The sequence below is a fragment of the Panthera pardus genome, unplaced genomic scaffold, assembly GCF_024362965.1.
Source record: "Panthera pardus isolate Hobbes unplaced genomic scaffold, ASM2436296v1 HiC_scaffold_14, whole genome shotgun sequence".
Classification (NCBI taxonomy): domain Eukaryota; kingdom Metazoa; phylum Chordata; class Mammalia; order Carnivora; family Felidae; genus Panthera; species Panthera pardus.
The window spans coordinates 1,421,927-1,491,926 of NW_026526699.1; the positions used below are offsets into that span (position 1 = coordinate 1,421,927).

Sequence of the window (70,000 nt, forward strand, 5' to 3'; positions counted from 1 at the left end):
GGAAGGTCTGCACACGCTAATGGATTTGGATTTGTAACCTGATGCCTGGCTTTGGAAGCTGCTTCCTCATCCACAGGCATGGCTCCCTATCAGAGAGCCGCAGATCGAGGATGTGGGTGCCGGCGTGAACCCCGACGCTGGTGTTCTCCACTCCACGTGAAGCCAGAGGTGCCGTCTAATGAAGTGGAAAGTCTGGCAGAACTTCCAGAAGGAAGGCCTGAGACGGGGTGACAACAGCCCAGGGTCCTGTGTCCAGATGAGGGGAGCACGGCAGAAGCCGACCTCCAGCTGGCACAGACCGGAAGGTGCCCCACCCTGACGCCAGGTGTGCGCACAGGTGCCGGGGTGGATGTGACGTGGGGACGGGACACAGAGGAGGATGCGATGAGCAGGGCGGGTCCCCCGTCCGCTGAAGCGTAGGACCGGCTGGGTCACCGCAGACCCCCACCAGGAACCAGCCTCCGCTGTTGACGACACACTTTCTGACGCCCACGCTGCCCTCTGCTTGGCAAACAGGGCACAGGTTCCACAGACAACCCCCGAGAAGTGGCGAGAAAGGACAGGGATTGGGAAAATGTGTGATGTGCTCAAGTTACTTTATTTTCTAAAAGGCTGTCCTCTTTGTGCCCTAGCTGTGAAAATGATAACGTCTGAAGATTTATTTTGTTAAGGAAGCTAGTCTTTATGTTCTGTGCTTTTCACACATTTTGTAAAGGTTCTCAGGGACAGCTCGTTCTTTCTCTACGGGCAAGTCTGCTCCACACACACCAGTATTTATCGTCTGGCCGGGGAACTTCCCTCGCTTTCTGGTCATCACCGGCTGCACCTGCTCCGGTACTGACCCCAGAACGTCCTCTGTGGTCTGAGGCCGGCGACAGCTTCCTCTAACGTCCCACGGAGAATTCTTGGATGGTGCGGAGCCTGCGTCCGAGGGATGGGTGAATGCGGTGGGTACCGATGCCCCTCAGCGTGGCCCTGCCCAGATGTTCCCAGTGCCCCGGGGTGCAGGCATCTCTCTGTCCTCTCTCCTTGCTGTCCCCTCATCCCTCAGGAGGGCGGGAGCTGGTCCCACGCTGCCAAGCCCCGACGCACCCCACCCCTCCCTGCCCCAGCCTTCCTGGGGACAAACCAGCAGATGCACCACTAGCTCTGCTGGCTGACTCCAGAACGCTCCACTGTCCTGAGAGGTCGGGAAGCTGGCCTCCAGTAGCCCAGCTGCCATCACCACCCATGGCTCTTCTTCCTCCTCTGCCCTGTTTGCTTAAGCAGAGGGCAGCGTGGGCCTCAGAAAGTGTGCGTCAATGGTGAAGAGCGGTTCACACCGGTCTGGGCTGACTCAGCCCGTCGTACCCTTCTGTAGACGGGGAGGCTACAGCTGAGGGGCCAGGCTCTGCCCGCCTCCCTGCAGAGCTGGGCTCCAGGCAGGAGCCTGGGGACACAACCTGCTGGCGACATGCAGCGTGGCTTTTCCCTCACCCTCCTGCAGACCTCTCCCTGCATTCATCCGGAACCCAGCCCACATTCTCGGTGTCTAACCCGAGACAGACCGACAGACAGACAGGGCCTGACCCCGGACCTCCTCAGCGTCCACCATCATCCATCATCATCGTTGTCGGTGTAGGCCGGAGGTCGGGCCCTTTAACGATGACGCTCACGTGAGGTTGGGGTCAAGGAGAAGTGTGGCCAGCCCTGAGAGAAAGGCACTTCAGCCACGCCCGCCGAGGGAGCCGCACACTCAGGGCCGCCACACCGCAGATCTGTGAGCAAACTGGGTCGGTGTATCCCCAGGCCCCTGCTGGGAGGAGCCTTGGTCTGTTGGGAAGCTGCCCCGGAGCGTCCGTGGCGGGCGTCTGCTGGGGTCCTGACACCTGCGAGAGCGAGGACGTGCCCCGTTTTGATCTTGCGTTGGAAGAGGGAGGGCGTGGTGAACCCCGTGTGCAGCGTGGTCAGCGCTCGGGGCCTGGTGTGGTGTCCGGCAATGGCGGGGGTGCGGGTGCCAGCAGGGGACGTGCGGGAGCCTCTCTGCGGGGGGCGGCACGGGAGCTAGGCCTGCATGGGGCTGTGGGGAGAAAGTTCCAGAAACGCAGGTGGGGCCGGGCTGGTGCACTAGGACGGGGAGGGGACCATGCGTGGTGGGCGCAGAGGGGGGCCCACAGGTCCCGTCCCCGAGCTCGGGCTCCAGGAGAAGCCCGCGCGGATGGGAACGAGCCCGCCCGCCTCCCGGCACTCCCTTCCCACGTGGACACGTCCAGGGTGGAAGCCACGCCGCTCTCCCGAAGGCCCTTGCAGCTGCCCTGCCCCACGTGACCCGCGCCCACCAACCAGAAGCCTCCCGTGAGCCTCCGCGCGGGAAGAGAGCCAGGGAGGAAGATGGCGCCCGGGTCTGTGAGGCCGCGTGGCCTGAGGGGACGGTGTCCCCGGGGGGCGGGGACCGAGCGGCAGCCTGGGGTCCGTGGAGGAGCCCGTGCACGCGGCCCCCGAGTCTCTGCCCACGACGGGCCCGGGAGCGTCCCGACGTCCCCAGCGGCCGCCCAGGGCCACCTCCCGGGGCGAGTTGAAATGCGCAGGCTCAGACCCGCCCGCACCGCCTGCGTCCCAGGCCGCGTGTCCCCCAGGCGCAGGGGCCGCGTGTGCGCCTTGACCTCGGGGAGCACCTGCCCTGCGCCGTGCCTGGTCCCGCTGTCGGCGCTCCTGTCGCTACAGGTAAGACCCTGATGACGGAGGAGCCGCGGGCGGGACCCCGCCGGGGAGGGGGACCCGGTGTTCCCTGTGTGTGTCCCTCCTGCCGCTGGACGCCGGGGGCCACACCCCTGCACACTTAGACCCGAGCACGTACACGACTCGCGCGCCAGTCCAGGAACATTCATTCACTTACACGCACGGGCAGAGCTACAGAGACACGGGCTGGGGTGACGTGGCCCCCCGCCTCCCTGGAACTGCAGGAGTGACCCGAGCCTGCCGGACTTCCGCCCCTCATGCCCCTCGTCCGACCTTCGCACTGACGTTGGACACCCACAAGGCCACGGGGGCGGGGTGTGGGGGGAGGGTGCCGTAAGGAGCGGCCACAGCCCCAGGCCGGGTGGAATGTCCTCGTTCCTGCCTCGGGGGGAGGGGGTGGGTCACTGGGCTCAGCTCCACTGGCCGCACGTCGCTGAGGATCAAACGCTAATAGGTTATTGTCCTATTATCCTCGCAGGATGGGGGGGGGGGGCTGCACAGGGCAGAGCGGGCTGGGACCCCAGGAGGTGACACAGCGTGTGCCATTCGTGCGTCGGCAGGGGCCGCGGCACCGAGAGGGGTAGACCTCGCGTGTTCCCGATCGGCTTTGAGCACCGTTTGTAGCCGGGCCGAGTCTCTCCCAGTAATCCATTTCTGGGGAAGAAAATCACATTTGAGAGAGTCATTATGTAGTATACTGCACTTGAAATTATAATTCTACGAAATCTCATTACGTCTAGACTAAAAGGAATTGAATTTTGATTATTTAACTACATTTCCTGCCGCTCTAAGGAGACGGCTGTTCTTCTAAAGGCGCTCTGCCCCATTCGTTAAGAGTGATGTTTTCAGAGCAGCGCGCTTGGGGGCTTCCAGAAATCTCTGGCATCTCAGCGTTTGCCCAGGGCGTCGTTCTGGGTCCCCAGGCCCCCTTCCTTTCCCCCTGCATTTCCCCGGCCCCGGGCTGGGCTGGTCTCTGCCTGGACTAGTCCATCAGAGGCAGTGGTGGAGGGTCAGGGCGGAGAACCCGGAGTATCCCCTCTGCCTGCACCTGTTCCTGCAGGGGCTGCATCTCCGCCAGGGCTGGGGCGGGCGCTGTGGCCAAGCGCAGGGAACCCCACCCCTCTCTCGGTCTCTCTAACCCCGGTGCTCGGGGGCAGGTCGCTGGGCTGACTGACCTTTGGCTTCTCGGCTTTCCCACACTGACCCCTGCATTAACCCTCCCGGGGTTGGAGCCCCCGCAGTGATTCCTGTTTACCTGGTTGGACCCTGGTGTGCGTGCTCCTCACCAGGACTCAGGCCTCTAAATCCTTCTCCTCCTCTTCCACCCCCACCCCTACCCCTACAGACTCTCCTCACCCTCCAAGCAGGCCCCAGGACCTTTGTTCATGCTGTCTGTTTTCAGGAGTCCTCCCTGCAAACCCTACTCCTCTTTGAAGTCCCAGCCCAGGTGTGGTCTCCACAGGCCACCGGTCTTGAGCCTCCCAGGTGCAGAGATGAGATGTGCCGGGTCCTCCCAGAGCCCTCGTTTGTCCCCTCTGGGTGCTCAGCAAGAGCACGTGGTGGTCTTGTCACACGCGTTCACGCTCATTCTTGTTTTCATCGGTTTCCCCCCAAGTGTCCATTGATGCTGACCAGTGTTCCCGGCTGCAGTGGAGCAGGACCGGCTGCACTTCCCCAGCTGTAAGTGCGGAAATGTCAGCTCAGACTGGCTCAAGACAGAGAATGTGTTGACTGACGTGAGCTAGCTCTCCATAGTTTGTTGGCTTCGGGCACGGCCAGATCTAGGACGTCAGCTTACGGTATCAGAATGCTGCCTCTTTACCCCTCTTGGCTCTGCTTTCCTCCGTGTGGGTGCTGGAGGTGCAACAGGGAATGACAACTTCCGGTTGCAAGTGACAGAGACTCTGAGGAGAATTGGCTTAAGCACAGAAACGTTCACTGATGTAGGTAACTGACCCGTCCGTGGGTAATTAGCTGCAGGCACGGATGGATCTAGGAGACCCGTCGGCGTCTCTGGGGATTCTCTGTCCTCGGCTCTCAGCTTGCCTCTGTGTTCGCCGCGTTCTCGGACAGACGCTCTTCGCGTGGTGTCAGGATACCTTGGAAGGTGGCCAGGCTTATATCGTAGTCTCGGAAGCCCCGGCAGAAGTGCTTGACTTGTGCACCGGGTCCACGGAGAGTTTCAGAATTCCGTTTCCTGGTGTCCCGTGGTCTGGCGTGAGTCACGCGTCCTTCCTTGAAGCATGGCTTGTTACCAGGCACGCGTGGCGTTGTGCAGCGGGTGCCCGAGACACAGGCCCAAAGAGACCAGGCACAGAACTGAGACCACAGGAGAGGGTCTGGACGTGCATATCGGTGGAGGTTTTGATTCAAGACCGTCGTAGGCTTGGGCTGTTGTGATGCGGAGAGGTGGCAGGCACTGGTTTCCCAGTTTTCCCCAGCGGTGACGTCTGCGAAAAGTGTAGCACGACGACGTCACCGCCGGGGAGCTGACAGTGAGGCCCAGTCAGGTGGCGGGAAAGGTGGTGGTCGTCCTGGACCAGGCGTCCAGACACCTGTCAGCTGTGTATTCCCCGTGTGCCCTGTGCGTCTGTGGGGGTCTCTGGTGGGAGGGCACAGCGCCGATCGGCAAGGCCTTCCCTGAGGGTGCAGGTGACAGGGTCCTTCGAGGCGCGGATTGCCTGGGGACGTCGTCAGAGCCGCAGTAGTTAAGCTTTGGCTTTATAAGGAGAAGGTGTCCAGGCTCGTGTGTGCGACTGACGACTACCATAGACGTTTTCTCGAGAACCACCCCCCCCCCAGGATGGCAGACTAGGAAGGGGTCCGTGTGTCCCCTGAAAGTTAACGTCTAACGTGGAAACCACGGAGGCAGCCTGCCTTTGTCCGAAGGGGAGTGTCTCTTACCTGGTGTGACGTCGGCTCCGTGACTGGCAGAGAGCGTGCCGTCTTCCGTCCTCCCTCCCTCGATCACTGTACATGATAGTCCAGCACAACACAACGTCCGGCCCTTCCAGCCCCCGTAACGTGGGGCCGCTGAGGCTGTGGATCCGGCATTTTTGTGTCCCGTTTCTCACGCGGAGCCGGGTCCACACGGGGCCCTGGTAAATGCGTGTTGACTGCTGGCCGCCCATCGGCTGTGCCCGTCACTCCTGTTTGCCTGGTCTCTGACCTGGTTTCTTTCTCGGTAAAGTCCCTCCAGCTCTTACCTCCTGGCTCCAGCCTGAAGTACCTGCAAGGTCCCCGCGTGTCCCAGGGGGTGCTCGGTGAGCTTCGGCTCATCCTGCTTAACGGTGGGAATGAGTCTGGCTGCGATCAGCTCCCCTCGGGGCCTCTGAGCCGGGCGTGTGGGGAGAGCCGCCTGGAGAACGTCGCTGGGGAGCTGGCCTCACATGGACACGGGAAGGAAACAAATGCCCGTCATCAGTGTTCTGATTTCGTCTGTCTCTACAATTCTGGGAGAAATCGGGCACTGGCTGCTGGAATGTTCCCTGAGGTCAGAAAGGGCCAGGGCTCCAGTGTAGCATTCGCTCGGCTGCAGACACACCTGGTGTCCCGTCAGGCAGGAGGCACGTCCCTCAGGAACCGTCTCCTCCTCCCGTGGGACACGGTCCTGAAGGAGGCCTCTGTCACCAGCCGGAGCTCCCTCTGCCCCAGCGCCGTCCCGTTTCCGTCCACCCTCCCCTGCGGGGCCCTCGTTCCTGGAGGTCAGTGCACTCAATGTATTCACACCTGGGCGGTGTCTGTCCTTGGGTCCTGTTCTGGGGCCGTGCGTGTCTCCAGGTCAGGCAGGGGTGGGGTGGAAAGTGGGGGCGTCTTGGGGAGGCGCCTGCTGAGAAGGAGGCTTCTGCCAGAGGGGCCTTCCTGCGGCAGGTGGAGGAGGCTGGACTGCTCTGTGGGCTCGAGTAAGTTTACCTGGGAGTAACGCCCGGAAACCACACCTGTCACATCCCATACATGCCGGTTTCGGTGGATTTGCTGCTGATCTCGGTGCTAGAAATTGCTGGGCCTCGGGAGACGCCTGATAAGCAGAATTTCACGAGGGAGACAACCTCACACAAGCGACTGCAGTCTGGTCTGCTGTCAGCGTGGGGGTCTGTAATTTTACGAAGGCGAGTTTACCCTTTCGGGACTCCTCGGCGAGAAGACGGTGGTGGCTCCTGGGGTGGAAGGAGCCGGCTCAGGGGCGCCTGGGTGGCTCGGTCGGTTAAGCGTCCGACTTCGGCTCAGGTCACGATCTCACGGTCCGTGGGTTCGAGCCCCGCGTCGGGCTCTGTGCTGACAGCTCAGAGCCTGGAGCCTGCTTCCGATTCTGTGTCTCCCTCTCTCTGTGACCCTCCCCCGTTCATGCTCTGTCTCTCTCTGTCTCAAAAATAAATAAACGTTAAAAAAAAATTAAAAAAAAAAAAAAAGAAGAAGGAGCCGGCTCAGGTGGGATTCTGGCACAGACACGGCCCCACGATGACCGTTGTTCCTGCTGAGGCCACCTGCCCCCTCACAGGTGTGACCGTGAAGTCACGCTGTCCCACGCTCCGCCAGCCCCAGGATGGACCTGCTCCTTCCCGCTCTGACTTGGTGGTGACAGAGCTCTGGCCGCCTCACTTCCTGCCAACACCTGGGCAGGGTCCGTCTAAACCTCATCTGTGGTGTCTACACTCCCTTCTGGAATTCATCTGACTAAAGCTCTGGACGTCTGGAGCTCTTTCTTTTCTGTCCAGGGAGAAGGAGCAGTGGCTCAGAAGCAGGAGAGGCCCATGGCGCGAGTGCTGGACCAGAGTCCTGCCACCTGGGTTCCTCAGGTGCCACCCTGCCTGGGGTCAGTCTTCCCCTGGCCTCTTCCCATCACCATAAATATGGGCAGGTAGATCCGCCCAAAAGAAACTGCCACCGGAGCCTGTTTCCTCTCCCATTTTGCTGGGTTTCCTCCCGTTATCTCCACACCCGTGACTCCGTCCGAGCTGTGGCTGCTCCATCTCGAGGAGACTGCGATGACTCCTCACGGCCGCGGCTCTCCCCGCAGCGTGCGCTCAGAGCAGATCTCCAGGTTCTCTCCGGAGGCAAGTCTGCTTTCTGTGAACCTTCCAGACACATTTTAGACACCTCCAGAAACACATGTATTCCAGCACCTTATGTTCTCAAGAAGTTTGTAGGATAAGCATTCTGCGAGTCTTCTGGTAGTGTTGCCTGCGCTTTTGCCGTGTGCGTTTTCCCTGTTACACTGAATTCCTTAGTGTCTTTCTCTCCTTTGTAAATTATAATTATGTATTCCAGCCATTGCCCCCTGGCTTATAGGCTATTAATATGCAGCCCTTAGCCCTGTTTGGTTTTGGTATCTCCTCCTTGGGTAAGACTCATGCAAACATTATTCGGTACAACACCAAGCGTGTCCTTCCCTTTACTCCCTGTAACTCGCTGTATTTCGGACTTTGTTTCCCAGCCTGCTCATCGTGGTTTGTGTGTGTCCTTTAGAAACTCCAGCAGGGATGGGCTCCTGGGGTTCATCTCTCCTCTATTTTCTCTCTTTAAAAAATTTCTGCAGGTTCCCCTTCAGCATCTCTGGGTACAGCAGCTTCCTCTCGTTATATTTTTAATCTGATCCTCTGCAGAAAAGTGCAGCTGTCCCCAGGGTCAGATTGTGGTCCTCCTAGAGGTTTGCTGGATCATACCTTCCTTCCTGACCTGTGCATCCCTTGGGGAAGGCTCCCACCTCTGTCTCCCGCGTGTAAGACAGTCCTCCCTAAAGGAGGGGCTTGGCTGAGCTGTGGGCCCCAATTCTTCACCCCTTCCTGTGGGAGCCGCCATCGTTCAGTTCTGGTTTGAGGCTCTGATGGACCTCGGCCAGGGGAGTGGGGAGGGAGTGACGGTGAGCCTCCAGGCTTTCTGGCTCCTCACCGCACTGGAAATCAGGATCCTGAAGGCAGCTGGAGGAGAGTGTTCTGCGTTGACTCTCGGAACACTGCAGGCTTGGAGCCTGAAATGCGTTTACACACTTACCAGGCACGTTGTAACTGCTCCAGCCAGTGCAAAGTTACCACATACGGATATTTTATGAGGGCTGTGTGAGGAATATGTCTTTGGTCAGAGCGTTCTAAGAAAGGAAAATTGTTCCTCACAAACGCCTCCTGGACGGTGACGTGCAACGTGTTTATCCACAGCAGGGGATCGGATCGCATCGCAACGGGCTTTTATGTTCAGACGCAGGACTCCCCACCCTCCCCCGCGAAAACCCTCCCCAGTGGGTGGACGATCAAGCTGGTAACGCGTCAGACGGTGAGAAGTCGTCCCGTTCCTGGGGAAGAGACTTCTAACCCTCCTCGCCAGCGCTGGACTGATGTGGGACCCCGAGGCCGCAGAGCCTGTGGCAGGTTGTACGGACCTGGTGGGAACCTTCGTGCTTATCCAGTCGTCCTAGGAGGGCGGCAACACAGCCTACCACGTCATCAAGTCCCCGTGATGGGGCAGTGAGGGCCGGGACCCCCCAGCCAGCCGAGGACACAGGCGGGTCTGGGCTGGGAGAGCTGCCTGGAGGCCCCGGGCCCGCACGCGCTGTGTTCTGGAGGACGTTACAGGACTTTTCAGGAATATTCCCCCTCCCGTGCCCACCTCCATGGATGGAATATACTGGTTTATTTTGAACTTTGCACTTGGTCATCTAAGGTGTTTTGGCCAAGGAAGTGTTAGTGGGCAGGTGCCACCACCACAGGCTTGAAAGGGCCGGCCCGTCAGACCTGCTCCCTGTGCCCCTGCTGTCACCCTGAGAAGAGTCTGCTGGTCGAGGATGACAAGAGCCGACCGCTGACCTACAGGCTGGCGTGCAGCCGCCCGAGACTCGTGGGGATCAGCCCACCTGCAGCCACCCCGCGGATGGCCCGAGCCGAGCGCCCCCTGCCACCTGCTGAGCCACGAGAGAGATGTCCTTGTGTCCAGTAGGTGGTGGCTACACAGTGAGAGCTGGCCGGCCCAGATTCCTCCGGCTCGGTCTCCCTGGGCTCGGGCCCAGCCTCTCTCCTGGAGCCGCGGAGCGCCACGGACAACCAACCAACAGCCCAGCCCTCGCTGGTTCGCTTTGTGTTGGACAAGTTTACAGAGTGTGGAAGTGGGCAGGGCAGCAACAGAGCCTTCCTTGTAACAGTGGCCAGTTAATAGCCAGTTGCTCTGTGTCCGTTTTGGCCGATACTCGGCAGGCAGCTCTGAGCATCCCATGAGGGCTCTGGGGCCTCCGTTTTCAGCAGGATCCTGCCGGGTCTTGGTGCCTGCTTTTGCCACTGCTGGGATGCTCTGCAAACTAGATCAGAGTCATGAAAAAGACTCACAATAACAAGACTTCTTAAACACTGCTTTCTCTGGGGTTTGGTATCCAGGAAGGTTGTTTTTCTTTTTTCCTTTGGTCAGACATACAAGAACATAGATGGGAGGATGTCTAAATCCCTTCCCTCCAGGTCTCGGCAGCATGCGGGCAGAGGTCGGGGTGCCCACCTGACATTGCCATCTGCCTCCACACGTCCTGCCTCTGTGGTGATGAGCACGGCTATTTGAGGTGACCCGGGGAGGGGGGCATGGGGACAGGAGAAATTCCCTGGGGAGGGGCTGGAGCAGAGACGGCGGGGTGGGGAGGGGGTGGTGGCGAGGCACCGACCTGGGCAGGGAGGGCTTGTAGGCAGAGGGACAAGAGGCCAGAACCCTTAGGGGGAGGCGCATGATGACCTGGGGACTCACGAGGTCCAGTGAGTCTGCAACACAGCCTGCTTTGGGAGGTGGGGAGATGCATCCTAGGGTGGGGATCACAGCCCAGGCCCAGGGCCCTTCCAGCCTCTGAGTGTATGGGTGCAGGGAGTGGGGGCTTCTGGCTGATTCAGAGGCCCCGCCCTCCTTTGCTCTGTAAAACAAGCTCCTGGGCTCCCAGAGCAGGACCCTGCCAGGTCCTGACAACAGGGGTGCTGGTGCAGGGGGCCGGCGCCTCTGAAAGAGAGGGTGTCCCTCCAGCTTCACAGCTTCCCTGCAGAGCCCCCTCCGGGGGTCCCAGCCCTGGCCGGGTGCCCTGCCCCCACGGTCCTGCCCCACACAGGGTCCTTCTGCTGAGGACGGCTGGCGGTGGTCCTGCCCTGCCCAGCGCCCGGGGTGCCCCGGCTCTGCTCACACCCCTCACTCCCTCTGCTGGGGCTCAGCTGCAGCTGCTCATGTCTGCATGGGCCTCGGTCATCCTCTGCCCTCCAGCTCTGCCACCATCAGCGTGACCAAGTCCCGCTTTTCTGTCTAGATGCTGGCATCCCTCCACTTTTCTGTCTAGATGCTGGCATCCCTGCGCTTGAGGCTTGGGTGCCAGGGGAAACCACAGCGGCGAGGCAGTGACTGTGTTGGTGATTTAGAGGGCGGGGCGGGGCGGAGGCACAGGAGATGGAATGCAGTTAACCTGGCAAAGGTGTGGGTGGCGGGGAAGGCGCAGCCGTGCAGATGGGTCAAGGTGGACACCTTCGATACAGGTTAGGATGGGAGACCCAGAGCCCGTTACACAGAAGGGGAAACTGAGGTTCAGAGAGGCCTGATCACTCCCTGTCCTGGTAACCGGGAGAGGGAACCGCCTGCAGTCCGGTGTCGCACCTGCTGGCCCCAGACCTCCTTCCAAGGCCACCTCTGCGGATGGTGCCTCATTGTCTTGACTCTTCCTGTTTGAGGCCAAATGAAGCCAAAATGAGAAATGCAGAAAAAAATTGCTGATGGCAAAAGAGCTTCAACCCCCATCGGTCATCGTTACTGTTTCCACAGACTTGTCTGTGTGCACAGAATGTCAATGTCCCGATGTTGAGGAAAGCTTCCCACACCAGGACCGGGCAGGGGTGAGGGCACATCAGGGAGGGAACGCCAGGGACTCCCTCCCTGCAGGCTCCTCCCCAGGAAGGGGGGGACAGGAGGACGCTGCCCTTCCTGGGGTTCCGTACAGGTGGCCAGGAGACCGGGCCACAGGGAGAGGAAACAACAATGCTCAGATGTCCGGGGGGCCCGGAGCCGGGCATCCCGCCAGCTGAGGAGGGTTGGGGTTTGCATCACTGGGGGCTTCTGGGCTCCACCCAACAGACAAAAGGCCATCAAGCCATCGCCAGACCATCTGTCCGGGCAGATGTGTACTCTGGGCAGGTGTGCTATGTGGCTAAGTCATGAGCCCAGGTGGAAGCCTGGGGCGGGGCCAGGCCAGCGGGCGGGGCTGGAGAGGAGGGACAGTGCCAGACAAGGGTGGGGCTAGAGGGAAAAGGTGGGGTCGGGTCAGAGGGTTGGCTCGAGCAGAAGGGTGGGGCCACATGAGGGTGGGAGTTAGAGGCGGTGGGTGGAGCTAGGGCAGAAGGGCGGGGCTGCACATGGCAGAGCTAGAGGAGACCAGGGGAGGCTGGTCAGGGGCCAGGCCGGAGGGTGGGGCCCACAGTCCTTCCCTGGGGATGGCACAGGCAAAGTGATGACCGCCTCCCAGCGTCTCCCAGCTTCTGTCCTGGCATCTCCTTCGGTGGACCTCAAGGGAAAGGGGCGGGGGAATCACGCGGCTGCCTCTGCACATGCGCAGCAGCTGCCTGCAGGCACATCCCCCCCCCCCCCCCCCCCAGCCTCTATTCCACTCCTAATTACGCATTCACTCTTGCCCTTGGGAAACCGTAAAGCTGTGTTTAATAGTATCCTTTTTACTTTCATTGAATTTTTATGTTATGGTTTTGAGGGTGTTTGAGACTCCTAAGATTTCATTCTTAGGAAATCCTTGAACTGGCTTATGCCTACCTTTTTATTTGAAAGTGCTCTTGCAAAATGCCCATTGCTGTTTTGTGGGCATATTCTTTAAACACACGTCGATGGCCCTGTGTTCTAGCTTTCATTCTGTTTAGGACACTTATTTTTACAAATGATTGATTGGCACACGTGCTTGTCGGGAAATACGTTCAGGAATTCCTACGCTTCTGTAAACGGGTTAAAGCTTAGAGCAGAAAGCTGCCACAACAGGGCGAAAACGCCCAAGGTGAGCTAGCGAGATATTGTACTGGGATCACGAGAAACTTGTTGCATCACCTGCAGGAAATTACTTTCCATCTGGCAGCAGTGGACCTTGATCAAACACTCTTCTTGCCCCCCAGACCATTTGCTTCTTACACACAAGTTAACATTTGCTCTCTGATGGTTTTCTTCACGTTCACCACGTATGTAAGTTCTTGAGAGTTCAGTAAATACGGAGACGAAAACCCTGTTCAGGGCTCTTGTCTCCTCCCAGACATTAGCCTCTCTCATATTCAGTTTTGTGTCTTCTCTCTTGCTGGACAAGAGAGAAATCCAGACCCCTAGTCTGACATGTGCTCCTATGGCCAAGCGTACAGGAGCTCCGTGGTTCAAACCCGCGTCGTCCTCCGAGGCTCGCCCTCCCCGGGCTCCCTCTCCACTGTCCCAGGAGACCAGGAGGTGGCGGCCCCCACAACACACTCAGGGAAGCCCCTGCTGCACGTCCCTGTGGGGCCGGGTCCACATCTCCCTAGGCGCGTGCTGGAAGGACAGGACCGCGAGCCCCTGGCCCCACCTCCTCTCCCACAGACCCGAGGGTCCCACACACCCGCCAGCCAGACGCCGCGGGCCGCGAGGAGACCCCGGGCGGGGCGCGACAGTTCTCATCACAGAGACCTCTTCTCCACGGGGGCCACCCCCCGTGCGCAGGTCAGGTGCACATCCGAACATGCAGCCGATACTGCAGAGGGACAGGATAGGGACACACCCACGTCATCCCAGGCAGTTTCCTGGAGAGAGACACGCGATGCCGGTTATAGTTTGATTTCGGATGAAGGACGGAGAAAGTTCCCTCTATCTGGGTCCCCTGCGATGTGCTCCTAAACACGTGGGGTCTGTTGGGAGGGGATGGGCACGTGGACGGGCTCCACCGCTGGTGATGCCCCCTGAGCCCCCGAACGCAGCCCACCCGGGTGGGGTGGGGGTGACCCCAGAGTGACAGGAGCCAGGGGGAGGGAAAAGCACTCAGATGATCCATGAGACCATGGTCCTGCGGCTCCTGTGTCCCTGGAAGATTCTGAGTGTGTGGGAACAAGCTGGAGCCCGCGGTTCGGGGGTGAGTGTGGCGGAGAAGCGGGTGTTCAGCGTGCAAAGGCCTGGCGCGTGTTGGCGTGTTTCACTGCTGAGAGCATCCAGGAGAGCAGGCGGGGCCGCAGGGGAGGGGCGGGCCCTGGGCAGCCAGTCTGGACGCTCCCAGGGGGAGACCTGTCACTTCCTCAGATGAACGGTAAGCTTCGGCTTCCTACGTTCCCCAAAGGGGAGTGGTTCTGGCTCTTCTAGGGAATTCCTGAATCCAAGACGCTATCCTTCAGAATGTCTGGAGTCCCCTTTTTCCCAGCTGAGATCAAGACCAGTGAAGGAAGGAGGGAACCAGGGCTAGAGATTTGACAAGGTTGGTTAGTGTCCAGTTCAAGGTCAGAATGACCCATCACTCGGAGTCCTGGCTGTCTGAACTTCAAGGAGAAACAGCCCCAAGCCCTGTGAATCAGAAACCCCCTCAGATGTGAAGGAATCCACACCTGACAGCCTTCACTCCCTTTTTAGATTCTTCTCCAGAATTCCCTCTGGGTGATGAAACGCGTCTCCATGGAAACACCTTGAGGGTGGATTACCTGGGCTCTTTTAAATGGCACTGAAAAGAATGTGGCAGGTGCAGAATTGCCTTCCAGAACCTTCCAGCTCAGCCTGGCCAGCAGCTGAGGGAGTGACCCAGCCAGGCCAGGTGGAGCAGAGAGCCACCAGCGGGGCCCCGCCCGAAATCTGACCCCAAGACTGTGGGGAGTCAGGAACCACTGACATTTGAAGCCACAACCCTTTTGGAAGGTCTGTCCTGCAAGAAGAGATAACCGACTCAGAGGGGGCACAGGCGGACTGGCCTGGAGTGTCACCAGCGGGGAGGAGCTCCCAGGTGAGGCTGTCATCTCCTCCCTGGACCCGGATCCCCTCCCACTCAGCTGGTCAGCTACAGCTCTGGGGGGCGGGGTCACCCTGTGCACGCCCCCTTCTCCAGGAGGTGCTCTGTGGCCCTCCTGGCGGTGACCTTTGGATTCCGCTTCAGCTTGAACGAGTCCTCCTAACAGCGTGCGGCGACGTGTCAAAATTACTTTCTCCACCTGACGCGGAAGGTTTGATCTTTGATTCCTCCTCATCCCCAGGACGCCTGCGGGCACGGCGATGTCTTGATTCATCTGTGATTTAACACGGGGATCTCCCAGTGTGGGGAGTTGCATTCTGTGTCACACGTGCAACAGTGCAGGCCACACCCTGCCAAGTAGGACCAGAGTCAGAGCTGCGTTCTAAGGAGCTGTCACTGGGGACGCCTGGGGGCAGGTGCGTCCCTCCTTGGGGACCTGTGCTCAAGGTCCGTCCACAGTGAAACAGGAACGGCACATCGACTGTGACTGCACGTCTGCGGTTGGGCGTCTGTCATTCATTTCCTCCCCGCTTTGCTGTGGGACACCGCCTCTGCCCTTCGTTGGTTCTCGCGACAGCTTTGGAATTGGTTTCTCCTTGACCCAAGGGTTTGATCACCAGATCTTCACATTCTTCAGGAGACGGAGGAAGCAGCAACTTGGGGACAAAAGATTTCCTAAGTCAGAGCCACCTGGGCAGTGACGTACACGCCGAGTCCCTCGCTGGGCTCTTGGGACAGATAAAGCCAAGCGTGTAGCATTCCCCAAGTCCGAACACACCGCACGTGGGCCGGGAGGGGGGAAGGCCACCGTCGCTATGGCTGTTTCTCTCTCAGGTGTCTCTCCTCCTCCCGGATCAGGGCCGCTGGTCACCTGCCCGAGGAGCCCCTTTCTCACCTGGGCCAGGTGCTCTCGGCAGTCAGTGCTCCTGGGCAACCTCTCTGTCTCAGCAGCCTGGGAGGCCTGCGAAAGTGTCCACAGAAAGATGATGAATATGGGAACATTCTCGGAGTTAACCCCACCTCCCCAGGTGCAGACTTGCTCATGTTCGCAGGGGCCCCCGGAGCCTCTCTGGAGAGACCAGTGTAGACGGCTCAGTGGTGCAGAGGGTGTCAATGGCCTAACTTGGGAGCATGCTCCGCCCCCCGCTTGGCCTCACTCCGCTCTCCCCCTCCTCCCCCTGCACCTGCCTCTCCAGGGCTCCTTGCTGGGAAGCCCCAGGAGGGACCCCCACAGTACTGGCTGGGATGGCCCACTGTCTACGCCCACACAGTCTGCACCTGGACAGGTGGGGTGGGGGGCTGGGTGTGAGACGCTGGAGGGAGCACCCTGGGGTGGGGTCTCTCTGAGGTGGTCGGGAGATTCCCGGCACAACTTGGTCTGCTAGACGGTCTGATGATTCTCTGCCCTTACAGTCGTGAGTCCATGCACGTCTCCGTCTCCGGGTGACTGTCTGTGCTCTGCCCTCAGCACTCTCGAAAGATGAATGGCTTTGTCCAGTGTTTATTCAAGTGCAGTAACGTTTGACCCCACCCAGCACGAGCGGCAGGACGCCAGCTGCAGAGACGGTCCCCTGGCAGGTCTGATTATCATGCCTGATGCCCGGTCACTGCCCGTCAGAACAACACGCTCACATCCCGAGCCCAGCTCAGCTCCGAGCACTCAGCGCGCTGTGGGGATGCAGGGCCCTGGATGTGTCCTCGGGGACCCCACACAGGGTTGGAGGCCGCTTTCCTCAGCGAGGGATTCCTGCCGAGCACGTCAAGTGCGGCAAACGTTGAGAAACGAAACCAGTTCAGCTCTGCCCCCCGTGTTCTGGCAGGCTTGCTCGGGGCTCCTGGTCCCGGGCCCGTCGGACACGGAATCGGCCTGAGAGTAGTCACTGCATGTAAACTACGGCATTTGAGAGGGTCAGACAGCGACAGGCACTCATCCACGGGGTGTGGGTGGAACCCCAGGACCTCTCGACAGGGTCGGCTCACGAAGCAGGTTTCCTGAGAAATGTCGGAGGCGGCCTCTCCTCACGTGCAATTTTAATCCTGACGTTTTACGTTTGTCTTATCCAGGAATTCTTCCTCTCAGAGGAGGGTGACACACACAGACGGGTCCCCACTCAGGTGTTGTTTATCACTGTCAGCACCAGCGGCCGCTTCTCGTCTGTCGTCCTCTGTTCTAGCCCATCGCTGGAACGTCTTCACACGTTTCGGCCCCGCCATGTGCTGTGTGTCCTTCCCCCTGCACCTCCCTGGGCTCTGCTCCGAGACGACCTTGTGCTCCTGTCCCTGGGAGGGGCCGTGGCTTCGCGGAGAGCTGTGCAGAGTCTGGAGTCAGCCGGCCAGTGGGGGGCCCGTGCCGCCCCCGCGGTGTGGCCTGGGTGACGTCACTCCATCTCTCTTAGCTCCGTCTCCTGTCTGTGAACTTGGGAGTTTAAAGAGGGCGTGTCATACAGAGGCGTATACATATGGAGTCAGCGCTGAGCCTGAAACGTTAGCTATCTCTGTGGGCATTAGTGCAATTGTCTGACTCTTCTGCTTTGCAGATTTCTTTTTTCCCTCAGGAGACGTTGCTCCTCCACAGGATTTCTCTGCTGGCTCCTGGCTATTTGTAAACATCTAAGGTGACTGACTTTAGAACCGAAACAAAGGGAGACAGACGGGGCAGTCCCTGCTGAACAATCACAGTCCCCGTATCTCAGGCATCTATTGTGTGCCAAACACCGTGTCCGCTTGCGACCTTAATCCGCACAACATCCCGCCGAGACAAGTACTGTGGTTGTGTCTGTTTGGCAGATGAAGGAAGTGAGGTCAGAAGGTTGAAATCACGTGTCCAAGTCCCGTGGCCGGAAGGGGCAGAGCCCGTATTCGTACGAGAGATGGGGGTCTGAAGTCTGCGCTTCTTCTCTGTGCCGTGTTTTCTGTCTGCTCTGTTCATAATTCAGAAGTCCTCGGCCCTCGGTGTTCTGTAGCACAGTACAAACCAAACGGCAGGAAAGCTTTTACTCTGGTTCACGGTTTGCTGAACACCAGCCTGGGTCAAAGAGGTGTTCGGTTCCTCGGTTTCCCTCTTAGAGCTGAATGGTTGGTCACTGGCCGGTTCATAGCGACCTGCCGTGTTCTTGGCTGTGAGCCGAGTTCATAGCCGAGTCTGAAAAGGATGCTCACGGGTGTTACTACGATGCATTTTCTCCCACGTGAGCATTATCGTCTCCGTCTCTCTGGAAATTTGTTCCTCCGTATTCTCCATATTTTCGGCTAGAAGCTTTAATGTGATGATCAGAGTTGTTCTAAATTCACTGACAGCTTTCCGACATCTGGGTCACATCTGAGTCTGGTTGTATCGATTGCTCTGTCTCTTGACCGTGGGCTTTCCCCCTGGTCTTCTCTTGTGTCTTGTACTTTTTAGTTGAAGGTTGGCCATGGGAATGGACAACGGAAACGGAGAGAATAATATTTACACCTGGAAATGTGCACGCCTCTTGCTTAGCGAGGGCCTCTCTTGGCGGCTGGGGGTGGGGGGCGGGAAGGGCGAGTGAATCCAGCAGGAGTCGAGCTGAGTTGGATGTTGCTGTTTCGTGGTTCCCGTCGGTGTGCCACAGCCGTCAGGTTCTTCTAGTGCTTCCTTGTGCCTCTGGTGGGGATGAAGGTGCTGGGGATTTGTCTCCGTGTCCGTGCTCCAGCCTCAGCGTTAGGCCGTACCTATGAGCCTGTGCCTCAGGCGGGGTCTCTTCGCACACTGGCCCCTCTCCCGGGTCCTCTGCTGTGACTTGTACTCAGTGCCGGCTGACCTCTCGATGGGGGATGGGGCTTCTCTGCTGTCCTGGGTAGTGTCAGGATCAGGTAGGCTCTGTGTCACTAGGTCTCCACGAGGCTTTCCCGGGGATCCTGGCCCCCCAGTGCCAGCCACACGCTGCCGCGTCATGGAAAAAAAAATTTTTTTTAACATTTACTCATTTTTGAGAGACAGAGACAGAGCATGAGCTGGGAAGGGGCAGAGAGAGGGAGACACAGAATCGGAAGCAGGCTCCAGGCTCCGAGCTGTCAGCACAGAGCCCGACGCGGGGCTCGAACTCACGAACTGCACGATCATGACCTGAGCTGAAGTCAGACGCTCGACTGGCTGAGCCACCCGGGCGCCCCACGCTGCCTTGTCATTTTGATGTGTCTTGCGTGGGGGTTTCCTGCCGTCTGCCGGCAGAAGGTATCTCTTGTGGTCGGGGCCCGGGGTGTTTTTACAGCTCTTCCCCAGGAGGGTGTTTCTCTGCTTCTGTGACCCCTGCCCTTGGCCACAAAGGGTCTCTCTCCACGTATGTCATGCAGGTGGCAGGGTTTGCTGGGCTCCCCGCGAAGTGTGAGGGTTTTGCTACATGGGTTGAGCCGGGGAGAAGGGCCTGGAAGGGCTTCATTCCTTTCCCACAGTGGCAAGTGTGCCCCTCTCCCGGGCGAGCACCACAGAGGGCGGCGTCCTCCAGTCTCCTGACCTTTCTCTTGGGTTCACAGCAAGGTCCGCGGAGCAGCGACAGGCGGTGGCACACTCACCACGTGGCTGTGGCTTCTCGAACTCTATGCTCACAGGCCAGCCAGCCCCTACTGAGCTTTAGAAATCCATGGAACAGTCTAGAAGAAATGTTCTTACCTACGCCGTGAAAGCCCTGCGTTGCTCTCACTGTGACCCGGACGAGCCAGTGGTCCGTCCCCGTGTGTCCTGGGAAGCACCTTCCTTCCTTTGTGTCAGGTCAGCTGCTCTCCCTGCATCCTCTGCTCTCTGCTGGGCTCAGAGCCACGACTTTGTAGGTGACCTGGCCTTCTCTCGTTGCTAGTGTGGGAACATTGCACACTAAGCCCAGCATTGCACAGCCTAAGCGGAGTCTAGACGTGCCCCTTCTCTTTAAGGGCACGGTGCTTGTCCTCCTAGCTCGTTGTATGGACATTGATCCCATGGCCCGTGCACACTGAAGAGGAAGGGAGAGTGGCCCGCACACTGGGAGAGGCGGTTGGCATTCTCTACCGCAACGTCCCCAGATCGATACGCCTATGGAAGAACCCTTGAAGAAAGGTTACTGATGCTGACGGCAGGCCCGGCCACCCCCGGGGTCCTCTCAGCATTTCCCTGATGCCCCACACTCGGTAACCGGTAGCCCTCGAGTTCAGAGAAGTGGCACCCTTTGTCCCAGTCAGAAGCCCCACGGCGTCAGTGCTCAGGCCTGGACGCTGCCTGGTGGGCACAGGCCCGGGCCGCGGGGACGGGGGCTCGGATGACCAGGTGGAGTCCCGCAGCTCCTCACAGGCTCCCGCAGGGCCCCGCAAGCCCGTGTCCCCTCCCGAGCTGCCATCTGGTTGGCGTTCCTCCATCAGGCTGGGCAGGTATCCCGGGAACTTCCTGCGAACCCCCGGGTCCCCCGCCGGAGCTTGAAATACTCCGTAAAGCATGTGGGCGCCCAAGAGGAGCAACTGGTCTCCGAGAGGAAGGCTTTTCTAGAGAAAGACGAGCGAGCAGGATAGGGAACACGCCAGTAGGTGGTGGAACAGCTTCTGGATGACCGTGGGTGTGCGCCTGCTGTTTCCCCTGCTGCGAGGAGGGCGTCCAGACTGTGCGCCTGGACCCACGAGGGTGCGCCTGACCTGGCCCACTGCCCTCTGCGCCCGACCTGGTGGGGCCGAGCCTGCCCCTCCCACCGTCCATGCCGCGCGCGCTCAGGTTCTTCTGGTTGGTCTCTTTCGCGTCTGGCGGAACGTCGCATCTGCCTTCCTTCTGCCTAGAATGTTCTTTCTGATGCTCCTCCTTTCCGTCTTGGCACCAGAAGTCCTGTCACGGAGCACTTCTCGGACGCTGTGAAGGTGGCCTCCCGCATTAGTCTCCCCTTTACTCACGGCCTTCATTTCCGTCGTAGCCTCTTCCGCTGTCTGAAATCATCACTGTGTTACGTATTTTGTTGCATGTGGTGTGTTTCCCAGGCGGGAGGGACCTTGTCAGCTCCGGTCACCAGTCATCAGCCCTGAGCGGACACTGCCAGGATCTCAGCACGTGACTGGTGACCCTCCCGTGAACGACTGAAGGAGCCGGCGTCTGATGAGGAAGTTCTGTGCCAACTCTGTCCTCCCAGAGTGGGGGGAGGCGGCTGCTCCCACATCGGGGCGGGGGGGGGGGGGGCGCGCTGAGGAAAGGGTCAGCCCCGCCCCCGGGATTTCCCTAACCCAGTGCTGCGTTCGCCAGCCCGGCTGTCTGTCCTCCTTTTCTCTCCGTCCTCTTCCCTCCATCTGTCCTGCGCCTCCCATCCCCGCCCTGCTACTCCCAGTCCTTGGCGCAGCAGCCCTTCTGCCCACCCTGACGTCCCTGAAGGTCCCTCTAAACCCACCCTCCAGACTCCAGATGGGGTCACACCCACACCCGCCTCCTCGGCCCTGGGCAAACCCTGCTTCCTGGTTAAGAAGAAAAATTGATGTTGATCCTCCTGGGCCTTAGCGCAAATTTGATGTTTGTGAGGCTGACAGTAACTATTTTCCCCAAAGAAGTGTGCTCGTAAGTGTAGAGGCACAGAGTGCCAGGCAGTCAACTCAGGTGTGTAAAATAACTTGATTCCTTCAGACTATAGGTTTCCTCCAGAGCCTTCACTCTGCCTAATGGCAGAAAAAGATTCCGTTCCGGGTGAATGGCGTCCGTCAGGGTGTGAGATTCCTCTTCTAGACAACACAGGGCCTTCTCCGTCCTCTCTCAGGTTGACATGGGGTCAGGGTGGGACCCTCAGTCGTCACGTCCGGTGCCGACGTCTGCTGACCACGCACGTCCCCGTTCAGGGTCTGGTCCTCATGGTCAGCGTGCCTGACCTCACGTCCCCTGACCCAGCACGTGTCCCTGGTGCCCCATCCCTTCTGTGGGACTCAGGGCACCACACTGATCCCCCCCCCCCCCCCCCCCGCTTATCGGGATGTGCAAACCCAGAGGGTCTCTCCTGGGTCCTCTCTACCCTGAAGCCCCATCTGCCAGCTCTTCTCCCCCTGCCTTCGCTCTGGCTGTGCGCGGTCCCCTGAAGCCACTGCTCCCAGAATCCCAGGTGGGAAGCCAACCCAAGTCCCCTGTGTTCGGGCCTCAGATTTTGGGGTGAGGGGGGGTGCCTGCCGTTCTGCCTTTCAGAGCTGGTGTGGGGGAGGGTGCTGGGGGAGGGCCTCTCAGACCCTCCTCTCGTCTCCTCTTTCTTTCAGATTTCTCTTCCCCAGCCCAGAGATTGCCTTCCCCTGTTTGGGGTGGGAAACTTGAGCCTCGGGTCCAGGAGTGAGGGTGTCACAGTGGGGCCGGCTGCTCCTCGCCCACGGTGACGCGACCTCATGTGACCCCGGCCACCAGTCACTATCTCACATGGTGACTCTGCTGATCAGGCAGGAGGCGGTTTCTGTGACGGGTCGGGTGTGCGCAGAATGGTGGGAGGACTGGAGATGAGGGTTGGCCACGGGCCTCACCTGGCCCCCTCTGCTGCCGCTGCCCAGCGCCGAGCACACCTGGATGTGGGGGGCGGGGGACTTCCATTCTCTGAGTCCGCTCGTAATTATGTGTCTGGAAATTGGACCGGCACAGCCCGTCCCCAAGCTCTGCTGTCCCAGCTCTGGCCGAGCCTCCTGCTCCTCGTGACCCGAGATGGCGCACGCTCACCCGTGACCGTCGGGGGAGGGCAGAGGAAGGAAGGGCGGGCTTCAGGGGCATAACCAGAGGCACCACGAGTCACTTCCTTCCTCATGCCATTGGTGGAAACTGTCTTGGGACACAGCCTTCCTGCGAGGGGGGCTGGGAATTGCAGTCTTCATTCTGGAAGAAAGTGTTCCTCTAAACCCGGGGGCTCAATTGCCCCAGCCCACAGGAAGGACCAGGGGATGTTTCCGAGCCCCGAGGGCCCTCTCCGCGCATCACTGGATAATCCGAGATGAAGAAGGCGGACCTGAGACCGCGACGCCAGCCGCGTGCAGGTGCTCGCCCACGATGTTAGGAAGAGATCAGACCGGTGCCTTCAGACAGGCTAGAGTTTGGGTCCGTGAGATCGGTGAGTCATTGACTGACACAAATCTCAGTCCGCAAACAAAAAGACAGCAGCTGCCGCTGGAAGGGAGATGGAAATCGCCTCTTAAAACGTTTGCGGCACAGCAGGCTGACGAGCCCGCGGGATGCCTGATGACGTCTTAAATGGCGCCAGCGCCGCTTCGCTCTCTTGGACAGTCATCGCTCTTCTTATTTGTCACGTGACAGTCACGTGATGCACTTCCCGGGACCCGTGTGTCAACCGTCCTTCCTCTGCCGTGGAAATCCAACACGCTGTTCCCTCAGACAGCCTTTCCCTCTCGCGGTCTCTGGTCCCACCGGGTGACTCTCGCCGTGGGGCAGGCGGGATGCTCCGTCCCCCCACCTGCGGGGATCCTGCCAGCCAGACGCCGCTAGTCTGTGCGCACCTGACCCGGACCGCGTGCGGGCAAGTCACTGTCTGAAAGGACTGGGCCGCGCGGCCCGTCTTGCCGAGCAGTGTCGTCCGGCTGAGCCATTTGTGAACGCGCAGTCCTCAGAGGGGCACACGTACGTCAGTCCCGACTGTGCGGGAGGACCAGGCCTCTGTCCCTGTGAGTGATTTTCCTGCACAGTCGCCTCTCACTTGCCTTTCAGTTCTAGGAACAGTGGTCCACCTGAATGTCAGATAAAGACAGGATCGTCCCAAAGATACAGCCCCGGGAATGCAGTCACGCGTTCCCAGCATTCAGGCATTCGTCTCATTTTCCTGAACAAGCATCATTATTTGTGCGGCCAGACACCTGAGCCTGTTCGTGGAGCGGCGGTCCCTGAAAGGGCCCAGACACAGCCAGACACCTGGGCCCAGATCTGGGGTGACGATCTAGAAACCCGACCCCCAGGTGTGTTTCCAGTTGCTCATTTAAGTGGTTCTGCCTGCTTGGTACATTGCTCTTGGATTTAATGAAGAAAGAATTGGAGCCCGAGAGTCAGCAGTCTCTGGCTCCTTCTCCGGAACGGTGAGAGGACATCGGGGAAGCAATAGTGTCGATCTGACTCACACGTTAACATTGACGAGCATTCAGTGACCCCCGAGAAGCACTGACCCCATACCTGTTGGGGTTCAAGATGGACCAAAGCAGTCGGAGCACTTCCTTGATATTTTCCAAGGTGGAACACACACGGCGTGTATTTCTGTAGTGGCCGTGGCCCGATGGCATGAGGCTCAGGGTCTGTGGACCCCCACGTTTCCCACCACCTGGAGAGGCTGGCCCATCATGGGACAGAACGGAGCTGGAGCCGGGAGTGAGGGGACGGGAGGATGTTCAGTTGTCTGGTGTCTGCTGCTCCCGAAGCTCACGCCTCTCTGCCTCCCGTAGTGTGATGGCACACCTGACTCAGGTGGGATCCGGGAGGGACCGGATGGCAACCCGACACGGACAACCGAAGAGTCCAGAGTTGTCAGGGGTGCAGGCAAGTGAAGGGGACCCGCGTACTGCCAGAGCAGCCCTGGGCCTCGCGACAGCCGGGAGTCTTTATCCTGGTCCCGTCTGCGTGACAAGGGAAGAGCAAGGTTTCTGGGGGCCAGGGAGCGGTGTAGCCCCGGGAGAGCGGGGCAGGCAGATCTGTGACCTTCGAGAAGTGCAGCCTCTGCCAGAGCCACAGGCCAGCAGGAAAGAGGAGAAATGCCTCAACTTCCCTCTCCTTCTGTCCTCCAGTCTCCTCCGACTCCCTCAGCTGGCTGAGTCAACCAGAAGGTGAGGAACTGCGTTCAGGCAGACTTGGGCCTCCCTGGACAGATCAGGGCAGGAAGGATGACGAGTGGAACATGAGGGGCGCCCAGAGAACAGCCAGCTCAGCACCCGTCCTCGTGGGCCTTGACCAACAAATGCCCTTGACTTCCGGCATTTGGAGTTCTGTTTCTTTTTTTTTTTTTTTCTTTAATGTTTATTTATTTTTGAGAGAGAGAGTATGAGCAGGGGAGGGACAGAGAGAGAGGAAGACACAGAATCCAAAGCAGGGTCCAGACTCCTAGCTGTCAGCACAGAGCCCGAGGCGGGGCTCGAAGCCGCGAACCGTGAGATCATGACCTGAGCCAAAGGCAGACGCTTACCTGACTGAGCCACCCAGGCGCCCTGGAATTGTGTTGCTGTCACCCTGTCACCTGAAACCAGGAGTTCTGACCATTCGGTCTATTTCCATGGCTCTCTGTGGGGCCACCATCCGATCACGGACCGTACCTAGCTAGCCCAGGGCCTGGTACACGGTACGTGCTACTAACATTCACTGAATGGCTGCTTGGATGGACAGTGAAACCTAATGTAGATGCTACGGGGAAAACTAGTCTGGTGGGTACTCCCTGCCCCGGTGGTATCACCTTCCTGCTCCTTAGGTGAGAAAAGCTTCCTTCACGTGCTGCTGTCACAGGGCTGGGGAGACGTTGGGCCATAGTCACAGAGCCTCTCCGTTGCACAGACCGTTGCCCAGCAGGGCACCGAGCTCTTAGCGGTTCTTCAGTTACTGTGTTAGGGAAAAGAACAGAGGGTGTGAGTGACTGCTGCCGTGTCGACGGGAAGCCACGTGCGCCTCCTACAGAAGTGCCACCCACGCTAGGACTTCAGGAGGGCAGCCGCGTCACGACAGGAGCGTCGGACACGGTGGCGCCTCGTTCCCTGGCCCCGCTCATCCCTAACCAGACTAGGTGTGTAGGTCTGAGCCAGCCTCAGGCCTGGACACCAGCCACCTGTTTGCGCGGTGGACAGATCCACCCGACGGAAAACAGGCTCAGCCTGGCTGTGCTCCTGGAGCTGCGGTACGTGGCACCGTGCCTTTCGGAGAAGCGCGGCCGCGGCCGGAAGAGGACGGACGCCTCTGTTCGGTTTCAGGGTAAGAGCTGGGAGAAACGCCGAGTTCACGACAGGTGGCCCTGGTTCCCCGGGGGAGTTACGCTTATCGGGAAGGAGTATCGATGGCTCTGGTGGAGTCTGGAGTGTGTGTGGTCACGGTGTCCGGAGAGCCTCGACCGGTCCTCCCAGGCAGCTCCTCTGCCAGAGTGACTGTTTGCTGTGGAAACTTCTCCACACCTGGATGGCCCGTGACCCAGGCTCCCCTCCCCCTCCCCCACCGCCACCTCGGGACAGTAATGCCCCGGGCCCAGTTCCCTCTAACTCATGCTTTTTGCATTAGGAAGGATGCCTCTCTTGCAGAGAAACGATTTATCCCCAGCCCGTTTTAGCGGGAACCTGCCCGGCACGCTCTTCTTTTGCACACTAAGCAAGAATCAGGACCGATTCCAAGAGCCGCCGAGTGCCGGGCATCTCTCTGTGAGGACATGTGGTCAACCTGGCAGTGCTCCTGAAGCCACAGATCTTCGGGCTGTTCCCCCCAGCGTGCTGTCCTCTGGACCGTGAGCTGGCCCAGGCAGGGGGCTGTGGGTAAGAGACACAGGGAGACGTAGAGGCAGTGCCTGGAGGACTTTGGAGCGTATCGTGCCAGGCCCCTCCGGGTGCGAGAGACGGAAAACCCAGGGCAGACTGGCCTAGAGAAAGTAGGAGATTTACCGACTCGTCTGACTGAACACGATCCAGGACTTCAAAAAGTTAGATCCATGGACAGTTTTCTCTGTCCGTTTTATGGCTTCATCTTTGTATTGGTTTATATAATGCCAGCTGCTCCCTGAAGGTGGCTGCTGTGCTAGTTAAGAATAGTCCTTGTGTTAGTTTATGTAAAGGCACCCAGTGTATTAGTTTATATGGTGACAGTCCCTGTGTTTATACAGCAATTCCTGTATCTGTTTATAAAGGCAGCCCCTGCGGTAGTCTGTCTAACAGTCTCTCTATTAGTTTATGTAACGCCAGTCTCTGCATAAGTTTATGTAACGATAGCCCCCTCACCCCCCCCACACCATACTAACTTACGTAAACGCAACCCCTGTCTTACTTTACATAACGGGGCACCCGGGCAGATGGCCACCCCACCTCTAGGCCACCTGCCCAGGTTCAGATCCCACAGTCTAGAGGCTCCCTCTGGGACCGGCCACGCAGCTCCCGGGGCTCTGCTTGGATGGATGTGAGTCGTAGGCATACTCTGAGCCAATCACGAGAGTCCGAGAACCGGGCTCCGATTGGCCAGGCCAGGCAGCAGGTCCGAGGTGGTCCCCATCAGGGACTGTTACCAGAGAGGGCTGGGCACTGGGCAGTCGCAGGGCAGGACACCGGACGCTGGCTTTTCGCACCCTCTCTCCTGGCTGGCTGAGCTCCTGTCCTGGGAAAGCAGGAGCTCACAGAGAAGCTCAGACCCCGGCCTGATCCCCTGACGAGGACACAGCAGAGCTGCTTGTCCCCCAGGCTGCCTGGACCCCTGGCTGAGACCCCCCCTAGGGAGAAACCTGTACAGAAGGGACTGCGTGCAGGTCAGGGCTCAGCCTCATGGCGAACTGGGGTCTGGGACACCGGTGGTCGCTGGGCACGAGGATTCCCGGGGAGGGGCGCCCTCAAGCAGGCGCTCACGTCGTGGACTTGGTGTGGTCCACCGTGCACGTCGGCGGGGTCCAGGAGCTCTCACTGCCTGGGCCCACCCCGCCCCGCCTCAGGATCCCCACAGCTGTTGCCCGAGCCCAGGGCCCGCGGGAGTCCCGTCCAGCAAGGCCGAGGTCCCCACCGCGCGTCCCGACAAGGCCCCAGCGGGTCTCTCTGCGACACTCCGGGGCCAGGGTCTGCAGGAAAAAGGCCGGGCCGTCAAGCGTGGGCTGGTGGGTGGCTGGGGGCTCCCTGGGGGCCCTGCACCCCACGCCTGCGGGCACGGCCCGGCCACGGGCTCGTGCGGCCTCCAGCCCGTGCTACCCGCGCTCCAGTGGAGCCCAGGACTCGGGAGGGCGTGGGGCTCGGGAGGAGGAGCCACTGGGGCTGTGGACGCGGTCGGCGGGGACAGAGGACGTGCGCCCTGCAGCTCCCCTAGATGGCGGCCACAGACGTGTGACTCTGGATGTGATGTGCTACCTGAGAAGGTAACAGGTGGTGACCCTCTGATGTGCGGCTCAGGGACGTTGACCTGCGGATACAATGGACCATCGAACGTGGGGACCCGGGACGTGAGGTGGGCTGTGGGGCTCTGAGAAAGCACGCGGACAGGGTGACACGGAGGTGGGACGTGCAGCCCAGCAGAGGACATTGGATGGCTGATACTGGCCGTGAGGTGCGCGACCTGTGGATACGACAGACGGCATCAGAGGTGGGGATCCAGGACAGGACATGCGACCTGCGGCTCTAGCATGTGACATGCCCGCACTGCTCTGACAGGTGACGTCACAAGTGGGGATCCAGACATGACCTGTGCCGGGCGGCTCTGCAGGCAACGCCAGACGTGTGGCTCCGGGACGTGAAATGCATGATACAACAGATGACGTCAGACCTGCGGCTCTAGAGCAGGACTTGGGACGTGCGGCTCTGGCAGATGACGTGGACGGGCTGATACAGGAGGGGACATGCGCCCTGCGCCTGTGACAGATGACGTCACATGTGGGGATCTGAGACCTGACGTGCCAGACGTGCCGATATCACAGATGGGGACACACGTGGGGATCCGGACGTGACTGCGCCCCGCGGCTCCGATGACGACGACGTCGGAGAGCCGCACCCCGAGCCGCGTCCCCGCAGGATGCCCATCCAGCCCGAGCGGCCGGGAGGTCCCCGCGCGGAGCCCCCTTCCCCTCCCGGGCCGAACTCCTCCTTAGCGGCCGGTCCGCGGAGTCCCCTCCGCGCCAGCACCGCCCGGGGCAGGTGTTCCCCGCCACCCCCCACCTCCCCCCGGCAGAGCGGGTCTCCGGGCGGCAGGTCGAGACCCGGTTCGGCCGGTGGGCCCGTGTCAGACGGACCGGGGGACGGGGCGGCGGACCCGGGGGAGGCGGTGCCCGCACCCTCCCTCTGCCTGAGCGCACATCCTCCGACGGAGCCCGAGGGCCATCGCCAGGCCCCAGAGGAGGGGCCCCGACGTGCCCGGGGCGACGTGGTCCCCGCCGGTGTCATCTGCCAGCCGCCGCCGCGGGGAGGCCCGCGTGTGCCAGGGAGGCAGATGGTTCTCTCCTCTGCCCAAGGTGCCTCCTGGCAGTTCGGCCAGCTCAGGGGCGGGAGCAGCAGGTGTTTTCCTGCCCTGCGCCTCAGCCAGGGGCAAGCCCCGCCCCCGCCCCGCCCCCCGGGCAGGTGCCGCCTCCTGCCCTGCCCCCAGCGGGGCCCCTGAGCGCCAGAGCAGAGGCCCTGTGGCTGGGAGAGGACTCCCTTCCTCCACCCCGACCCGGCCCCCTGTCCCAGGAGGGAGCGGCGGTGCCCGCGGCCCGTGACCCAGGCACCGAGCCCGACGGAAGGGAGGTGAGGTGGGGGTCAGCGGTCGAAGCGAGAGGCCTGCTTGAGTCTCAGACGCCTGTCCCTGCATCTCAGGCCGCAGCCCCGAGGGTTCGGGCCCCTTCCCCAGTCGGGGCCTCTGACAGCCCCCTTGAGGCCCCCCAGGTGAGGCCCCCTAAGTGTGGACCGCCCCCCCCTAGTTATGGACCCTGGGGTGAGGATTCCTCCGTGTGGACCCCCCTAGATACGGACCCCAGGTAAGGTTCCCCCAGATGTGGGCTCCCAGGTGAGGCCCCTTGAGAAGCCCCTACAGGTGAGGGCCCAGAGAGCTGCCTTCGGGGGTCTGAGCTCATGCACTTGACGGGGACCAGGCCTGGCCACGCACAGGGTCTTCTGGGAGGGAGGCCCACGCGTCCCCTGCGCTCACCCTCGGGCCGGTCTCTGGGAACGGGGCTGCGCGTCTCTAGACAGCGGGGTTGGCACCAGCAGTCGGGACGCCTGGGTCCCCACGGTTCCCTGGCTCTGTGCCCCCTGGGGAACTCAGGGCGGGGTCCGTGCATCGCCCACACCTGCCTGAGTCCCCAGGTGAGTGGCTTTGCAGCAAATGCCCGAGCGTGGGTGGGAGGGAGCCCTGCCAGGGGCGGCCCAGCGCCCTGCTGGGTGTCCCCTGCAGCTCAGCCCAGGGATGAAGGGCAGGTGTGTTTGCTGTGCTCCGTGGCCTTAACTGCAGGTGTGAGCAGCAGCAGGAGGAGGAGGGCGTGTGTCAGGAAGGAGTAAGGAGCTCCTCTGTAGGGAGAGGCTCCGGGTTTCCAGAATGTGGAGCCGGCGTCCTGCCTCAGGGCCCAGCCCGCGACTGGATCACAAGGGGACCCGCGTCCTAGACCTCAGGCCGTGGGGCCGCGTTCGGGGGCAGCAGAGTCCGGCTCCAGGGCGAGGACGTCGTCCTTGCGTGATGAACGTGGGTGCAGGTTAGAAGCCGCGCACGGGCAGAAAGCAAGCGGGACGTGCGGCAGGACCCCCCGAGCCCCAGCGGTTCCCTCTGAGCCGCCAGATGGAGCCCCGGCTGGTGCCCGTGTGGGCGCTGGGGGGTTTGCTCTGCCCCTGAGGCTGCAGGAGGGAAGGGTCTGTGGGGAGCAGGGGCCCTGGGCACCTGCCTGCTCTGGGACCTGAGGGGCTGTGGGGGCGGCTGGGAGCAGGGGTGACTGGGGGCAGGGGCCCCGCCGGAGAAGACCCGACTCAGGAGAGCAGGAAGTGGGGGTGCAGGATGGAGCGGTGCTGTCTGCAGGGCTGGGCCAGCAGGGAGGGGTTTCCCACCGTCCCGTGGGAGGCTGCCCGACGGGTGGTGAGCCCCCCCCCGTCACCGGGAGGATTCGAGCACACATGGGTGATTGGGGCTCTCCTGGCCCCGGGCTCTCAGACAGGAGCCCTGGGGGGGGGGGGGGGTGGCTGGAACGTCCCGTCTGTGGAGAGGAGCCCTGGCCGGGGATGACCCGGCCTGGAAGGCACTGGCAGGAGGCAGGACTGGGAGAAGTCTGGGGGGGTCCCTCGGGAGGGGTCTTCCTGTGGGACAGCTGGGGATGTGCTGACTGAGTCACCCCCTCCCTGAGCTGTTGTGTTTGGTGAACTGATAGGGAGGCTCGTTTCTGATTCAGGACCTGGTCCCCCCCAGTCCCCCAGTCCCTCTGTCACAGGTGGGGGACGGGGAAGGAGGAAGCCAGGGAGCCCTGTCCCTGTGGCAGCCCCCCTTGCCATGGCTCCTGTGTCAGGCCAGGGTCCTGGGGAATGGTACCTGGGAGGGGCAGGGGCTCAGGAGGAGCAAGTGTGGTGGGTATGGTGGTGGCTGCATTTGCATTTTAAATCCGTTTTAAACTAGGAGAGAGGAGGCTGAGTCTCAGAGCTCTCACAGGCTGTATTTGGGTAGCAATTAGTAAGAGGGCAATTTGGGGCCATTTACATGAATTTAAGCTTAAAAATGAGTCATTATTTTAAAATATTTATTAAAACAAATTTTTTTAACGTTTATTTATTTTTGAGACAGAGAGAGAGAGAGAGAGAGAGCATGAATGGGGGGAGGGCCAGAGAGAGAGGGAGACACAGAATCTGAAACAGGCTCCAGGCTCCGAGCTGTCAGCACAGCCCGACGTGGGGCTCAAGCTCACAGGCCGCGAGATCACGACCTGAGCCGAAGTCGGATGCCTAACTGATGGAGCCACCCAGGCGCCCCTAAAATAGTTTGTTTTGGGTGCCTGGCTGGTGTAGTTGGTGGAGCATGGCATTCTCGATCTTGGGGTGGTGAGTTCAAGCCCCAAGTTGGCGTGGGGCCTACTTAAAGCCCGTCTCAGAGCAGTCTGTGCAACAGCAGGTCACTTGTGCAAATAAGCATTTATGAATCCATGTGTAATAACCAACTCTGTAAACTTAGCTTAGAACAACTATCATTAAAAATAGGAAACAGTTTAATTTTTTTAGAGTAGCATTAGGTCCACAGCAAAATTGAGAGGCAGGTACAGATTCCCATGTCTCCCTGCCCCGTGCACACCCCCCACCCCCCCTGCCTTTATCAACCTCCTCTGCCGGCTGAGCCATTCATTACTTCTCAACCTACAACCACAGCTCATCACGGAGGCCACGGTTTGCCCTAGGGTTTGCTCCTGGTGGTGGACGTTCCGTGGGCTTGCTGTTGGACAAGGGTGTAATAGAAAATATCCACCACGACGGGGCCGCACACAGTATTCTCACTCCCGTAAGAATCCCCTGTTCATCCTCACCGAGCCCTGGCAACACTGATCCTTTACTGTCTCCTTGGTTTTGCCTTGTCCAGATGCCATACGGTTGGAATCATGCAGCCGGTGGCCTTTCCAGGGCGGCTGCTCTCACTTAGTGATACGCGTCCAAGGTTCCTCCGCGTCTCTTCGGGGCTTGAGGGCTCACTTCCTTTTCTTTCCCAGCCTTCCCGAGTTATAATCGGCATTGTGTGAGTTTAAGGTGAATGTGTGTTGATGGGAACTTTGATGGAGGTGTCAGCTTTTGCATTACATTCACATAATTAGCATTATTTGTGGTGAGAACAGTCAAGATTTACTGTCTTCCAGCTTGCAGGTTTACTCTACAGTATTAACTATAATTGCCATGCTGTACCTCAGATCCCCAGAATTTACCTTCTAACTGGAAGTCTGGCCCTTTGACCAACTTCTCCCTACTTCCCCCAGCCCCCGAGCCCCTGATAACCACCATTCTTTCTCTGAGTTCACTCTGCCTCTGAGTTATTTTTTGTTTGTAAGATTCCACATATGAGTGAGATCATACAGTATTTGTTTTTCTCTGACTTTTTTTTTTTTAGCTTAATGCCCTCAGGGCCCATCCATGTTGTTGAAAATGGCAGCATTTTCTTTTTTTCTTGAGGCCGAACTCCATTGTCCACACATCTTTGTCCACTCACCCGCCCGTGGACGCTTAGGCTGTTAACGTGTCTCGACTGTTGCGAATAATGCTTCAGTGAACGTGGGAGTGCAGACACTTCTCTGAGACCGTGTTTCATTCCCTCTGGAAATACACCCGGAAGTGGACCGTTGGACCATCGGGTAGTTCAGCTGTTAACATTCCGAGGAGGCTCCGTGCTGTTTTCCATGGCAACCCTAGCGCTTCCATTTCCCACCAGCAGTGCGCCAAGGCTCCCTTCTCTCCGCATCCTCACCGACATTTGTTATCTCCACTGGTTTTGACGATGACCATCCTAACAGGTGTGAGGTGATGTCTCCTTGTGGGTTTGACTTGCATTTCCCTGATGCTGAGTGATGCTGAGCATCTTTTCACGTACCTGCTGGCCATCTGGATGTTTTCTTTGGAGAAAACATTTATTCACTTCTTTTGCCCATTTTTAAATCGACCGTTTTGGCTTTGAGTTGTAGGAGTTCTTTATATATATTAACATCCCCTTATCAGATATCTGATTCATGAATTTTTTTTTTTCATTCTGTAGGTTGTCTTTGATTTTGTGGATTTTCATTTGCTGACACAGCTTTTCAGTTTGTGGTAATCCCACTTACTAATTTTCACTTTTGTTGCTTGTGATTTTGGTGTCCTAGACAAAGCATCATTACCAAGACCAATGTCAGGGTGCTTCTTCACTGTGTTCCCTTCTGTCGTAGACTCTGGGTCTGGAGTTCTCTCTTGTCCAGCAAGAGAGTGGACGCAGGATTGAAATGTGAGGGAGGCTAATGTCCGGGAGGAGACAAGAGACTTGAGTAAAGGTCCTTGCTCCATTTTTATTAGGTTCAGAAGGCTTACAAGCGTAATGGACGTGCACAAAGAGACAATGAAACCATGGATGTTAACTCATAGATATGAGGGAAAGAGGATTTTGAAGGTATGCGGTCTTAGGGGTTTGGGTCAATACAAAACAAAGTCTGGTGCTGGGCAGATGGTTGTTTACAGCAGGCATGAGGCACCACATCTGTTTATCTTAGCTAGCTTGGGGGATGAGAGGGAGATGCTACCTCAGGGTCAACAAGGCGCCTTTCTGTCGCTAATTAGCGCCTCTCTGGGCAACTTCATACCGTAGAGGTCTAAAGTCCTATTTACCTGTTTACCTATTTTGGTCCTTCCTTCCTGTGAAAGCAGCTTTCTGCTGTTGTACTAAGTTGGGAAGCATTTCCGCCCTGCATACCTAATCTTGTTTACCTCATCTTGGAGGTTTTCATCCTGAGATTTCTTATTCCTATACCTTTGTCCTATACTGGCAGCCTTTGCCCTGTTTACCTAATCTTGGACACATACATCCTGTGGCTTTCTACTTCTTTATGCCTTATTGACCCATTGGTGCAAGCTCAGGGGATCCCTAAGCCTATTCCCCACACCCTTTCGGAAGGTTTCCGTGGTTTCGGGTATTCTGCATCACTAATCAGCTTCACATTATTTGGTGGATGGTGTAAGCTAGGGGTCCAGTTTTGTTCTTGTTCACGAGGCTAGACAGCTTTCCCAACACGGTTGATTGAAGAGACCAGCCTTTTCCCATTGAGTAATCTTGGTTCTTCTGTCAAATATGAGTTGACTGTATATGCAAGGGTATATTTCGGTGCTCTCTGTTCCATTCCATTATTGGTCGGTGTGTTTAATTTTAGATCAGTGCCATGTTGTTTTAATCACTACAGCTTTGTATTTTAACTTGAAATCAGGAAGTGTGATGCCTTCAGGTCTGTTCTTTTCTCAGGATTGTCTTGACTCTTAAGGGTCTTTTGTGCTTCCATACGTTTACGGATTTTTTTTTTTCTATTTATGTGAAAAATGACATTCAAATTTTGATAGGGATGGCCTTATAGATGGCTTTGTGTGGTATGGCCATTTTAACAACAGTAATTTTTCTGATCCACGAACACAGAACATCTTTCCACTTGTGTCTTTTTTAGTTTCCTCCTGGGTCTTAGAGTTTTCATTGTGCAGAACTTTCACCTCCTTGGCTAAATTTATTCGTAAATATTTTCTTGGTTTTGGTGCCATTGTGAATGGGATACTTGTCTTTATTTGCTTTTTGGATATTTCATTGGTAGTGTCTAGAAACACAGCTAATTTCTGTGGGTTGATTTTGTATCTGGAAACTTAATTCATTGGTTAGTTCTAATTTTTTTTGTTGGAGTCCTTCAGATCTTGTGTTTCAGAGCGTATCGTCTATAAAGACAATTTTACTTTTTTTTCCAATTTGGATGCCTTTTATTTCTTTTTCTTGCCAGACTACTCTGGTTGAGAGTTCCAGTGCTGTGTTGAACAGGAGTGTGAGAGTGGGCATCCTGTCCTGACGGTAGAAGAAAAGCTTTAACCTTCACTATTGAGTATGATGTTCACCGTGGGCTTGTCGTAGGTCACCTGTATTATGTTGAGGTATGTTCTGTACCCAGTTTGTTGAGGGATTTTATCATGAAAGGATATTATATTGTGCCAAATGTGTTTTCTGCATCTGTTGATATGATTGTATGATTTTTATCTTGATTCTTTTAACGTGCAGCTTTAGGTTTATTGGTTTGTGTATGTTGAACCCATCCTGGCATCCCAGGGATGAATCATAGTATATCATAATGTCTGATCCTTTAGTTGTGCTGATGGATTCAGTTTGCTAATATTTTGTTGAGACTTTTTGCATCTGTGTTTTTCAGGAATATTGCTCTGTAGTTTTCTTTCCTTGTATTATTCTTACTTGCCTTTAGCCAGGTAATGGTGGCCTTGTAAAATGAGTTTGGGAGTGTTTTCTCCTCTTGAAGTTTTTGCAGGAATTTGAGAAAGACTGGTGTTGATTTCTCTTCAGATGTTTGGTAGAATTCACCAGGAAAGTCATCTGGTCCTGGGCTTTTCTGTGTTGATACATTTTTGGTCACTGATTGAATCTCTTCTTATTGGTCTGTTCCTGTTTTTTAATTCATTTTGATTCAATCTTGGTAGGTTGTGTGTATCTAGGAATTTGTCCATACTTCTAGGTTATCTAGTTTGGTGGTTTCCAATTATTTGTAGCAGTCTTTTAGGATCCTTTTTATTATTGAGGTATCTATCGTAATGTCTCTCCATTTCTGATTTTGAGTCTTAGCATCACTAAATATTTGTCAATTTTGTTTATCTTCGTTAATTTTCATTGTTGGAGGGGACAAAAACAAGGGCTGTCTTAGGCCGCCATGGTGACATACCTTCAAACTCATTTCTTTTTATCACCGAACAGTATTCCATTTTCTGTATGTTCCACAGTTTACCTGTTCACTTGCTGAAGAACATCTTTGTTGCTTCTAAGGCGAGGCAGTTATGATTAAAGATGCTATAAATGTGTGCAGGTTTTGTGTGGACATAAATTTTCAACTCCAGTGGGTAGATACCAGGGAGCTTGCTGGACTTAGGCCAAGACTATGCTTAGTTTTTTAAGAAACCACCAAACTGTCTTCCAGAGTGGTTGCGCCATTTTGCATCCCTGCCAGCCATGAGCAAGAGTTCTGGCTTCGCCATGTCCTCTCCAGAAATTAGTGTTGTCTGTGATCTGGGCTTTCTGGACTTGGGCTGTTCTACAGGTGCCTAGTGATACGTGTTTATTTGCTTTTCTCTGACGGATGATGTGGGGCATTTTTTTAAATGCTTATTTGCCATCAGTCTGTCTCCTTTGGTGAGGTGTCTCTTCTAGTCAGTGACCCATTTTTTCATTGGGTTGTTTGTGACCGTTGAGTTTCAAGAAGTCTTTGTATATGTATCTTGGTGACAAAATCCCGTGTCAGGGGTGGTTTTCCTTCCCCGTGTGACAGTGTTCTTCATGGAACAAAAGTTTGAAAACTTAATTCCAGCTTATCAGTTATTTCCTTCACTGCTGAAAAGTCCTCACCTTGCCCAAGGTCACCTGCGTTTTCTCCTGAGTTTCTTCTAGAAACTTTATAGAATTTTGCACTTCAGGCCTATGATCCTTTTTGAGTCAGTCTTCATGAGATGTGTAAGGTCTGCATCAGGCTCGTTCATTTTCCTAGGAGGACGTTCGGATGTTCCAGCACGTTTGTTGCCGGAACTGCCCTTGCTCCAATGCTTGCTTTCCTTCCTGTGTCAGAGGCGGGCTGGCGGTGTTCACGTGGGTCGACTGCTGGGTCCTCTTCTGTCCTATCGATGTGTGTGTGTTCTCCCCAACGCCACACTGTGTGAGTACTGGAGTGTTTCAGTACATCTCCAAGTTAGGTAGGCAGTCCTCCCCGCCTCCCCTCCTCTTCATCCTCACCCCTCCTCCTCCTCCTCCCTCTCCCTGCTGTGACTCCAGGCCATCTTTAACGCACACCATTGTTGCTGGCTTTCCCCCTCTGCCTCTTGCCCATGCGAAGCCATCCACTGGCACAGGTAAGACACCACCGACCAGTGGACCAGCAAGAGGAGGAGGGAGGAAAGGAGGAGGAGGAAGGAGAAGGGAGAAGGAGGGAGAGAATGGCGGGAGAAGCCTCTGAAAGGAAGAAGTGACACACATAACCCCCTCCCACACTTACTTGGCCACAGCAGGGTCGCTGGGGCGTGCCTGAGTCCGGCAGGGTTGGGACCCGTAACCCTGTCCCAAGGAGGAGATGCGGATAAAAACAGTGGGACCCGTCCCAGTCCCTTTCCTAAAAGAGCGCGTCCCCGATCGTCCCCGGGAATGACCCGTCTGTCTTCCTTCTACTGAAGTTTACGTCACAAATCCCAAGTGCACGACGCAGCAGATTTTCACAGTGAGCACCGGGTGTGACCTGCGCTCGGGTCAGAAACGAGGCCGCCCGCGGACAGGACCCCGCGGCCTTTCCTCCGGCATCGGCAGGTGCGGAGGCCCCGCAGAAACACCTGCCCCGTGTGTCTGGCAACAGTAGCCGGAAGCAGTGGGCTGGAAACGTCCCGGGGCCTTCGAAGGAGCGGGGCGGCGCTTCTGCAAGAGAAGGGGCCGGGTCTGGGCCGGGTGGGCTCCAGCGACGGGTGCGCCGGGACTCTTCCCACGGGCCCTCGTTGCTGGTGACTCGGGCTGTGTCTACATCGCTTCACGTCCGCCCTTGTTCCCGAGGAGTCCGTTCCAGGAAAGCCGCTTAGAACCTGAGGGGGGGGTGGTGCTCAGCGTCCCGCGTGGGCACTTCCATGGGCACCGGGAGCAGCCAGCCGCGAGCCCCTCCGTCAGATTGAGCAGACGCTGCACATTCGCCTGTTCCCCCCGGTGGATTCTGGGTGGTTTCTGTGGCACGTGCTCCTGCCCGGCTTGGGGTCCTTCGCCTCCATCCCCACAGCCCCTCGCCGAGGCTCCTGCCGGGGGGAGACGCAGCCTCGTGTAAAGGCCCGTGTGGTGCTGGAAGCAGAAGAGCGGCTTCAGGGCCATCTGCACGCGGTCTCGGGGGGAACAGAGCGCCATGTCCCCGGATTCCTAATGCCACGTGGCCTTGCGTCTCTGCAGCGGGGCGGCCCCAGGCCTCTTTGGGCCACAGGACAAGCCCGGGGTCCGACGGCGGTGGGGAACTCGGACACCGCGTGATCGGAGCCTGGAAAGAAAACCCCAGCCGGACGCGGCCCGTCGAGCAGGTGAGTTGAGCCGAGTGAGTGCGTCTACTTAGTTCTTCTGAACAGATCGGACTCTGCGGCCTCGAGAAGCAGAAACTGGCAGCCGGGACTGTGGGCAGGCAGGGGGCCACCGGGGGGGGGGGGGGCCGCGGGTGGACAGCTGTGTGGGTGGGGGAGGTGGCCTGGGAAGGGAGACCCGAGGTCCCGTGTTCACAGCAGCGCGGTCTCACATGTAGGAAACGCTGAAGTCTCCAACGGAAAACCACTGTCAGCGCTGACAGACTCAGGAAGGAGGCAGGACACAAATCAACAGGCAGAAGTCACTCGCGTTTCAGATTAAGGAAACAATTCCTTTTAAAATGGCATCAAAAAGAGTAAGACATTTAGAAACAAGTTAGGCCAATGAGACAGGAGACTTGTTCACGGGAACTACACCGTGTTACTGAACGACCACGGAAGGCGTTAATACGCGGACAGATGTCCTGTGTTCACGGCCAGGTGACGGGACGCCGCTAGGACGACAGTGTTCCCGAAATGCTGGTTCCTCTGCAGGTTCACTGCCATCACCCCCGAAGCCCTGGACACTTTTTTTGTAGATACAGAAAAATACGTTCCAAATTTCATACGGCGTTTCAAGGGACCCGGAATACGCGAAATAATTTTGACAAGGAAAAAGTTGGAGGACTCACGCTTCTTGATTTCAAAATTCACTGCAAAATTACAGCAATAGAAACAGTGTTGTTCTGGCATAAAACACAAGTAGAGACGAGCAGATTGGAGGAGAAAACCCAGAAAGAAGGCCGCATAAACTTAGTCAACGGATTTCCAACAAGAGTGCCAAAACTATTCAACGGGGGAAAAGACAGGTTTTTCTTTAACAAATGGTGTTGGGAAAACTGGACATCCACACGTGCGTGAGAGAAAGAGGCTGGACCCTTACGTGACACCATATGCCCAAATCAGCAGAAATGGGGTCAAATACCCAAGCGTAAGAGCTAAGACCTAAGACTCTTAGAAGAACACACAGGAGAAAAGATTCATGACGTTGCATTTGTGGTGATTTATTGGCTCTAACACCCGAAGCACAGGCAACTAGAAAAACAGATAAATTGGACTTTCACAAAAGGAAGCACTTTGGGGCATCAGAGGGCTCCATCAGGGGAGTTAAAGAGCCCACAGAACGGGAGAAAACGTCTCCCTCACCTGATGAGGGGCCAACACCCAGGATCTGTAAAACCTGCTCAGCGACAAAGGAACGATCCCATTAAAAGATGGGCCAAGTCTGTCTCCAGAGACGACGCACAGATGGCCGGTCAGCGCCCGACTGGAACTCCCCTCACTCCTCACCAGGGGACACAGGACAATCGCGAGGTCCCACAACCATCAGAAGCGCAGCACAGCGAGCGTCGGCCGGGACGTGACGCCCAGGTTGTGACGCCGATGGCCGAGCGCGTTGCCGGTGGGTGCGGGAGACCAACATCCCCCACGGAAACACAGGGGAGTCTCGGAAAGACCCATGTGGCCCAGCGATCCCACTCCTAGGGGTTTACGAGGTACTCGTGGTTCGTGAGCACGGCGGCCGCGAGGGAGAAGTGACCCCTGTGTGCCCCCCCCCCCCGGCATCGGCCCGCCCGGGGGACACCACGGCCACCTGCGCCTGCTCGTGCGGTCAGCTCTGCGGCGGGGTCCCTTCCCCGACCCCGTCTCTCCCTGGGGGGCCGGCCTCCCGCCCCTGGAGAGCGGCCAAGCCCCAGGTCTTGAGATCTGGCGCTTTGCAAAACTACATTTCTCTGCAGACCAGAGGCGTTCCGCTCAAGCAGCAGACTCTCATAATGGCTCATCTTGGGATCCGAGCAGATAATCCTTCCCGAGAGCCTGTGGAGGGGAAGTTAAGGCAAAAAGTTACTGCATTTCTGGGCTCCTCTTGCCAAAGGCACGAGGCCCCGCTTCTTACTGGTTTTCCGCGGGCAGGTTTATTATTGCGCTTCCTCTTTACTGCTGGTCTCGGTGGAACCAGGGCAGTTGGAGGAGAGAGTCAGATTCCCCACCTCCGTGCCGTGTGGTTCTTCCACATCGCGCAGCAGTGCGGAGCCTCAGGTGGCAGAGGGCCGTCGGGACACGGGACGGGGCAGCCAGGTGGGGCAGTGGGGACCAGAGCTTGCGCCCCCCTACCCCCCCCCCCCCCGAGGGGACCCTGGTGGTTGCCCGGTGGACGGAGTCCAGCGTTGACGAGCCCGCGACCGTTCAAGAGTGTCCAGGCGTGGCACCCTCAGGTGAGAGCTCGGGTGTGTCCAGGTGGCTCTCGTGCAGCACACCCTCTGTCGCCCCGGATCCACTGTCCCCCTGTTCACCCCACTCCCTCCCCGCGCCTTGACCTGCGGGCCGTGTGGCCGGGGCTCCCACCTCCTGCCTTGTGGTCAGGCCCCACCCGCGGGAGCCCCCAGAGCTGCGGGTGGGGAGAGAGGTGTGTCTACACCGGCCTGCTACGTCTACCAGATACGCCTTGTGTCCCCATGCTGACCAGGGAAGTGTCACTTATTCCCCAGGTTTGTCTGCCCTGTCCTAGGATGTCTCCCACGTTTCCAAGGTGTGTCTTAGAACCTGGAACGTCTCTCAGAACTCTGGTGTCCCTACTGTGAACCGTGATAGCTCCCTCTCTCCCGACTGTGTCTCACCTGACCCGGTGTATCTGCTCATAGTTCAGGTACGTCTATACTGACCTGACAGAGGATGTTTTGGTGACCCATGTTTACCATTACCTGGCTGCCCTCACCTGGCAGGTGTTCAGCTCTCCCCAGCTGTGGCTACCTTCACCTTGTATGTTTTCTCCAAGCCCGTGTGTGTCTCCACGACCAGGGACGCCTCCCTCGTGCCCCGGGTGTGTCCGTACTCAGCGGGAGCATCTCTGGCCGTGACTGTCGTGTCTAGTGTTGCCCGAGACGTGCACCTCATTCCCCCGGTCGGTCTGTCTTAGTGGAAGGTTCCCCGTTTCCCAGGGCTGGCTGCCTCATCTTGGGTATTGCCTGGTTGCACAGGTGAGTCTACACGACCTGCGGCGTCTCCCGAAATCCCCGGCCACGTCTGCCCTGGCTGGGTAGGTCGTGTCCACTAGGTGTGTGTGTCCTGACCGGACGCCTGCCTGTCGCAGGTGTTGATCTCCTGACCTGGGATGTCTCCCTGGTCCTGAGGTGTGTCCACACCATGCTGGGATACCTCCCTTTATCTGCACTTGGGTCTACGCTGACCGGCAGTGCTTTAACAGCTTAAGTGCCCACCATAACCTGGTATGTCTGCCTGATATCCCACTGCGTCCACACTGACCTGGAAGGTCTCTGTACAGGCATGTCAGAGCAGCTCTGGGCCATGGGTTCTCCAGGTGTTTACTCTGACCTGCGACGTTTTCTGTTGCCCCCTCGTGCATAGACCCTGACCATGTCTCCTGAATTCATCAAATGCCAGTGTACTCAGTTGATCTTTTTAGTCGGTTAAATTCAGTTTTTACTTTTATAAGCCAATCTGCACTTTTCACGATGGGTTTCGATTTTTTGCGCGTTGTTTATACAAGCAAAACCTGTATTAGACTCTCTACTCTCTGAATAAGACTGGTACTGCTAAGGGAGGGAACGAGCCAACTACTGCACAAACACTGTAACTGTAGATATTCTGCGATAGAGAAAGTCACTTCTGTGGAGTTCCAGTGAGATACGGCTGGGGAATTCTGGAGACTAACTTGTAAAGGTAGACACCCCAGGGGAACAGAGTCCACCTCCCTGCTGGGACCAGCAACACTGGAGCGTGGAGGGAGTCCTCGCTCAGGCCAGACACCATCCTGGGTCACGGAGACGTCACAAGCCTGGAGAATTGGAGTGACAACCCAGGTCGGGACAGATGCCCCTCCAGGCACGTGCACACACACCTGACTTACTAGGGAGGCCTCAGTGCTTACAGCCTGAACCTGTCTCCCTGATCAGGGTAGACAGAACTGGGGGGTTAGGGACACTTCCCGGGTCCATGCAGAAATACCTGAGGAATCAAGGTGACATCCTAGATCGTGGTAGCTCCCCCTGGGGAACGAGAGCATCACGTTAGAATTGGGGGACACCCAAGTCAGAGTTGAACTACCCGAGGAAGCACTCACTACGCGTCACGTTAGACTTTGTGTGGGGTAAAGAGGCGCCCCGGTAGACAGCCAGAGTGACAAGGGAGACGGCAGGGTGGACATCCCGCCAGATCAGCGTGGACACGCCTGGGGAACTGGGGAAACGTCCAGGTCTGGTTAGACAGGGGACTAGACATCACAGGTCAGCGTAGATACACCTGGAAAATGAAGAACACACCCCAGGTCAGGATAGGCACACCCTGAGGATTTAGAAAGTCGTCCTTGTTCGGTGTAGACTCGTCTGCATAATTAGACATCCCAGCTATAAACAGCCACACCTCAGCAGTTAGACAGCTGAGATTAAGGTGGGTGCACCTGGGGAATAGGGAGGTAAACCGTGTCAGCGTAACACGTGGGGTATTAAGTAGACACAGCAGGTCAAGTGCGGACACCAGGGGGGATGAGGGGAACATCCCGGGCTAGTGTAGACGTAACTGGAGTATCAGAAAGGCCTTCAGAGCATCATGGCAGTGTAAGACATCCCTGCTTTGTGTCTCCCTTTTTGAATAACTCGTCAGGCATCCATCTGTGAACGCAAGTGCCTCTGGGATCCAGCCCCATACGCCTAAGGATCTGGGAGGAGCGTCACCCAACCGTGTACCTGGAAATAGGCAGACAGACCTCCGAGGGGCTGCAAACCAGCGGGAGCCCTCTTGCCGCCAGTGGGGAAGCCTCGAGCATGCTGACTTGGACAGAAATGCACAGACAAGGAAGGCCGGGGTGGGGGTGGGGGTGGGGTCCAAGCTGCCCCAGGGGCGGCTCCAGCACATCCCCGGAGTCTGGATCCACTGGAAATAGAGGAACTTTGCCGGTGCCACCCCTCCCCAAAGGTGACGCCACGTGGGGCTCAGCAGCAGCAGCCTCTCCCACGTGGGAGGGAGCACCGGGAGTGCCGGCTTCTCCAGCTGTGTGGGGGCTGCAGGAGAACCCCATTTCTCTCCAGCAGCACCCAGAGTACTGAGGGACGTCCATGACTCCGGGGGAGAGAGGATCAGCAAACAGACAGATGAGAATATTAGCACTGAAGTCCAAATGTGAGCTTCTGGAAGAACCCTGAGGATCCACCACACCTAGAGTACTGAGCCCACACCTGCCCAGTCTGCCCCCGTGGGCAGAGGATGCACCACACAAGTGTCTGTAGGGCCCCCTTCCGGGAAATGAGGGGAGTTCTCCAGACCGGAGAAGGCCTACAAGCTCAAGAATTCTGCTACAGGACAGGGCAGGAAGCAAGGACAGGGATGTCCACACAAGGACAGAAAAAGCCCAGGCCCGACAGGCTCGACTAACAGCATCTCCCACCTGGAGGGGATCACAAAGACTGAGGCGATGTCCGCCACTTCTACACCAGAGCAGCACCGCAAAAGGACAACGAACGTGAGTGAAGAATCAAGGAACGCATCGTCACCATAAGGCAACAGTAACCCTCCAACAACCAAACACAAAGGCTGAAGTTTGTGACCCAGCTGATAAGGGGCCCAAAGAAAACACACAAAAGACAATTTAACAAAAATCAGAAAAGCTGTATGTACATGAACAAAATGAGAAATTTAACAATGAGAAATCACAAAAAACTGGGACTAAAGAATTCAATGAATGGGATGAAAAATGCAATAGAGGGCACTCACAGCAGAGTGTATAAAATGAAAGACGGAATCAGTGAGCTACAGGATAGGAACTTTGAAATAACCCAATCGGGATTACAAAGAATTAAAAAGCATTACAAAAGCCTAGAAGATCCACGCGACTCCATCAAAAGTACAAGTATCAGAAAAATTGCATTCTGGAAAGCGAAAAGGAGCAGGGAGTTTATTTAAGAAATAATGGCTGAAACGTCCCAGACCTGGGGAGACACTTGGGCAGCCAAGTTCAGGAAGCCGATAGACCACCCTCCTATCCCGGTGGCAACAGGCCTTCCCCAAAACACACTCACCATGACAAAACTGTCAAAAATCCAAGACAAAGAATCCGAAAAGCATGCAGAGAATATTGTAATCTACAAAGGAACCCTCACTGGGTAGTCAGTGCATTTCTCAGCAGAAAGCCTATAGGCCAGGAGAGAGTGGATGATAATTCAAAGTGCTGTAGGAAAAAAACTGCCTGCCAAGAATATCTGGTAAAGTTATCCTTCAGAAATGAAGAAATAGACACTTTTCCAACAAAAGCTGAGCGAGTTCATCGCACTAGACCCTCCTTACAAGAAATGCAGAGAAGAGTTATTCCAGCTGAGGTGAGGGGACGTTAATCAGCGACATGACACACGAGTCAGATTGCGATGGTAGATTAGCCACTTTGCTGGAACATAAAGGTCCAGGGGAAAGAATATAAAAATTACAGCTACTATGATTGATTAATACACAATACAAAAGAGAAAAACTGTGACATCAAAAATATACAAGTGGTAAAGAGTGAGGATTCTGTATGTGGAGTCACTGTCAACTTCAAATGGGCTGTTTTATCTGAGATAGATCATGTCAGCCTCCTGGTAACCACAGAGCAAAATTCTGAAGTAGATGCACAAAAGAGCAAAGGGAAAAGAGAGCGGACCACCACAGAAAATCGAGATACAAAAATGGGCAGAAACAGCACAGGGAAAATTGAAGTGCGAAACAACCAGGAAACAGGTAATAAGGGCTTCCTATAGCCACTCTGTTACCAGTAATCACACTAAATACAAATGGACTGAATTCTCCAATCGACACACACATGGTGGCTGAATGGATTTCTGAAAAGAGCCAACTGCATGCTGGCTGTAAGAGACTTGCTTCAGGTTTAAGGACACACATAGGCTCAAAGTCAAGGGACAGAAAATGATATTTCATGAGGGTGTAATCCAAAAGAAAGCAAGGGTATTTATATCAGAGAAAATAGATTTTAAGCCAAAAACAGTAACAAAAGAGGTCATTACATAATGATAAAGGGAGTTTACCAAGAATATGACAGTCAAACTTACACACGTTAAAGCACCTAAATATATTAAGCAAATGCCAACAGATCTGAAAGGGAAAAAAAGACAACACAATAATAGACTCTAATAGCCCTCTTTCGGCCATGGGTATAGATCATCCAGACAGAAAATCAACAAGGAGACATTGGACTTGAACCATACATTAGACCAAATGGACCTAATAGACATTTATAGAACATTCTAGCTACAGCAGCAGAATGCACATTGTTCCCTAATACACACATTCTCCAGGACAGATCATATGACAGGCTGCAAAATGAGTCCTAGCAAATTTAAGAAGACAAATTATATCAAGTATCTCTTCTCACTGAAATGGTACAAAACTGGAAATCAACACAAAGAGTAAAGCTGGGAAATCTACAAATGTGTAAACTAAACATCGCATTCCTGAACAATGAATGGGTCAAAGAAGAAATCAATAGGAAATTAAACAAAATACCTGCAAACAAATGACAACAGAAACATAATGCACCAAAACCCACTGCATGCTCCAAAACAAGCTCTGAGAGGGAGGTTTATAGTAACTAGTGCAAATGTTAAAATAAAAGCACCTTAAATAAACAATGTAACTTTATGCTTCAAGGAACTAGAAAGGTAAGAACTAAACCCAAAGTCTGCATAGGGAAGGAAGTAGATTCTCCAAGATCAGAGCTGAAACAAATGAAATAGAGACCAGAAAAGCAACAGACAAGATCAATGACACTAAGAGCTGGGTTTCTGGAAAGATAAACTTGACAAACCTTTAGCTAGACTAAGAAAAGAAGACTCAAAATCAGAAATGAAAGAGAAGATATTGCAACTGATACGACAGAAATGCAAAGGATCATAAGAGACTACTACCAAGCCTGGATCAGGAAGAAATAGAAAATTTGAATAGGCCAATAATGAGTCAGGAGATTGAATCAACAACCAAAAACCTCTCAACACAGAAAACCCCGGGACCAGGTGGCTTCACTGCTGAAATCTACCAAACGTTTACAGAAGAATTAATGCTGTTCCTCCCCCAACACAGTCCCAAAAACTGAAGAGGAGGGGACACTTCCAAACTTATTTTACAAGGCAAGCATTACCCCGATAGTAGGTTGACAAAATATTAGTAAACTAAGTTCAACACCTAAGACCAGTTATATAATACCACAAGCAACAGACTTATCCGTGAGATGCGGGGGTGGTTCAACATACACTAAGTGATACATGTGAGAGTAAAAGAAAAAAATTCCTATCATTTCAGTTAATGCAGAATAAGCATTCAACAGACTATACCTTTAATGATAAAACCTGTTAACAAGTCATGTGCAGAAGGAACACACTTCAACATAATTAAGCTGGTCAACAACGAGCCCACAGCAAACCTCATACCCAGAAGAAACACTTTGAGTCTTTCACCATCAAGATCAGGAACAAGAAAAGAGTTCACTATTCCTATTCAACCCACAGCAGTGGAAATTCCAGCCAGAGAAATCAAGCAACAAAGAAAGAAAATGCATCCAAATCAGAAAGGAAGAAGTAAAATTGTCATTCTTTGTACGTGATACGATGTTATACATAGAAAACCTAAAGACTCCACTAAAAAAGCTATTAGAACTAATCAATGAATTTAGTAAAATTTCAGGATACAGAATCAGCACACAGAAATCAGTGTCTGTATACACTGACAGTGGAACATCTGAAAAAGAAAACTATTGCATTCACAAGAGCAAACTTTTTAACAATAAAAATAGGAATAAATTTAACCAAGCAGGTGAAAAATGTGCACAATGAAAACTACAAGAGCTTGATGAAAGAAATTGAAGAAGAAACAAAAGGAAAGATGCCCCATGTTCACGGAAGCAAAGAATTAACATTGTTAAAATAGCTATACTACCCAAAGCCATATGCAGATTTAACATAACCCCTGTCAGAATTCCAATGGCATTTTTCACAGAAACAGAAAAAATCCTAAAATTTATATGGAACTCTCCCCAAAGAATGACCCAAATAGAACAATCTTTTTTTTTTTTTTTAAGTTTATTTATTTTTGAGAGAGAAACAGAGTGAATGGAGGAGGGACAGAGAGAGGGAGAGAATCCCAAGCAGGCTCCACACTGTCAGCACAGAGCCCGGTGAGGGAGTTGAACTCACAAACCGTGAGATCATGACCTAAGCCAAAAACAATAGTCCAATGCTTAACCAACTGAGCCACCCAGGCACCCCCAAATATAATGCTCCTGATTAAAAAAAAAAAGGAAATCCAGAGACATCACACTGCCTGGTTTCAAACTCTACTACAAAACCATGCAATTAAAACAATATGGTACTGGCATAAAAACAAAGTCCAATAAAACAGGACAGAGAACCCTGAAATAAACCCACACATTTATGATCCACTACTCTTTGACAAGGGGGCCAAAAATACCTAATAGGGAGAGGAGGGTCTCTTCGGCAAATGGTGTTGGGAAAACTAGACAGCTGTTTGCTGAGAAATGAAATTGGACTCCTCTCCTACACCACTCAACTCTCCAAAATTAACTCTAAATACATTAAGGACTTAAACATAAGGGCTGATGCCACAGAACTCCCAGAAGAAAACGCAGGAAGAAGCTCCCTGAGGTTGGTCTTGGAAATGGTTTTGGGGATACGACAGCAAAAGCACAACAAAAGCAAAAAGCCAGCAGGACGGTGTCAAACTAACCAGCCTCTGCACTGCAAAGGAACAGTAAAAAACAAAAAACAAAAAAAACAACAACAAAAAAAACCAACAAAAAGGCAGTCTATGGAATGAGAAAAATATTTGCAAACCATTGAGGAAAGGGTTAAAATTTAAAATATATAAAGAACATACTACTCAGTAATAACACCAAACAATCTTTTAAAAAATAGAGGAACTAACATTTTTCCAAAGAAGACATTCAAATGGTCAGCAGGTACATACATGAAAAGATATTCCACAACCCTAATAATCCGGCAAATACAGATCAAGATCCTAATGAGCTACCACCTGGCACCTGCTGGAACAGCTGTCACCAAGACGACAAGGGAGAAGTGTTGGTGAGGACGCGCAGACACGGGAACCATGTGCGCCGTGGTGGGAGTGTTCAGCCCCCATGGAAAACATGGAGGCTACTTTAAAAACGCAGAACAACTGTATGACCCACGAGACCCATTTCTGGGTATACACCTGAAGGAAACGAAGATACGCTATCGAAAAGATATCTGCGCCCCATTATAGTAATTATTATTCACAATGGCCAAGATATGGAAACACCTGAAATGTTCTCCGATGAGTGAGTGGATAAGAAGGATGGTGTGTGGGGCGCCTGGGTGGCTCAGTCGATGAAGCATCTGACTGCAGCTCAGGTCATGATCTCAGTTTGTGAGTTCGAGCCCCGCATCGGGCTCTGTGCTGACAGTGCAGAGCCTGGACCTGCTTTGCATTGTGTGTTTCCTTCTCTCGCTGCCCCTCCCCTGCTCATGCTGTCTCTCTCTCTCTCAAAAATTAATAAACATTAAAAAAAAAACAGCTTTAAAGGTGTGGTGTGGACACACCATGGAATACTGGGACACGAGAAAGAAGGAAATCCTGACATTTGTACCACAGGATGGACCTTGAGAACATCACAGTAAGTGAAATAAATCAGAGAAAGACAAATAGTGTATACCCTCATATGTAAAGTAAGGAGTCAAACTTGCAAAACCAGGGCAAACTGTGGCTGCAGTGGCTGGGGGGTGGGAGAACTGGGGAGATGTCAGGGTGGAAACTTGTAACCAGGAGATAAAGCAGCTCGGGAATCGAACGTACGGCTAGTGTTTATAGCCAACAGGACTGTGTGACAAACGTCAGGGCTGCTGACTAGATCTCAACTGTTCTCATTGCAAAAAAGAAATAATCTGTGGTGGGATAAATGTATGAACTAATGCTACGGTTGTAATCCTATTGCAACACAAAAACGTATCAAATCAATGTGCTAAAACTTAATGTTATATTACGTCAATTATATCCCAATAAAAATTTTTAAAAACCCAACACATCTAATGTTGAGGTATACATACCTGGAAACCTATGGAGTTATAGTAGCGCAGTGTTAAAACACCTAGGGAATTAAGAAACTATCCCAGGTCAGTGTAGACACCCCTGATAAATTAGGAAAAGATACCATTTTTGGTAGATAGACCTGAGGAATTAGTGAAACGGTCCAAGTCAGTCTAGATGCATCTCAGGAATTAGGAAGACACTGAGGTTCAAGACAGCCAACACCTGTGCAGTTAGGAGACACTTCCAGTGTAGGGACAACAGAGAAAACAGACTCCATAGCAGTACAGATAAGCCCCTGTTTTAATGACATATCCCAGGTCAGTGGACACACACCTTAGGAATTAGTGACATGTGCCGGGTCAGAGCAGACATACTTGGGGAAGGAGGGTGACATCCCAAGTCCTAGTAGAAACATCTGGGAATTAGGAATTTGTTCGTGTTAGTGTGGACACAAGTGGGCTACAAGGGGGTATCAGAGAAAACATGCCTAGGAATTTTCAGAGGTATTTAAGTTTAGGGCAGACATACTTGGTGAATGAAGAAAACATTCCAGGTCAGGGTAGAAATATCTAGGGTATTAGAGGGAGATCCCAGGTCAGCGCAGACATAGCTGGTGAATTAAGAGGATATCCAAGGTTATTGAAGACACATCTGGAAAATGAGCAATACGTCCCAGGTCAGTGTAGACACAGCTGAGGACTTAGTGGCACATTCCAGATCAGAGTAGGCACAACACGAAGAGGGAGACATCCAGGTCAAAAACATGCCTGGTGATTAGGGAGACCTATTAGGTCAGTATGGAAACAGCTGGAAAATTAGAATTTCTAGGTCAACAGAGACACACGTGGGTTATTAGATGTCCCAGCTCAAGGTATAGATAACCAGGTGTCTACACAATTAGGGAAACATCCTGCGTCTGTGTAGACAAACCGGGGGAATCGGGGACCCATCCCAAATCAAAGTACCCACACTTGGGTTATGTGGCAGAAACGCTAGGTTAAGTTAGAGACACCTCAGGAATTCTGTAGACATCCCAGGACGACGTATATATACCTGGGGTTTGGGAGACCATGAAGTTAAAGTAAACACACGTGGAGAGCTAGAGAGATTTTTTTTTTTTTTCTAATTCAGCGTAAACACACTGTTATTAAGGTGGCTTTCCAGGTCAACGTAGATACACACAAGGAATGAGGGGTATGAAACAGTTTATAGTAGCCACTCCTAAGTAGATACATCCCAGGTCAGTGTGGATACATCTGGAATAGGAAGATATCCATGTTCATGGTAGACACACCTAGGCAGTTATAGGGCAATGCCAGGTAAGGTGGGACACATCTGGGGAGATACAGATAAATCCCACAAGGAGGGAGACTTCACAGATCAGTGTATACACACTCCTGGAATTCGGGAGGGATCCGAGATTGCGGTATATAGAACCGAGACTTATAAAGACATCACAGGTTAAAAAGACACAACTTGGGAAATACACATCCCGATACAATTTAGACCCACCCGGGCACTATGAACAACATGCCTGGTAAGTCTAAACACACCTGATGAAGCAGCGGGACCCCCCCAGGTCAGGATGCACACACTGGTGAAGCAGGGGGACCCCCCAGGTCACTGTATACACATCTAGCTTCTCCAAGAAGATTCCCAGGTCTTAGGTAGGTTTCTTAGGGTGATTCCTGGGGACTCGGGGGAAGTTCCCAGGTCGGTGGAGACACACAGTGGCAATAACGAGACATCCTAGACCACATTCTCCACCCTGGGGAAACTAGGAAGACATCTTGGTCTGGGTAAGACACACCCAGGGAATTCAAGTGACATCCAGTGAGTAAAGACACTCCTGGGGGCATTACTGGGATTTCAAAGTCACTAGAGAAACTCTTGCAAAATCAGGGAGACCACTCAAGTCAGTGCAGCCTGGGAATTTAGGGACACAGCACGTATCAGAGTATAGACACTTGGGGATTAAGGGAGATGCCCCAACACAGTGTAGACACATCACTGTGTGCACCTCGAACACAGTGTAGACACATTGAGAGAGAGATCCCAAGTCTGTGTAGACACACTTGGACAATTGTGTGGGAAACATCAAAGGTGAGTATAATTAGGGAGACATCCAAGTTCATGCTGGACACACTTCAGAGATTATGGAGAATCGCAGGCTAGTGATGGCGCACCTGGGGAAGCTGGGAGACATTCACAGCAGTGCAGACTAGTCTAGGAAGCGTGCTTCCATGTCTGCCAGGTCAGGGTAGAGACACCTGTGGTATGAGGGAGACGTTCTGTGTAGGAGTAGACACAACTGGAGAGTTAGAAAGTCATCCAAGTTCAGGGTAGACACCTCTAGGGAATTAGGACACCCTAGGTCAAAGCCAAAAAGCCTGCACAACGGGGTGACATCAGAGGTCATTGTACGTACACTCGTGAATTCGGGCGTAACCGGTGTAAGAGTAAACACAACAGATTAGTCATCACAGGTCAGAGTAGATACACCTGGGGAATAAGAACTACCAGTGTAGACACCTGTGGTGAATTGGGGAGCTCCCAGGCCAGTTCAGACACACCTGGGAATAAGGGAGACATCCGAGGTCACATTAGACACACCTTGGGTATCACAGGACATCACGGGCCAGAGGAGATGTGCCTGATGGCGGAGACCGGTCGGGTCACTGTGGATGCACCCCAGGAATTAGGCATCCCAGTCAGAGCAGAAGTGCCAGGGAATATGAGGGACGTCCTAGGACTGTCCTGGGACAGGGACGGTCCCTGCTCTCCCCCGCTGCATCACGCGGCGGTCCCTCCCAGCTCCGGAACTCAGAACTGTGCGGCACAGGCCCCTCCAGGGAGCGGTGCCTGGTTCCGGGGACCCGCCACCACCCCGGCAGGCGTCCTGCACACACACCCCTGTGCCTCTGCCCCCTGGAGGAGGGCGCGCTTGAGGCCGGCTGTGAGGGAGACTGACTGGGAGCCGGCCCAGGGCTCTCTCCGGCCCCGCACACTGAGCCCACACGCCGACTTCACAGCACGCACTGCCCACCCCTGCCAGATGCCAAGGCTGACACATCTCGTTGCTTTAAATGGAGACAGAGGAGCAACTTTCAGCCTTTTAGGGCTCGCCTGCTTCGCACAGGCAGCGAAACTACAGCCAGCCTCTGTGGCAGGCCACGCACACCGTGGGGCAGGAAAGAGCCCAGACCCCTCCGGCCCCTGCGGTCCTGCGACCCAGGCTCCTCCGTGAAGGTCTTCACAGACACCACAGCCCCTCTGCGGCCCCGCCTGGGCTCCCCCCTCTGCTGGCTGGAGGGGACGCCCCTGCAGGCACCTGTCCACAACACCCACCTGGTCCTTTCCCTGATCAGCCTCAAGTGCCCACACAGGGAAGGCCTCCACCCCACAAGCACCTGGTCAGGGTGGGCGGTGCCTGACTTCCCATGGCGGGGGGTGTTAATTACAGTCAGAAACTCCTCTGCCTGCTGAGCACACAGGATGTGGGATCCGGGGCCTGAGCCTCCTTTGGGCTTTGACCCTGGGTTTGAATGAGCTCACCTTGCACCGGGCCACGCTCAGAGCACTTCCTTGTCTCATTTTGGGGAGGCGTTTATCATCACCCCCGGTTTGCGGGCGGGAACCCGCAGGTGCAGACAGGCTAGATCAAGGATGCCTCAACCTCACCTCCAGGGGGTGGCGGCCCCGGGGTCAAGCCCAGGCAGCCTGGCCAGAGCCCAGGGCCCCGACCTGTGCCTCAGCGGCCTCGCTGGTGACCTGGGGCTGCCTGCCCGGCTAGGGGACCAGGCTCCCCCTGCACGGGGACCACCCGCCCAGCTCCCTGGGCAGCCCCAAGCCCCCACCGGAGCCACCCGGAGCCTCAGACCCATGTCCTGGAGGCCAAGGGAGGCTCAGTCAGCACCCCCAGGGTGGCCTCTCCCGGGGAACCAATCAGGCCTTGCTGAGGATGCTGCGGGACAGGAGACCCCCCTCAGCAGGGAGGCACGCGGTTACTGCCCGGTCCTCGTCCCTGAGTGGCTGATAATTACAGGACGAGACTGCAGGACACGGCCCACGGCTCTCCAGGGTGAACAGCCCAGCCGGACTGTGGGACAGGCGCTGCCCGGAGCTAAGTGTCGAGGGCCCGGGAGTACCGGCTGGGACTCACGAGGACCACTGCAGTTCTGAGCCAGCTGCCGGAGGACGGAGCTGGCCGCCCACCGAGCTCCCCCGGAGCCCCTGACCCCGCCACGCACCCGCTCAGGCCCCACCGGCCCTCCAGCGGGCCGGGCTCACGCCTGATCTGGGGGACCTGCACCCAGCGAGCCGCACCCCGAGGCCCGGGCGGGCCCCTAAGGCTCAGAGCCGAAACTTCTGCTTGAGCAGACCTGCTCCACGGAACCGTGATGGCTCCATGGAACCCCTCCTCAGGGGCAGGGGAGGCGCCGCTCCTTCCTGTAAAGACCCCAGACCCACGCGGCTGGTGGGCCTGCCCCCGGGGCTCCGGGTACCAGGACCTGCCCTCGGAGTCGGCACCTCCAGAGCCTGACAGACGCACTCTGCCCTCTCCTTCGGCCTCTCCGAGAAGAGCAGAAACTTGACTTTCATTTGAGAAGTTAATATTCGTTAAAAATCTAATAATAAGGATTTACGGTTGCATTTCAGGAGAATTAAGGGAATAAATAATCCATAAGTATTTAAAATATGTTGTCCTTAAGCAGAAATATGCCCAGCTTGATTTTCATGCTTCCTGCTGAACTATTTAAATTAAAATACCCAGCCACCTGGGGTCATTCTGTGCAAACACAGGTGCAGCCCCCCCACCCCCCCACTGCCGGGCCCCTGAGCTGGGCGGAGGCTGTCAGGGCAGCCCCGGGCAGGAGACAGTGGGGAGAGACGCTCCCACCCCTGGGAGAGTCAGCTCCTGGGGCACGAAGCCCAGGTGACCCTGAGGGCTGCAGGCACTGCCTGCCCGGGGCTCAGTCAGGTACCCAGGGGTGTTCGAACCTCACCTGATGACCCTGCCCAGGCCCCCCTCCCACCCCTGCGGGGACTCCAACAAGCAGGACAAACCCTGGCGGGGTCAACAGAGCCCACGGGCCGTCCCGACCACCGTGCCCCGCTGGCGACACCACGAGCACCTGGCGCTGGGATCACTTCCCGTGGGAATCTGGGGGTCCCTCCTTGCCGTGGCCCCAGGTGCAGGGACTGTCCCAGAGGGAACAGGTTCCGCTCCAGGCAGGGCCTGCAGGCCAGACTGGGGGCCCTTCCTGGGGCTGCACTGTGTCCTGCCATCTCTGCTTCTGTCCACCTGCCTAGCACAGGAGCAGTCAGCATCCTGAGCACCCCGCCTGCCCCCCCTCCCTGTGTAGCATCCCCTGACACGCCTGAGACCACACCCTGCCCTGGCCACCTGCCCCTCCCAGACACCAGGACCCTGGCCTAACAGGGGCGATGCCAAGGGGGGCTGCCACAGGGACAGGGCTCCCTGGCTTCCTCCTTCCCCTTCCCCCACCTGTGACAGAGGGACTGGAGGACTGGGGGGGACCAGGTCCTGAATCAGAAACGAGCCTCCCTATCAGTTCACCAAACACAACAGCTCAGGGAGGGGGTGACTCAGTCAGCACATCCCGAGCTGTCCCACAGGAAGACCCCTCCCGAGGGACCCCCCCAGACTTCTCCCAGTCCTGCCTCCTGCCAGTGCCTTCCAGGCCGGGTCATCCCCAACCAGGGCTCCTCTCCACAGACGAGACGTTCCAGCCCCCCCCCCCCCCCCCCCCCCCCCCCGCCCAGGGCTCCTGTCTGAGAGCCCGGGGCCAGGAGAGCCCCAATCACCCATGTGTGCTCGAATCCTCCCGGTGATGGGGAGCTCACCACCCGTCGGGCAGCCTCCCACGGGACGGTGGGAAACCCCTCCCTGCTGGCCCAGCCCTGCAGACAGCACCGCTCCATCCTGCACCCCCACTTCCTGCTCTCCTGAGTCGGGTCTTCTCCGGCGGGGCCCCTGCTCCCAGCCGCCCCCACAGCCCCTCAGGTCCCAGAGCAGGCAGGTGCCCAGGACCCCTGCTCCCCACAGACCCTTCCCTCCTGCAGCCTCAGGGGCAGAGCAAACCCCCCAGCGCCCACACGGGCACCAGCCGGGGCTCCATCTGGCGGCTCAGAGGGAACCGTTGGGGCTCGGGGGGTCCTGCCGCACGTCCCGCTTGCTTTCTGCCCGTGCGCGCTTCTAACCTGCACCCACGTTCATCACGCAAGGACGACGTCCTCGCCCTGGAGCCGGGCTCTGCTGCCCCCGAACGCGGCCCCACGGCCTGAGGTCTAGGATGCGGGTCCCCTTGTGATCCAGTCGCGGGCTGGGCCCTGAGGCAGGACGCCGGCTCCACATTCTGGAAACCCGGAGCCTCTCCCTGCAGAGGAGCTCCTTACTCCTTCCTGACACACGCCCTCCTCCTCCTCCTCCTGCTGCTCACACCTGCAGTTAAGGCCACGGAGCACAGCAAACACACCTGCCCTTCATCCCTGGGCTGAGCTGCAGGGGACACCCAGCAGGGCTCCCTCCCTCCCACCCACGCTCGGGCATTTGCTGCAAAGCCACTCACCTGGGGCCTCAGGCAGGTGTGGGCGATGCACGGACCCCGCCCTGAGTTCCCCAGGGGGCACAGACGCCAGGGAACCGTGGGGACCCAGGCGTCCCGACTGCTGGTGCCAACCCCGCTGTCTAGAGACGCGCAGCCCCGTTCCCAGAGACCGGCCCGAGGGTGAGCGCAGGGGACGCGTGGGCCTCCCTCCCAGAAGACCCCGTGCGTGGCCAGGCCTGGTCCCCGTCAAGTGCATGAGCTCAGACCCCCGAAGGCAGCTCTCTGGGCCCTCACCTGTAGGGGCTTCTCAAGGGGCCTCACCTGGGAGCCCACATCTGGGGGAACCTTACCTGGGGTCCGTATCTAGGGGGGGTCCATACCGAGGGATCCTCACCCGGGGTCCATAACTAGGGGGGGCGGTCCACACTTAGGGGGCCTCAAGGGGGCTGTCAGAGGCCCCGACTGGGGAAGGGGCCCGAACCCTCGGGGCTGCGGCCTGAGATGCAGGGACAGGCGTCTGAGACTCAAGCAGGCCTCTCGCTTCGACCGCTGACCCCCACCTCACCTCCCTTCCGTCGGGCTCGGTGCCTGGGTCACGGGCCGCGGGCACCGCCGCTCCCTCCTGGGACAGGGGGCCGGGTCGGGGTGGAGGAAGGGAGTCCTTCTCTCCCAGCCACAGGGCCTCTGCTCTGGCGCTCAGGGGCCCCGCTGGGGGCAGGGCAGGAGGCGGCACCTGCCCGGGGGGCGGGGCGGGGGCGGGGCTTGCTCCAGGCTGACGCGCAGGGCAGGAAAACACCTGCTGCTCCCGCCCCTGAGCTGGCCGAACTGCCAGGAGGCACCTTAGGCAGAGGAGAGAACCATCTGCCTCCCTGGCACACGCGGGCCTCCCCGCGGCGGCGGCTGGCAGATGACACCAGCGGGGACCACGTCGCCCCGGGCACGTCGGGGCCCCTCCTCTGGGGCCTGGCGATGGCCCTCGGGCTCGGTCGGAGGACGTGCGCTCAGGCAGAGGGAGGGTGCGGGCACCGCCTCCCCCGGGTCCGCCGCCCCGTCCCCCGGTCCGTCTGACACGGGCCCACCGGCCGAACCGGGTCTCGACCTGCCGCCCGGAGACCCGCTCTGAGGGGGGGAGGTGGGGGTGGCGGGGAACACCTGCCCCGGGCGGTGCTGGCGCAGAGGGGACTCCGCGGACCGGCCGCTAAGGAGGAGTTCGGCCCGGGAGGGGAAGGGGGCTCCGCGCGGGGACCTCCCGGCCGCTCGGGCTGGATGGGCATCCTGCGGGGACGCGGCTCGGGGTGCCGACGTCGTCGTCATCGGAGCCGCGGGGCGCAGTCACGTCCGGATCCCCACGTGTGTCCCCATCTGTGATATCGGCACGTCTGGCACGTCAGGTCTCAGATCCCCACGTGTGACGTCATCTGTCACAGGCTCAGGGCGCATGTCCCCTCCTGTATCAGCCCGTCCACGTCATCTGCCAGAGCCGCACGTCCCAAGTCCTGCTCTAGAGCCGCAGGTCTGACGTCATCTGTTGTATCCACGCGGCCCACGTCACTTCCTGTATCTCACGGTCCCACGTTGTCTGTCGGAGCCGCACGGGGCACGTCACGTCCCAGATCTCCACGTGTGACGTCATCGGTCAGCGGCACAGGGCGCACTCACGTCCTGGAGTCGCACGTCTGACGCGTCCGTTGTACCCACACGTCGCCCGGCACGTCCTGTATCAGCCGTCGGACGTCACCTGTCAGGGCCGCTCCTCACGTGCTGCCCGGATGCTGCTCGCGGGTCCGGGCCTGGGGCCGCTCTGATCCTGGGTTGTGACCCGATCGCATCCGCGGGCGACTCTTGACAGTGCCGACGGCCTCTCGGACAGCGCACCCGCCCTGCTCACCACGCCCTCCTCTGTGTCCCGACCCCACGACACGTCCACCCCAGCACCTGCGCACACACCTGGCGTCAGGTGGGGCACCTTCCGGTCAGTGCCAGCTGAACGAACCTTCTCCTTGGTCTCCTGCTGCTGACCTAAGGAGTTACTACAGTCAGTGGCTCGGACGACACGAATTTCTTCTGTCCCAGTTGTGCAGGTGACAGGTCTGATGTGGGCTCCCTGGGCTACAGTCAGGGGACCATCTGGCTGCGCTTCTTTCTGGGGCTGTGGAGCAGGACCCGCTTCCTCGTTCACGCGGGGTCGTTGGCGGCTCCTGGGGTCGTAGGGCTGATCCCCTGTGTCCTTCGGGCTGTCAGCCGAGGGCCTTTCCTCCAAGAGGGGCCCCTCGCTCCCCCTTCAGAGCCCCTCTGACGTTGCAAGCCTGTCCTCCTCCTTCTCTCTGGACCCCGCCAGCCGGGAAAGGTCCCCCGTTCCAGGCCCCACACGGGGGATCCAGAACACCCTCCCCATCTCAAGATGGGTAACTTCATCCGTCGACAGAGTGCCTTGTCCCCTGTAAAAGGACACGGTCACAGGTCCTGAGGATCGAGTGTGGACACCTTTGGGGACATCCTTCTGCCAGCCACACCCCCACAGCCTTGGCTCGGGGTTCTCCTACCCCGTTTCCCTGACGGGATGCTGTGATTTGCTGAACTGCTCGTCTGTCCGTCGCCCTCCTCTGACCTGGGGCTCAAACCTTCTCAAGGTCAAGAGCAGTCTTCAATTTCCAATGGATGCAAAGTTGACCTCTTGGGACACCCTCAGACAGGTGGTTTGGGGACACAATGGACGGGGGGCAGCGTGCCCGGTGAAGGGGTGTCTGTTTGCCCAGCGCCAGCCAGCACGGCCGCCATGTGGGACGGGCTCGGCCAGCCCCGACCGAGCAAGAACGTCCGGGAATCAGAACCGCACGTGAATCTCCTCCCTCGCTAAGCACTGGCCGCCCAGCCAAGCTGCTTAAGCGCTGACACCTCTAAGTCCTGCCCAGCCGGTGTTCTTCAAGTTTACGGTCTCCGCCTGGGAAGTGCTGGGTCTGACACACAGCCCAGTGCCTCCCCCGCAGGCCCCACATTCCCAAGATCAGATCCAATGTCCCCCACTCACTTTGCAGCCCGCTGCGAGACTCTGTCCTGCCTCCTGCGTGGCCCCACCTGCTAGCCAGCCCCCCCCCCACCATCCTGCTGCCCCGTGGTGGTCCTCAGCCCCCCATGTCTACACCGAGTGCCTGCCTCACCTGCTTCCCGCCGTGTGCACCTCTGAAGAGAGCGGTTAGGGCTCCAGCCGGAAAAGCTCTGACGACTCTCGGGGAGGCACAGACGTAAGGCTGTAAAAGCTGGTTCCTGTTTAGAAGTGCACGCCCACCACCTCACAAAGCACAGAAGATTCCGGCATGGGCTCATCAGGTGGCGACCAGGCATAAAAGGTTGATTCCTACGAGGAACCTCTGATAAAGTCACATGGGGCTGAAAGTGGGACATCCACTGGAATTAGATGGGACAGCGTGCGGACACCCTACCAGAAATGAACGGCGCTCGTTGAATAATCCGCCACCGACAGACGGGAAGACAGGGTTCTCCCACCTCGTAGGCCGACCTGACAAGACCCCCCGAGGGCATCTGGAGTTTGGGGAGATCAAAATTCTGGAAACAGTCGCAGCCCTTTGCCCTGGGGCTCCCTGAGGAAGAGTTCAGAGAGTACGGCGGCAAGAATTCACTGGCTTTTCCCCAATTTTGGAATGTTCTTTGGCAGAATCCACGTGTCTGCAGCAGAGCCCTTTGTGTAGGCTCATTCGTGCCTTGTCTCTGCGGCTCACTGCCCCATCCACGTCTCTAAGTTTGGGTCCCCCAGCTCTGCCGTGACCTGGCCCTGCCGGCCCGGCCCCCCGTGTCTCCTGTAACTTCTCTCTGCCCACCCGGTTCCCACCCTGGCCCTGCTCCTCACTCCGACCACTTTCCCCAGGACCTCGGCTTAGCTCCAGGACCCAGGCTGCTGCCACCACGCCAGAGGGCAGAGGGCTCTGGAGGTCTCCCCGAGGAAGTCACACGCTCTGCTCGGGAGGGACTCACGATGCCTCCACTCGGCAATCCCAGTGTTCCAGGCGGGGTGGGAGTGCGGGCCGTCCGCCCCCTGCCCGCAGCCTCCCGTCGCCAGCCGAGCATCACAAAAGACAAATGAAGCCGATCTTAACCCAGCAGCCCGGAAACCCACCGGCCCGGCCGGTGACGCATCCCCTGGACCCGTCCTGGGCCGCTTCCAGGCATCGCCCGCTGACGCCCAGCGTCCTGTCTTACAGGGGCGAGACGGCGCCGCGGCAGGAAGCTGGCCGGAGCGGCCAGGAGCGGGAGGTAAAACATCTCTGTCACTCGAGACCGAAGAGTAACGAGGGGCCTCCAGGACCCACGACGACGGCCGAGCCCGCCCTCCCCGTGAGCCGGGTCCGTCCACATCAGAGCCCTCTCTGCCGACTGCTTTTCTCTGGGGGCTGTTCTCGCAGGCAGGGGGTGGCGGGGGGCGCAGACAGGTGAGAACACCTGGGCTGGGACCCCAGCAGGCAGGTGAGGTCCAAGCCCCTGCTGCCCCCGGTGCAGCCCGGCACGCCCTGGGAGCCCCTCGGAGAGGCAGACCCTGGGCCCCGGCCTAGCATCTTCCGTGAGGCCAGCCCCAGCCCACCCTGCCCTGAGGGGCCCGGGGCTGAGCCAAGGCCAGGGCGGGTGCAGTCTGCAGTCAGCACGGCGCGGGGAGGGGCAGGACACGTCCCGGTGGGGCTGCACCCGCCAGGGGGGAGCGTCAGCCCTGAGCCGCGGGAAACCACAGTCCACGGGAGCCTAGGCAAGACAGAAGTGACTTCTCACTCGTCTATCTTGTTTCTAGGAATTTCTCAACATCTGGTTCCTCCTTATGGTGAAGCAGGCTGCGTGAGCTCCAGCCCCCACATCTACGTTCCAGCTGCCTGGGACGGGCAGGCCGCCGTCCTCATCTGACCCCGCCCTCCCGACCTTCCCCGGCCACCTCCAGGCTTGGGGAGCAGCTTCACGCGGAGCCACGGCAGCCACGGCCCACGTCCCAGGATGGGCGCCGGGAAGGCACAGTGGTTCTCCGGGCAGGGCCAGGCGTGAGCGTTCTGGGGGCCCGGTGCTCCCCGCCCCCACATGGGGAGAGCACACCTGGAGTCCATCTGGAGGACCCCCCAGGGAGAGAAGAAAGTTGACTCACTGAGGAGAAATCTCTGGAAACCCGGAGATCTGGAAAACCAGGAGAACAGAGGGACAGAGTGGTTTGCAAAGGGACAAACACAGCTCGTTCCCCTAATAGAAGCGGAGGGGGCCCCAGGACCTCCAGTGACGTGAACACGCCCCACAGCTTGCAGGGGTCAGGCCCCTCTCTCGTTTATCTGGACAGACTCCATTAGGCCCGTTAATCTCCTTCATTAACCCTCCCGTGAGGACGCCTGCTGGGGAGGGAGAGCCACGCGTCAGCCGGGGGACAGGAGGGCAGCAGGCGGCGTCCCCCAGGGCTGGCCCTCACAGCCCTTCAGCCCCAAACACGAGGCAGAGGCACATGGGGCCCCTCCTACCACCCAGGGATGCCAGGGGCCCTCCGGTGCGAACAACAGAAAACTCCCTGGCCCAAGGGAGCAGGAAACTTCCCTCACAGCAGTGGCTCCAAGACGGGTCCAGAAGCAGCTCCGTCTGCCATCAGGGACCCCAGCAACCTGCGTCCTCCCACCGCCGTCACTGGGGGCTGGCGGGGGTCTGGCCAGCTCCCTGGGTCACCCCGTGGTTCCAGGCTTCCTGGGCAGGGGCCAGTGTCCCTTCACTTGTCACCGGCTGAGGTACCTCCCATACCTTTGTGTAAACCAGTCCCTGGAAAGGAGAACGGGACCGCAGAGCCCATTTTATGGTGATCGGGTTTCATTCCTGGGCTGGGGCCGGGGTCACCCTTCCCTGAGTCACACGGGAGAGGGACATCCACAAAACTCAAGGCCATCCCAGGAAGGAAGGCGCAGGGTCGGTGCTGGCCGAGACCCCGTGCCGCGCGCTGCCGTGTGGAGAAAAAGTTCAAGTCCCTGCCACTGCTCCCTTGTTCCACAGGATAAAATTCAACCAAAGGGTCGGGGACCCAGGACTCATCCACACACAGACATGGAGAAACTGAGCCTTTGTTTCAGATTCCATCCTGCCAGGTGACAACTCGGTGACTCGGGGATCACGTGCCTTCATTTCCACCTTCCTTCCAGAGCTAAGTCCAAGTTCCAGGGAGTTCAGGTGGCACCAAAGTCCCCAGGAGGGAGGACCAGATACCCGGGCACCGCCGCTGAGAGCCTGCCTGCTGGCGCCCCCTCCTCAGGCCCGTGCGTCTCCAGAGAGGCCATGAGGTCCGGGGCTGGAGGAGAGAAATCCTTCTCGCAGCCAAAGCACGCCTTGCTGGGTGCCAGGGGCCATGGCTCATACCCACCCCGTCGTCATCACGTTCCTACCCCGCGCGGCAAGGACGGTATCAGAGCTCTATCTTTCCAGGGGCGGGCACCTCGCCACCTCTCCGGGCCCCCTGGTCTGCCCGTGTCCCCAGAGAGGGGGAAGTGCCTGCTCACCAGAGGAACACTGCTGAGGACTACCATCGTAGACAAGACCCGGTAAAAGATGAATCTGTGTCATAAAATTACAGAGCGGTTCCCCCGCCCCACGTGGTACCACCGTGGCTCGAGGTCCAGAGGGTACCCGAGGCTCACAGCTGAGAGAGCTGCTCTCTGAGGAGCGCACAGGGAAGGTCCATGGCCTGGAGCAAAGACCAAAACAAGGACCACGGAGGAACTTAACGCCGTGGGCATCTGCGGCCGTGGCAAATTTTCAACACGGCCCCGTTCCCGGCCGGACGGCACAAACCCTCCCGCTAATGTCCCGCCTACCTGGGTTCCCAACACCCAAGATAGACACGGACAGCTCTGAATGACAGCAACACGCAGGGCGGGCCAAAAAGTCACGGAAGAAAGACGCACCCGAACCAGACTCACGCACTGCACAGGTGGCGATGAAATCATCAGGCAGGGAATTTTAAACAACTGTGACCGATGTTAAGGCTGTAACGGAAAGAGTAGACAGTGTACAAAAGCAGACAGGTAATGGAAGCAGAGAGATGGGAACTCCAAGAAAGAGCCAACATAAAATGCTGGAAATCAAACACCCTTTGAGGGAAACAAAGGGTGCCTGTCGTGGGCTCACCAGCAGGTCAGCCTGCATTCTACCAAACGTTTAAAGATGCAATTGTAGCAATTCTAAAGGTGTAAATAAACAGAGATACTCCAGAGTTCTGTGTTGAAAGATCCAATATCACGAAGATATCAGTTGTTCAGGATCGATCTATAGATTGACCACACGCCCAATCAGTATCCCAGCGAGCTATTTTGTGGATCTTGACAGACTGACTGACTCTACAACTTATATGGAAAGGCAAAATATCTGGAACGGCCACAACAGTGAGAGAGAAAACCCCCGTTTGGGGACTCACTTCCTGATTTCTAGACTTAACCACAAAACCACAGTCGTCAAGACAGCACGGTGTCGGAAGGAAAAGACAGACCAACAGATGAAGGAAGGGACAGAGTCGAGATCCCGGAACTAGAACCTCACAAACACAGTGGTCAACTGACCTTGGACGACGGAGCGAAGACCCTCCCACGGTGAATGGACAGCCCCCCAGACAGATGGGGCTGGGGCCACTGGCGGCCACGAGGGTCTCCACGGACAAGAACGAGTCTCGATGCAAACCTCCGACAGTATGCAAAACTCAATTTTAAAAGGACCCTATGCTTAAATTTAAAGGCAAACCATTACGTATTTAGAAGAAAATACAGGGGAATCTTTTCAACCTGGGATTTGTTGAAGATTTCTTCGGCCCGACACCAGAAGTACAACCGACAAAAGATAAAACCGATCCATCGATCTGCTCTGGGGGGGTGGGGGCGACACACCGTCCTCACGGCAGACCGAGTTTTCTACCACCCTCTGCCCAAGGGACACCACTGTAGACAGTCGCCCACGGAGGACAGCCCTCGTGGAGGCGCGGGCGTGCAGACACTCGGCAAGTGGACGGCAGAGGGTGGGGCAGCGGCTTCTCGTCGCTCACACCCCCTTCCCCAGAGTGGCCCGGCTGGCCTGGCCCGGCTCGCCGCCCGGGACCTTCTGGCCTGTGGTTCCTCCCGGGGACGAGGGTGTGTGAGTGCGGCCGGCTTCCCCAGCTGCGCGGACACTGCCGGACACGCACTCCCCATCCCGCCCGGAGTACGAGGTGGCTGCGGGACTGGACGGCAGGCGGCAGCCGGGACGACGCAGCCGGGGCTCTCCGAGCACATCCGAAGGGCAGGGTCGCCACTGAGCACGCTGCAGACTCTGTGAGGAAGCTGGACCGTGGTCCCCAGACTCGCCCCAGGAGCCCCCAACACCGCGCAGCTCACCACGCACACAAGCACCCGTGGCCAGTTCCCCGTGCGCTCCCTGGAGAAGCCGCACGCTTCCGAGCAAGTGACGCTGCCCCGGGAGAGCAGAAGGGAGGCTCTCGGTGCTTGGCCGGTGCTCTGCGGGATCGAGCGAAGGCACAGCAAGCATATACAGAAATTGGCGCCAACCCTTCTCAAGCTCTTCTAGCAAACTGAAAAGCAGGGAACACCCCCGGCCTTCGGTTACCAGGCCAGCGTTACCCAGACAAGGGTAGTGGACGTCACAAGGGTAAAGCCAGACAAGGACACTCCAGGAAAACTGCAGGCCGATATCCCTGACGGACGTGGATGCAGAAATTCTCAGAACACCAGCGAGCGACTCACTAAAACCACCCTGGATGGTTCAACACACGCGCACCAAAAAACGTGCCACGCCGCACCAACAGGACGAACGAAGAGAATCCGACGCCCTGTGGACAGCTGCAGGAACAGCGTGCACAGAAGTCAATATCCTCTCACGATCAAGAAAACTCTCAGCATAATAAAGTCCTCACGTGACGAGCCCACGGGTGAGCAGGTGAAAACTTTGCCTCGCGTATCAGGGGCGAGAAAGGGAGCCTGTCCCCACCTCCCGTCAGCACGGAGCTCGGGGCCCTGGCCATTCGGTCAGGCAGGAAAAGAGGATAAAAGGCACCCGAATCCTACAGGGGAGGTGACATCACCTCCGTGTGTAGGTGACGTGATGTCATGCACAGAAAACCCTGTACGCGGGAAAGTCGCCAAACAGGACTAATGAAGGAATCTGGTAAGGCCGCAGGATACGAAACCCTTGTCAACGAAGAGTGAAGAAAGAAACGGTGGTGCACACACCGGGGTGCTGGCCATCTGGGACGACCCGGAGAGCCGCGAGGGAGTCGTGCGCCGGGAAGTCGGGCGGAGGAAGACAGAGGCTGCACGATCTCCCTCACGTGGAGAATAGGAGAAGGCCGACGCGCAGAAGCGGAGTGGACTGCTGGCTGCTGGGGGCAGGAGCGGGGGGCAGTGCAGTGGGTGAGGGGGCCGGGGGGTACAAACCCACACTCGCAAAACGGAGCGGTCCCGGGCGGAACAGACCGCGTGGCGGGTATTTTCACGCGTGGCTGTTGACACCTCGTCGCATCATCTGCAACCGTGTCTGGTGACGTCAGCGCAGGCTCGCTGTGGGGACCGCTTCGCACCGTGCACGAGCATCAAACTTCGTGATCAGCACCTGAAGCCGACGGGGTGCTGCACGTCAACCATCCCCCGACAAAAATGCACAAAACTGTTTCTAAAAGTAGGGAACGGTCCCACGCTGTGAACGGAGCACCCCCACATCCCTCGACCTCAGCCCTCACGGCCGAACCGCCTAAACGTGGCGGGAGATGCTGTCAAGGCCGATCTGCGCCCAGCCAGACACAGACCTGCAGGGGCGGACTCCACGGGAGCCGCGCGAGTACGAGGAGGCCGCCACGCGATGCCTCTGGGGCTCCCGCGGGAGGAGGTGCGACCGGGGGGCCACGAGACCCTCCCTGGAGCCACCTTGGGGGGCCCTCGGCCCACCCAGCGCACCTGCCTCCCTATCAGGGCAGGTGGAGTGAGCAGGAAGCGTGCCCACCGTGTGGATGCGGTGCCCCAGCAAGCAGCGAGGCATTTTCAGGATGGTCGCGGGCTGAGCTCAGTCCGAGAGCAGGCGGCCTCTGTGGTGCCCGGGGCAGTGTCCATCACAGGGCACACCCCCCACAGGAGGCTGGGACAGGGACGCCCAGCACCCAAGTGAGACAGTTACACGGCAAACACGTGATTTTACTCGCCCTGTGTGTTCCCAATTATCAGCTCCCTTCCGGGAGGAGGGAAAGGAAGTAAAGGCACGTGAAAAGCTCTCAGCAGGGACCAGAGAGACGCACATTAGGACACGTTCGCACGTATTAAACTGGCAACAAAAATACGACAAACACGCCTTGCTGGTTAAATATTTGAAAAAAGAAAACACAAGAGTCATCAATAACTTCTCACTGGTGTTGAGCGCTGACCCAGTACCTATCTTGGTAACAATCTGGAAAAACGTTTCAAGAGCCACGGAATTATTTCCGTTTTGACGCAGAAACCCAACTGTGAAATTTTAACCTGGAAAATAATCGAGGTAAGAAGAAAAAGCCATAAGCAGAACATCAAAGACATCAGTTTCCATCTACCGACGCACCTACCCAGTGTACGAAGACAAAGTCTATCACAACAGTAACGTCACATGCACATGAACCGTATAGAACACTGAAGCGTGGAAATCCTAAGATAACTCAAGGAGCTGGTAAAACACTGCATGTAACTGGATGTTTTACGCATACCCATTACAACTGTAATTATGAACGCGACACAGCGATACGGAAGGTGGTGGAGAAGTTTAAAAGCGGACGGCTGTGCGGCAGATACGACGTAGGACCGAGTAAGGTACATCTGCCATCCCTGCAAACACTGTGGGAAAGCGAATGCACGGGGCCGGGTGGCCGGCGGTGGCTGGAGCTCCCACACCCAGCACACGTCTACACGGGGCTGCACAGACCCTCTCCCCACTGCCCCCCCCCCCCCCGCCCCGTGGCCGGTGCTTGTCCCCCCGGCCCGCCCTGGGGAGGGAGGCTCCCAAGAGCCCCGGGGCGTCATCCCCCACGGTGTCCCCAGAGCTAGGACGTGCCGGGCACACAGTACACAGTAGGCACTGAATAAGTAACTGCTGAGTGAATCCCAGGGCAAGATTTCACCCACGTGTCTCTCTACAGATTTTTGTCATGAGACTCAGTCCCGCTCATCTCCCACAAGCAAAAGACCTTAGGACTACACTTCATCTTAAGGACATTAAGATTTTATTTCATAAAAATTACAACGTATTTTCACTCCTCAGTGGCATCCATCGTCTTTCCTGTGCCATAAACTACTCTAAACACACTGTCCTTTCCAATTTCTTACCTTTGGCCAAATTACGTGTAGATAACAAAGCACCACAGAAGCCGAAATCTATAGCCTATAAATAAAGTGCGCTGCTTTCCTTCATTAGAAATAACAATTTGTTCATTACTTCCCTTGACAGATTAGCTACGTAGAGCGAATATGCTGAGTTTAAAACAAAAGAAATCCATCTAAAGTGAAGACGGTTCCTTACTTGATTTGCTTCACCAGAAACAAAAGAAACAAAACCCCACGTGTAGACCTTAGGATAGTGCTCACGGGCCTGACAAGGATGCCCGTGAGTTACAAGCGATCTGGTTTCTGGAGTCACGAGGAGAAGCCTGGGCAGGGGCTGGGCACGCTCGGACTTCTCGCTACACACGGGGTCTCCGTGGCGGTCGACACCCCAGCCCGTCCCCAGGGGCTGCACAGAAGGTAACGGACGTCGTCACCCTGTGCCGAGTCGCTGCTGTGCCCGGGGCCTCGCTGGGACGGAAGAACAAAGATTCCCTGCGGTCGACACGTGGCTCTGTGTCCAGCCCCTCCCCACGCAGGAGACGCCTGTGGGTGACTGCCGCGCCCACCGTGACGGGGGTGCGTTGCATTAGGAAGGCACCCGACCAAGATGGAGAAGGTCCACAGAACCATGGAGAAAATTCACTCCGAGACCCGGTGGGCGCCTGGGGCGGGAAGGGCTTAATGCTACCACGGTCACAGTTTTACGGGAAGATTTTCCAGTATCAGCTACGGGTTTGAACTTCTCACCCACGCGTCTCACAGACACTTAGTGCTGACGCCACGGTAGGAGCGGTCACAGCCTGCTTCCGAATATTCGGTGGCGTCTGGGTTCACATCTAGGGTCAAGGACCCTGCCCGCGCGTAGAGGAGTAAGGGTCGCTCCCATCTCCTACGGGGCCGAGTCCCAGTCTGCAAAGCAACATCAACAGGAAGACCCGGCCACCGTCAGGCCACCGTCCCCGGGTCCGTGGCTCGGGTGGCCGTGCCGGCGGCGAGGCGTGGTTGCCGTCGCAGCAACACGGAACCCGCCGCACCGCCCACCACCGCGTCTGCCCGTTAAACACAGACAGGTGTCTGTGAGTGACCAGGAAGCAGCTCCGGGAAGCCGGACCGTGGGAAGCCAACCGCAGGCCGGCAGCCGGCTCCCGGGGGCCGCGGGCACGGGGAAGCCTCGGGCGCTCACGGGGCGGCCCACGTCAAGGCCGACCTTGAGGGGGACCGGAGCGCTCCCAGCAGCGGCCCACCTGGCTCTTTGCCCACGGCCGGGCCTGAGCGGCCAGACCCCAGCCCAAAGCCCCGGCCCCGCAGAGGCCTGGCAGGGGCGGCACGGCCGGAGCGTGAGGGGCCCCCCTCAGCTGGCGCTGGCTCCTCGGAGCTTGTTGCGGCTGATTCAGCAGGTCGAGGACATTTCTCACGCTCCCCACACGCCCGTCCGCCTCTGCCTGACCCTCTGGGGGCTTCCGCCTCCCCGCGGGACCCTCCCCTTTGGTCCCAAGGCCCCATCGTGGCTCCCAGGCTAACCCGCCCTCCTGGTGCGGCAGGCCCTGGGGCCTGTGCGCCCACGGCAGGTGCCCCGGGGGACAGTCGCTCGGCCACAGGAGGACCAGAGCCGGGAGGGCTGCGGGCCCGGCGGTGGGCTCTGTCACACGGGGCGGGTGGGAGGCAAGGAAGCCTGTCCCGGGGGCCACGACTCCCGTATCCAGACAGCAGCGAGGAGAGGGTCTCGTGGTGAAGGCAGAGGGCTTCTCGTGGTTCGTCCGCGGGGTGTGTTCTGAGCAGCAGGACGGCGGCTGCAGCCTCCCTGCTCACACGGTAGACAGGTCCACACGGTGCGCAGATTGGCTGCTCTTGTCCCAGGGGCTGAGCCTGGTGGACACTGTGCCCGGCCGGGTCCCGTTCATCTGCAAACCACAAAGGAGTGAGCTGAGAAGACCCTGCCCCACGATGGGAAACCAGTCCCGGCGAGCGCAGAACCGCCGGGCCGGAAAGCCGCGCGAGGCTCCCCTCGAACCCGCCGGGCCCCCCTGCTCCCGGAGGAAGAGGACCCTGAACTCCGAGACCACACTGCTCTCCGCCTTCCGCCCGGGCTCCTCGGCCCCACGCCTGGGGGCTGGCGTGCGCCCTCTGCCGCGCGCCCGCCCGGCCCTGCGCTCTCCACGTGCGTTTACCGAGCACACCTCGCTGCTGCCGGAGGCTGCGGGGTCACGGCAGCGAGCAGAGCCAACCAGGTCCTTGTTCCCGGGGGTGTGCACCCCGTGGGGGGCAGACAACGTCACGCTCGCACCAATAAGCAAAACAGTGCAGACGGAGGCAGCACAACACCGCACCGGGGGTGCCCGGGAGGCTCTTCCCGAGGACGGGACCCCTGAGCCAGGCCCTGGGCTCAGCTCGGAGGTGGTGGCGCCACGAGGACGCCCGACATGTGCCCCAGGCGCCCGGTGGCCCTGCCTGCATCTCCGCAGGAGGCGAAGGAGCCCGGTGTTGAGAGGACAGGCTTGTCGAGAGCCCCGAGAGCCAAGACCCCGGTTCTTGGGCGTCTGCAGAGCAAGGAGACCCCTGATGGCTGGGCTGTGCCTGGTGACCGTCCCGCCTCCCCGGGACACCAGCAGAATGCCCGGGGCCCGCCTCCTGGCCAGCTGATCCTTCCGTCCTCCTGACGCAACACAGAAGCACTGCCCCCGGGGAAACGGGCAGGAGACAAGGTCGCGTGACACCACCAGGACGGAGGACCCCGCTGTGGGCAACGCGTCACCCAGAGCCCACGCAGCCTGCAGGCCACGTCAGGTACGAGCGGGCTGAGCAAGAACCGCCGGCGCCCGGGCCTCGCCGCCACGACCCGCACGGGCAGCCACCCGCACGACGTGGCCCTGCCGAGAACAGGCTCGGGGAAGGAACGAGAGGCGCGCCGGAGGCTGCGGGTCCCGGAGGCCCGCGAGGGCAGAGGCCCGGAAACCGCCCCGGCTTTCCAGGCAACAGGG

General features: G+C 57.5%; 1 protein-coding gene and 1 long non-coding RNA gene across 8 annotated transcripts in view; both read right to left on the reverse strand.

Annotated features, from left to right (window-relative positions):
- Nucleotides 1–39,017: 39,017 nt before the first annotated feature.
- LOC109257610 (uncharacterized) lies at nucleotides 39,018–56,383 on the reverse strand. 3 transcript variants are annotated; one of them, XR_008422037.1, is made up of 5 exons: nucleotides 56,255–56,383; nucleotides 51,304–51,387; nucleotides 48,083–49,768; nucleotides 41,898–42,455; nucleotides 39,018–39,856 (listed from the first exon to the last, which is right to left on the reverse strand). It is a non-coding gene; the product is annotated as an uncharacterized LOC109257610 (long non-coding RNA). The 3 variants fall into 3 exon arrangements; XR_008422038.1 differs by lacking the exon at nucleotides 56,255–56,383 and having other exon boundaries at nucleotides 41,898–42,045; nucleotides 42,340–42,455; nucleotides 51,304–52,129; XR_002076054.2 differs by lacking the exon at nucleotides 56,255–56,383 and having other exon boundaries at nucleotides 51,304–52,129.
- Nucleotides 56,384–66,899: 10,516 nt separating this feature from the next.
- ADGRD1 (adhesion G protein-coupled receptor D1) overlaps nucleotides 66,900–70,000 on the reverse strand; it is a 177,385-nt gene continuing 174,284 nt past the window's right edge. For all 5 annotated transcript variants that reach the window (XM_053901880.1, XM_053901881.1, XM_053901879.1 and 2 more), the window contains one exon: nucleotides 66,900–68,923. In XM_053901880.1, coding sequence (XP_053757855.1) covers nucleotides 68,828–68,923 — 96 coding nt within the window. In that variant the 3' untranslated portion in view covers nucleotides 66,900–68,827. The remainder of the gene's footprint in view (nucleotides 68,924–70,000) is intronic.